The 60,948-nt window shown below is 40.4% G+C and overlaps 5 protein-coding genes across 6 annotated transcripts in view; all 5 read left to right on the forward strand.

The window, feature by feature from the left end:
• Positions 1–5,358, forward strand: part of LOC142366318 (delta-like protein 4) — a 6,837-nt gene extending 1,479 nt beyond the window's left edge. Inside the window, exons 4-11 of the mRNA XM_075448156.1 lie at positions 444–707; positions 1,540–1,600; positions 1,862–1,992; positions 2,115–2,284; positions 2,541–2,760; positions 2,855–3,596; positions 3,695–3,800; positions 3,919–5,358. Coding sequence (XP_075304271.1) covers positions 444–707; positions 1,540–1,600; positions 1,862–1,992; positions 2,115–2,284; positions 2,541–2,760; positions 2,855–3,596; positions 3,695–3,800; positions 3,919–3,924 — 1,700 coding nt within the window. The 3' untranslated portion in view covers positions 3,925–5,358. The remainder of the gene's footprint in view (positions 1–443; positions 708–1,539; positions 1,601–1,861; positions 1,993–2,114; positions 2,285–2,540; positions 2,761–2,854; positions 3,597–3,694; positions 3,801–3,918) is intronic.
• A 943-nt stretch (positions 5,359–6,301) lies between these two features.
• Positions 6,302–8,089, forward strand: LOC142366179 (glutathione-specific gamma-glutamylcyclotransferase 1-like). Its single transcript, XM_075447995.1, has 3 exons — positions 6,302–6,668; positions 6,867–6,902; positions 7,410–8,089. The coding sequence occupies exons 1-3, from the start codon at positions 6,402–6,404 to the stop codon at positions 7,797–7,799; spliced, it is 693 nt and encodes a 230-aa protein (XP_075304110.1). The 5' UTR covers positions 6,302–6,401; the 3' UTR covers positions 7,800–8,089.
• Positions 8,090–21,367: 13,278 nt separating this feature from the next.
• On the forward strand, positions 21,368–22,355 carry LOC142366079 (rho-related GTP-binding protein RhoV-like). The gene is made up of 3 exons (XM_075447872.1): positions 21,368–21,557; positions 21,648–21,706; positions 21,803–22,355. The coding sequence occupies exons 1-3, from the start codon at positions 21,392–21,394 to the stop codon at positions 22,250–22,252; spliced, it is 675 nt and encodes a 224-aa protein (XP_075303987.1). The 5' UTR covers positions 21,368–21,391; the 3' UTR covers positions 22,253–22,355.
• A 957-nt stretch (positions 22,356–23,312) lies between these two features.
• Positions 23,313–35,576, forward strand: LOC142365816 (zinc finger FYVE domain-containing protein 1-like). The gene is made up of 11 exons (XM_075447546.1): positions 23,313–24,761; positions 24,880–25,384; positions 26,582–26,796; positions 26,988–27,094; positions 27,199–27,307; positions 27,426–27,523; positions 27,680–27,797; positions 27,915–28,085; positions 28,297–28,477; positions 28,581–28,694; positions 33,389–35,576. The coding sequence occupies exons 1-11, from the start codon at positions 24,252–24,254 to the stop codon at positions 33,619–33,621; spliced, it is 2,361 nt and encodes a 786-aa protein (XP_075303661.1). The 5' UTR covers positions 23,313–24,251; the 3' UTR covers positions 33,622–35,576.
• Positions 35,577–36,086: 510 nt separating this feature from the next.
• On the forward strand, positions 36,087–57,763 carry LOC142366301 (zinc finger protein DPF3-like). 2 transcript variants are annotated; one of them, XM_075448137.1, is made up of 11 exons: positions 36,087–36,155; positions 44,126–44,286; positions 46,741–46,848; positions 49,101–49,228; positions 49,713–49,808; positions 49,971–50,031; positions 51,094–51,135; positions 51,525–51,665; positions 51,967–52,080; positions 52,206–53,000; positions 55,701–55,787. In XM_075448137.1, the coding sequence occupies exons 1-10, from the start codon at positions 36,124–36,126 to the stop codon at positions 52,364–52,366; spliced, it is 1,044 nt and encodes a 347-aa protein (XP_075304252.1). In that variant the 5' UTR covers positions 36,087–36,123; the 3' UTR covers positions 52,367–53,000; positions 55,701–55,787. The 2 variants fall into 2 exon arrangements, with proteins under 2 accessions (XP_075304252.1, XP_075304253.1); XM_075448138.1 differs by lacking the exon at positions 52,206–53,000 and having other exon boundaries at positions 55,701–57,763.
• Positions 57,764–60,948: the final 3,185 nt, after the last annotated feature.

Genomic DNA, 60,948 nt, shown 5'->3' on the forward strand with positions numbered 1-60,948 from the left:
GCTTGTTGCCTGTCGCACATTTGAATCACAAAACCACTTTGACACAGTGCTGGCAAATGCATCTGGCATTTTCAGCGTCATGGGTTCGTGTTTGTTAGGATGGCTTATGAGTCACACAACAATCTTTTACAATCAAATCACTCCAACACAATTGCACTTCCCTTGTTTTATTTTTGGCTTGCATGGGAAAGTGTGCATGGTTTAAAGGGGAATAAGAAACCTTGCCAAAAATCCCGTGACAACCTTTTCCTGGATTTTACACCTTTTTTGTTAAGTCTTTCATCACCTGGGGTAGGGGGGGGGGGGGGGGGGGGGGTAATGCAAACATATGAGGGAAATAAAATATATTTTAGTAATATTATTGTTTATTATGCTAAAATAATAGTTAATAGGTTATTACCTATATGAAGAATTATCTCAAGCTTTGTGCTTTTTCTTCACAGATTCCACCAACCCAGCGTTCTTGATAAGTTATTTTGCCATCCAAAGACAGCTGGGAATTGGGCCCGAGTGGTCCGAGGAAGTGCAGAACGGGACGCAGACGGAGCTAAGGTACTCATACCGGATCATCTGCAATGAAAATTACTACGGGGACACTTGTTCCAAAATATGCACTCCGAGAGACGACCTATTTGGGCACTACACCTGCAAGCCTGACGGGCAAATAGCCTGTCTACCGGGATGGAAGGGAGAATACTGCCAAGAACGTAAGCAAGAGTGAAGATGTGGACACTTTTCTTTGTTTGTGGTACAAAATCATTGGTCAGATTGTATGCGAGAGTAGCCTGAACACTGCTCCTGATAAAAAGTGGCCTGAAATTACGCTTTGAAATAGCTAAAAACCTAGTGGTTATAGCCAAGCTAATGCATCCATAAACCTTTTGTGTAAAGATAAAAAAAGAAGGCTGTTTTTTAAACATTTGAGTCTTCACGTTGTTGTTATTTTAAACAACCTGCAGAATCAAATTAAATTCAGCCCCCCACAGTTAAAGCCTTCTTGTCTTGAATTACCTGTTACATGATCGCAGGTGTGTATTTTCGGACGTGACACACAACCGCACACTAGTGATATTAAGGTGTAATTTGAAGACAGACAGCCTCCTTTACTTTCTCTCTGGGCGCGTGCGGTTTTTATCCAGGGCGATGGTCGCCGAGCAGCACGCGCCGGGGTTAATCGCGGCATTATCTGGCGCCACGCGCCGCTAAATTGTGGGTTCTTTTGTTGAGGTGGCGCAGGGCAGCAGCTGCAAACGGGGCTCGAACCTTCCATCGAAAACAATGGGGACAGCTGTCCTGCTTTTCTGAGAACAAGCATCTGCTGCGCTCTAAGCACGCGTTTCAGAAAGCAAATCGTGCCAAATCAATGAGAAATACAGCAGGACAGCACAGGATCGGGAAGTGATGCTTTTCCAATGAAGGGGTCAGCAAACAGATTTCATAGTGAGAGGGAAAATGTATAAAGATTGTAAAAGCCTTATTAACAAGTTTTCTTAATGTGCTAAAAGAGCGATATTAAACTTTAAATACCCCCCTTTACAGCAATCTGTCTCGAAGGCTGCAATGAAAGGAATGGAACCTGCACATTTCCAGGAGAGTGCAAGTGAGTATTCAAGTGGCGTATTGTCTTTTACTTAGATGCTCTGCTTGATTCATTGTCAGGATCCACAAACTGCTAGAAAATTGACAGAGATCTATAGACATAATCTTTAAAAAAAATTTCTACTGCTTTAAAATTTCCTGTCAACATGACTACAGTGTATTTGTTTTCATTAGTTTTCTCTGTTTCGAGTCTTATGACTTCTGTTTGTGAGCGAGTGTGTGTTTGTGTGTGAGCTAACTGTCATGTTTTATGTATGAACAGATGCAGAGAGGGCTGGCAGGGACTCTTTTGTGATGTGTGTAAACTTCATCCGTCCTGTAAACATGGTACCTGTACAGAGCCGTGGCAGTGCACCTGCAAGGAAGGCTGGGGAGGCATCTTTTGTGACCAAGGTACACAACTGCCTCATTCTCTGAAAGAAAAAGGAAACTCGATGTTTATCATAAAGCAACGCTGTTTGAATGTGGTACATCTTTTGGCTCCATTGTTAATGTTTCCACCCTTTCGTTCACAGATCTGAACTACTGCACCCATCACAAACCCTGTGCCATTGGGGCCACGTGTATGAACACAGGCCAGGGCAGTTACACCTGCGCCTGCCTGCCGGGCTTCACTGGGGTTAACTGTGACTTGGAGATCCGGGAGTGTGACAGCAAGCCCTGTCACAACGGAGGCCAGTGCCTGGTGAGTCCGGAAGTCTCTCTCTCGCCTTTCCCACAACACAGGCTTTCCTGTTTTTGTTTTTGCCACGGTCTATCTGCTACTCCAGGAGGATGCTATTGATTGTCAAGTCAGTAGATGACCCAGTTCACAGGCTGTGCACTGTAAATAAATTCAAACCAAGGAGAATGGGGTTTGTCAGGGCAGTCGTGAACAGGATATGATAAAATAACATCTGACACGGAGCTTTTTGATAAACTCTCTGTCTTTTTCTTTGCAGGACTCTGAGAATGGCTATAGGTGTGTGTGCCCACGGGGATTTGAAGGGCCACACTGTGAGCACAGGATGCTGACATGTGCAGATAAACCATGCTTCCATGGAGGCAAGTGCAAAGAGAGAGATAACGGGCATAGTTACTTATGCGAATGTCCAGCTGGGAACACTGGACTCAACTGTGAGAAGAAAGTGGATAAATGTACTTCGCTGCAATGCACCAATGGTAAAACAGCGGTTTCACCTCATCAAAAGTAAATCTTCAATTTCTGGAGACATGCTTAAAAAATAATCTGTGATGCTGATGTGTTGTTTCGCAGGTGGACATTGTGTGGTCCAAGGTAGCCGAAGAATGTGCAGTTGTCGCTCAGGCTTCACTGGGCTGCGCTGTGAGATCAACATCGATGAGTGCGCCACGAACCCATGTGCAAACGGCTCAACCTGCGTAGACCGCATTAATGGCTACACCTGCACTTGCGCCCCAGGGTACACAGGTCGCCACTGCGACAGGCCCACAGACCCTTGTGCCTCTCAGCCCTGCATCAACGGTTGGACCTGCACCATAGAGCCCAAAGGCAAGCCTGTCTGTATCTGCCCTCCACACTATAGCAGCTCTCAGTGCCAGTCCAGCGATCAACCCTCAAGCAATACCCCCAGCCCTAATATAGGCTTGGAGCCCAGTGAAAAGCTGAACTTGGCTGCCATCAGCTTGGGTGTAGGCCTGGTGGCTGCTCTGGTGCTTCTCTGCATGGCAGCGGTTGTAGTGCGTCACAAAAAGAAGCAAAGGAAAAAGGAGCAGGACTCAGAGACAATGAACAACCTCTCCAAAGCCGACTTTCAGAGAGAGAACCTCATCTCTTCTGTCGAGCTCAAGAACACAAATAAGAAGATTGATTTGGAGGTGGACTGTCCCACAGAAAAGTCCAATCATAAATACATCAACCACTATCACCTGGACTATAAATCCTCCATGGGGTACAAGGATGAACTGTCCCTTGTGGACAAAGATGAAAACTGTGAAAAGACAATAGAAGACAAAAAGCATTTGAGTAGAATGTACAGGTAAGCGCACAGGAAGGGATTAAATGAGCCATCCCAGAAATGTTTGAGTTTTTTCATGGTAACATCAGTAACTGATATAATGTGTCTTTACTTTAAAGTGAAAGGCCTGAGTGGATATCAACAATATGTTCCTCCAGAGATTCAATGTACCAGTCGGTCTTTGTATTAGCAGAAGAGAAACATGAATGCATCATTGCAACAGAGGTAAGTGTTCTTTTAACTTTAAATATATCATAAACCAGAACATATTGCTATTTAAGATATTCTCTTTATTTGTGAGATTGCAAGTGAGATTCTTTTTCTTTTGTCCCCCCTCTTCCAGGTATAATAATCGGAACTTATTACTCATTGTCATTGTTGGATCCCTTGTGGACTGTTTACAAGTGTGAAGAGACTGGGATTTATTTAAATGCAAGTTGCTGCTCTTAAAAAACTTGATAACTGGATGGAGATTGTGTGCTCTCTGACTGACAATAGGACTAAAGCTACTAATCTGTCTGAGAATGTACAGATGGAAACGTTTTTCAAAAAGCAGATTGCGTGGGGTAAAAAACCCCAAAAAGAAACAAGCAAATCTGGCTCATGGATTCACCTTTAATGTTTTCAACTCAAACCCTCATCTGCTCCGTTCAAGTTAATCCGAGGGCAACAAGAACTTTATGCCTGCGGGCTAATTACGGGAAGAAGTCTATCTTCATGTGCTCCTTGCCTTGTAATAGCAGCAATCAAACAAATCAACCGTGGAAGGAGCCGGCCTTTTCCATTCCTTGTGACCTGCAGTGCACTATGCAAACAAAAATGAGCATTGTGCAAATTCAGAAAAGACTCAAAAACTACTGAAAACGGTTCATTTTTGAGGGATATTTGGGGTTAGTAGTTGTAAATCAAATCCATTTTTTTTTATAAAGAATGTATGCAGACTAGATCACAAAGCCTTATATTTGTATTTGAGAGAAACAATGTACCCTGCCTTATTTTGATTCCTTTGCACAGCAACTTGGAGGTAACAATAAATGATCAAAAGATGCAATATGCTGAAATGCCATGCAGGGAAACTCATTGGGCCTTGTCTACTTTATACAAGATCACCCTTAAATAAAGACAAAGACACACATGAAGTGACTATCATACCAAGGACGCCTTCAATGGAAATTACTGAACCAATAATGTTATTTTGTAAGATTAGTATTTCATTAGTAATTTAATTATATGAAGCACTGATCTTTCTCTTTTCATGTTTTATAAGATTATTTTGTATATACTGTATATTTATATGCTGAGATTAGAAGTATGACTTGTACATCTGTTTTTATGTTGATGCCACCAAAAAGGTGAATTTATTTTTTAAATGTTTTTTGGTGTTTTATTTTATTATTATTTTTTGTTATAAAAAGACACACATAATACATATCTGGTACACTGTTTGTTTGTCGGTCTTTGATGGTTGAGTGTACATGTGGTCCAATAGAAAACCTAAATGAGACTTCGCAAATCACCTAGAAACTCAGATTGTGTCAGTGGATGTGGAAGTCGATTCATAGTCTATAGATGTGGGAATATTTGGCCCGGTAGCTTTTCTACTGATTCCATGTTTATGTCCATGATGGCGTCTGTGTCAGTGTGATGTGAAATCAATGTGCTAGCAATCATTCAGTGGACGGCATTGTAAATGGCAGCAATGTAAGGAAATATTCTGACAAAACTCTATATACTTAAAAGTCTGTATGTGATAATAAAGAGTCCTTGTGGTCTTTATACTTAACTGTCTCTCTGAGCCGCTGCTGTATATCTAGATCACTGGATCTCTGAATTGTTAAATAATAATCAATCATCTCTTTTGGCTCAGGGTGAAAAGAAAACTGCAGAGGTAATATGCATATGCACTTTCACCTCTGACGCGGAAGCACAGCAAACAACTGTTTCATGTTTTGGCAACCACCAAGGCCAGATAAAGCAAAGAGGGACCAAAGCAAAGCAGCAGGAACCAGCTAATGACACTTAGTTTGGGGAGACAGTATTTCATTCAAGACTGGAGCTGTGGCTTTCCTAACCACTTGGGGGCAGCAGGAATTGTGTGAAGTTGAAAAAGTGTGTTGTTTTCTTTTTAATCTCCAAGCACAGGAGATATCAAGCACAGTGACAGGCAGAGGACAAATGTGCCATGCATCAGTCAGGATGGGCACATTGGTGTTAGACTCATCACCACAGAACACAGACACCTAATGAGCTTAAGGGAGCACAGATATAACAGTCCCTGCTATTTATAGGTAATGTGATTACCTGCTGATGCTGGACTATCACTGACTGTCTGGCACTTGAGGATGCAAAACGTGCTCTGAAAGTTTACAAAAAGAGAAATATGGTGATAAAAAGCACATGCACACATACTTACACATGATGTATATTTTTTAAATGATAAAAACATTCTATATCTATGTTTAAAATCACTGTTTCATCATAGAAAAAACGTATTTTCTCAGTTCAACCTGGAACGTGGAGTTTCTTTTTCCTGCCTTATGAAAACAACTTCGGATTTTTTGCAGCTCATAAACTTGGTATTGGATGACACCACTAAATGGTTTTGATTGGTTTATCTGTTGTTTTAGCCCGCCTACTCTGTGATTTGATTGGCCAAGACCTTGTCACTTTGACCTGTTCTAAACAAATACACGTGTTTGTACTTAGGGATGCAGAGGAGAAACGGACAGTGTCTACTGGTCCGAGTGTGAAAATAGCCCTTTGCAAATAATATGATGTGGAGGAAGATTTTTGCCCCCATTGCTTTTTAATTAGATAATATTTGGAATGGACGACAGAAAAAATGAACATACAAGAGAGCAGCTACTTCTTGAAAAGAGCTGCGACTTAAACCTCTTGTTTTTAATACATGCTCAAGTGACAATGAAACCACAGGACATTATAAGTGAAAAGAGCTGCTTGTGGATATTTGGATATGGCTCCTTGGTGTGGAAACCAGGTTTTTCATATAAAAGAAGCAAAATCGGCTACATTAAAGGATACAAGAGACGATTCTGGCATGGAGATGATTTTCATCGAGGGGACAAAGAAAAGGTGAGACATTTAGTCAAACTTGCTACAAAATCATTCATTATACTGTTCGACAGCAATAATTTAAGATGCATTTGAGATCGTTTTTGTAGTTTGATGATCACTTTGCAAACATTTCAGGCCTGTGTAGTCTTATGAAGCCCAGAACAATTTTTTGTTGTAAGATGTTCTGAGTCGCCACTGTGTGTCTTTGCTCCCCAGCCAGGCAGAGTCGTCACATTGGTAGCAGATCAGGAGGTGAGTGTATTATTGTTTTGCCTAATGTGTGTTCAGCATTCAGTCATGATGAATTCATATTATCCATACCATTATCAGTAAATAATAAAGAAGTCCACTTGTTGGATCATGAGCTACCTTGTGATCTTGTGAAATAAAGTATTACCATACAGTGATACATGGGAAAAATTTGGCATAAACTTTCCACAGAGGACTTTATTCTCATATAGTTCACATTAATTTTATATGACATGTTTGAAACTTCTGCTACCGTGATTTATTCTTTGAAATGAGGTCATGAAATATTTCTGTCATGTTAAAAAGGGATTACAACTTAGATTCGGCAGGGTCAACCTCACATATTTGTGCACTAAACTGCCCTTGCCATTTTTATGTATTACTTCTCCATATGCTTGCAAAGCCAAGATATATAAATAATTTCCTGTATATACTGTAGCATACTTGTTATGTAGTATATCAAACTGTACTATCTTTAAATGTTGTATCATCCCTGTGCTTTTCCCCAAGGCTTGCACATGGGGAGTTGCCTACGAAGTGCTTGAGTCACAGATTGAAGAGTCTCTTCAGTATTTGAGCATGAGAGAGATTGTGTTGGGTGGTTACAAAACAGAGATGGTGGAGTTCATTCCTAAAGAGAAGAGTCAGGGTCCGCTGCTGGCCCTGGTCTACATCGCTACCTCTGACAACCCCATCTACCTCGGTCCGGCCTCAGACAAGGAGATTGCTGCCCAGATTTCCATCTGCAGTGGCAACACGGGCCACAATATTGAATACCTGCTCCGTCTGGTGGAGTTTATGAGGCTCTGCTGTCCAGAGGTGGAGGATGAGCACCTTTTCTCTATCGAGGCAGCTGTTATGAACATTTTCCGTGACTGTGGAATCAGATCCCCCGTTTGAAAGACAGCACACTGCCCACCTCATGGGATTTCTTTTTTACTGTATGAAAGGGAAATTAAATTGCTGCAGCTGAAGTTTCAGAGTATTTGGTGCTTAAAAAGGCACTGCTTGGTTTCATGTGAGAGTAACATAACATTTTGCTAAGCACTCTAAGAGATTTTAACTATAGTATGTAGTAAAGAGAAGCATGTGATGCTTTTAAAAAATCACAACAAGAAAAGACCTCCTTTTTTAAATGTGATAGTTAGATTAGATTGTTTATTTGTTTATTAGAAGTCATTTTTTAAACATCTTGGAATAAAAACACAGAACTCTGAATGAGGGCAAATGTGTTCAGTGTTATGTGTGACTTTTTTTTAGAAGCCTCTTATTCCCTATATATATATACCATATATATGTTTGTGGTTGGAGGATTGATGCATACAGACCCTCCTGCCCCGTGTTCCCATATCACGTGGCCAAGGAATGTTGACTCTGGCAGAGTTGAAAAGCTGACTTTCCTTGCAGAAGCCAAGGAGCTTTCAGAGTTGTTCTGTGCATTTATGCTGTTTCATGCATTTGCTTTATGAACCCTTTACTCTGGAAGTTTTGTGGACCTTTCCACCTAAGTTCTTAAATTCATGTTTCAAACAACTAGACGTGAAAATATTTTTTCTCTAATACCAGGAACTTTAGTTTTATGAACCTCGTAAAATATGCAAAGCACAGTGGTGGGTCCACCATCTAATATCCTTGTTGTGCAGCCCAGCATTTGTCAAACACAGATAAAAAACTTCAAGTTAAAGCCAAGTTATGATTCCACTGTTCAAGAAAACAAGTATGAAAAGGTGTCACAGATCATGTCGACATGCACAGGATCACAAACATCTCCATTTTCCAAACTGATAACACTATGTGTTGTAAAATGTTTAAAATTCAGGTAAAAGTATACAAAATATCATGAACAACTTAAACAGTGTGATGTCCAGTGTGCACACAGCTCTGATTCTATAGAGAGAGTGCATAAGGGCTTAGCTGGGAGGTGGGGATGCAGATAGTATTTATTTCCCTGTGTGAGCTATTATACATTTATAGCTATATAGATTTCCACTGGCCACATGTCAGACTGAAAAAAGAAATAGTTTCAGGCATGAAAAACAAGCCCACAGTGCTGAGCCTTGCAGTTCTGTGGCTCAGTTCTAGTTTCCTCGAAATCAGCCCAAAAGTAGGTCAAAGGTTTGAGCTGTGAAAGCTGGGGACATGCTGTTCAAAGAGAACTCCCATCTAACAAACATACATGGTGGACATGTGCAGAATGTCCCCTGATGTGATCAGATCTAAGCAATCTGTCATTTAGTATAAAAAGTACTGTCCTCAGTGGTTGCTTTACTGAAAAAAAAAGGTAAAACTGCCACATGTAGAAGCTGTTTTTGACTCCTGCTGGTGTTAAAAAAAATCACTGGAAAATACTTTATTTCTCATTTCAGCGATGTGTCTGGCATTGTGAAACTAATTTGAGACACCATTTAGGCATGCAGATGAAAACAGAAGTGTTTGTCTTTGGTTTCCCTCAGTACAACATGTTAATACAGTATTTGTACTACATATAAACACTGCCTGGAACAAGCAGCTCACCACAAACATATCAGATATCAGCGAATGTGATGTACTTTTACTTGCCTTTCCCCACAGCTACACTTAATCTGTTCTTTCCATGATGTTCATGGCACTGACATTGATACATTTAATGCATTTTTGAACTTTCCCAAATTGTTACTACCACAACAATGCAGGGGTTCTCTTCTCTCCGTCTCTTGGCATAACATAATTTAAGAGTTTTACACTGGGCCAAAATGAGCAGTTCCAGCAACATGGGGATGACTTCAGTGAACCCTTATGTCTGCCACTTTATTGAGGCTATAGGAGCATCTTAACAAAGACTCAAATAAGAATTTGTTTATCTATTTGCACGGGAAGCTTATTTACAGTGCTTAAGAGTAAATATTATTCAAGTTCACTCTGGCAGATCTCTTTGGAACCGTAACAATAAAGATAAGACAATCAATAAAAGCCCCTCGCCACACAGTCAGGGCGCTTTGGCAAAGTGATGCAGGCTCATGAGACCCCTGAGGTCAATGTGTTACAAAATATTTACTCAAAAAGATATGTTTCAATTCCAGCTATATTTCTAGTAAAACAATATAGGTACAAAAAATGTAAGAAGCACATTCTATCAACAGAGAAATAAAAGAACAATAATAATAGTAAAAATAGTACTCCCTGGACACTTTGAATCACCAATCAATCGTCTAAGGTTTCTTGCAGTCCACGAAAAAATTGCACGTGCTGTCTTCTGAGCACAGAGCAAAGATTTATAAGCAGCATTCAAAATACCACAAAGTGGAGACGAAGGGTCATGTCCTAAGGATGTGCCTTTGACCTGAAATTGTGGTCTCACATCCCCCGAAACATGATGCATTTGGGGGCATCCACCTGCTTGTCAATGTGCACCCACTTTGAACTCTGACCCTTGAGCTGAGCTGGGTCAGAAAAGGGCCGAGGGTCACCCTGGAAGTGTGTTGAAGAGAAAGTGACAGGTTCACTAATGGAGTCTGTTTGCTTTAGAGCCCCAGAACTCTGTCTGCTGAAGGCCACCTCTACCCTTTCTGGGCTCTTGCCTGTGGACATGAGGGCTTTGTGGTCATGAAGGTTACCTCATCACAGGAGGAAGACCATCCATTAATAATGCACAAACAGTGGCTAACGATTTGGCAGTTAACCATATGCTGTCTTTATCTCTTCTATCAATCAACAAGAATAGACACTGAAGCTATTATTTCACATTGTATTATTACAAAACTGCTATCTTTCTTAATACTCAGATCAAAAGACGGGTCTGGGGCCTGAACGACTGTTCATCTGGATTCATGTCAAAGAAAATAAATTATATGGTTGGGACTCATCAATCATTACGGAGTGATTAACGTCATTCTTTAATCCAGTCATTATCTCCAGAAGTTGATGTGAACATTGTTTCTTCTCATCCAAACATGACTCACACCCCCTGGATCTTTTAATACAATTTGTCTGAAGTGGAAGCGGGAAGGCTGAGCTGCCTCCTACGTCGTTAGCCTCCTCAATCCCTGAGGAACAACATTTTTTTTGCATTTAATTTCATTTTCCTAATCGCACTTTCGCCCCAAATCGTCTCAGCTGGCCAGGCATGGGTTTGAAATGATACCTGTTGTTTTGTATGATGTAGCAGGCTATGATTATGAGTCCACTCCCTGTGGCGGTTAGGTTTTATGCTTATAGATAGGTTTTAGCATGCCAACATTGCTAAAAAGCACGAAACAATCCATCATGTTGTTTTTCAGCCTAAAAAAAAGCATCTATTCTTTTTGTAGTGCTCAGGTCATTAAAAAAGCATCACGACTTATCAGGTACTTTCTGTCATATATGTTGATTAAACAAAATGTCTAATATCGTCATTTTGAGACTTTTATTTGTTTTCTAATTTAAAAAAAGATTAAGACTTATTTCTCCTATTTGTTCTGAGCTGGCTGCAGACTAAAAAAGTAGTATTGAGTGTTTCATTTAACTCTTGCCAAGAAAGTAAGTAAGTGTATTCATCAAACATCTTGGATATCTTTGAATTATCTTTGTGCTTTGCTGAAGCGTCCATGTCCCACGCAAGTGTGTAAAATTCATTAATAAAACATGCACATCCTGTTTTATTCTGTTCTGCTTCTGTTTTGTTTGATTGTTTCTTCCACAGCGTCAGAAAGGCATGACAGGGGAGGTAAGGGGTGTGCTTCCTGGTTTACTGTGCGGGAATGACAGGAAACATCTGAGTCCAACTCAGCAACACAGAGAAAACCTCTTTCACTACTGCAGATGGCTCCGTATTGGTATCTACAGGTGCAGAACACCATGCAACGTGACCCGTAACAAGTAGCCAATCCAACAAAATATGTGATGACTTGAGGCTTTGCACCCTACACCTTATATTTCATTTGATCTTCATTTAATTTTTTTACAGGTAAACATTTGAAAAAATAGAAACAAGAGCACTTGACAATTTTGAATAGAGAGAATGTTTTTTTATTACATATTACTAACTTTCTGTTCTTTCTAAATTCTCTTTAACATCTATGCTTCTGTAAGCTTCTGACAGTGTGATCCATAGAGTCTTTTTTTTTTTTGCTAATTCCGGAGCCTTGTCAAATTGAACAAATATCCTGAAAATCAGGAATTCATAATACATGAGACATATGTAGAGGCCACAAGCAATTGACACTTAGCAATTTTATGTATTGATCGATTTTCTGTAAAAACTCAATAAGTTGCATTAGAGCCTTAGGATTTACAGATCCTCTCATCCAATAATAACAATAAAAACGATCAATCAATAAAAGACCCTCACCACACTGTCAGGGCTCTTTGGATATGAGCATGCAAGGTCACTCTGTTACAAGATGCTTACTCAGAAAGATATGTATGATTATCTCCACATGTCTGTCATTTTCTATTCTTTTTGTACTTTTGATAGTCAAGCAGTTAAAGCACAAAAAACAGATATGACATTGTAATATACAAAATTAAAAAAATTCCCTTATGTTTAACATATTGTTGAAGATGACTTCAACTCACTTCTATTTCCCACTTTCACTTAAAGAGAAAGTGGGAAATAGAAGTGAGTTTTCTGGGGTACAAAGTGACTCATAGGGTACAAAGTGGATGTCATACAGGTAAAGAATGTGTCTCCAGCCACACCTGTTATGTTAAGGATTAGTAAAATAGTCAGGTACAATGTGATGATATGGTATGGTATCCAGCACCACTGGATTCAACAATGGCTCAGTGTTCCAGTAAAAACGACCATGAACCAGCATGCAAAAACACAAAGCTTCCCATGAGTGGAATGCAGTTTATATTATCTTACCAACAAATGCACCCTGACGTAGTACTTTCACAGTGGCCATGACACTTTGAGAACTCCAAGCTCTCAGGTACCCTGACTCACTTTCTAAGCATGAATCAAAAGACCCTGGAGGTTTCCTGCAATTTTTCTCTGGAGTGTTTTCTCTCAAAGAGCCGGAAAGGCAGCTCTGTTTCCCACAGTCTCACAGAGCTTCTGCATCAGTGCCATTTTACACGACTGCAGTTCACAAGCACTTGCCACATCATTGTGACAGCCTCAGGCGCTTTGTGCTGCAGTATTTCGCTTGCCAGTCTGCATCTGAATCGATAAAAGACAATTTTGTAGTCTATAAACTAACAATTCATATGAATGTGCAGACATTAAATGTTTCATGTGCTGACTGAAATGTTTCCAAGTGTGTAATTCCACGTAATGATGCTCGCTGTTGTTCAGACAGTTTTATTCCTCTGGAAAGATCACGTTCTCATGTTAATCAGCCAATTACAACACAGTTTCCTGTTTAACTAGATTCTAATCAGGCTATGCAAGAACACATGCTGCTGTGTGGATTGAAGTGAAGCCAATTTTAACAATGAAAACAAAGATGCTTCAAAGGCCAAAGTGTAAGACCCCTGTTGATCTTGTTATCAGTTCTGTGTGATGTAGTGGATCAAACATTAAGAAACTAACTGATGTGGATTTTTATTTGTGTGTTATTTATTTCAAAGCCTCACGACTTATTGCAGATTGATTCTTTGCTCTGACCCTTTTTCTTTTGAAAAAAAGTAATTTTGAAAAAAACTAATCACTGCTGTCACTTCGTACCCACTGGGTTTCCCCCTGGCAAAGATTTACGAGTCAAATGTAGCTGGTCAACATTCCAGACAACCACAAAAGATAAAGATGGATACGAATTACGCTGCCGTTATAGAAACAGCTCACAGAGGCCTTAGCAGGCTACCAATACAAACCCTTTGACTTGGTCAACTCAAACTTAAAGAAAAAATTATGTCTAAATCATTCCTTTTAAACCATAATAGATTAAATACAATAGTATATAGACATATGCAGACTAAGTTTTGTTTAACCTTTTATAATCAAATAGAGTCAGAGAAACAATTTATCGTGATTTGAAAGGCAGATAAAGATGCAAGGCTGAAACAAAGGGGGACTGAAAAATTATACATTAGAATAAAGGCTTAAAGAAAATAATTGACTAAATGAGTGTTATACAGTTTGAGGAAGATATCAATTTAAAACAAATGTGCATCCTCAAAACCGTGTGACTGAGCAAGCTGTCGACAGCATTTGACCCTGGAGAAAATTTTCCGCTGCGAGTCCTTGCCAGATTGTTGTGCAATCCACAGTTGTTGATGCATCACACTCTAGCTCAAAAACTTTGTTTATCTTATGTCACCTATTCAAGTGGGCTATCACATATCACAAATTTATCAGTTTAGTTTTGACAAAAATTATAGGTGAGAAACAACATACCCCTTACTATAGTAGGAATCGAACAGTTGAAATTTGGTCCAACCAAAAGGTGTGATCTCAGTCCGGATGAAACCGAACCATGGTTTGATTCAGTTTTACGGTGGAAACATTTTAAGGGATGGTTTGGACTTCTGGATAATTCAAAAGAATCTGCGATTCTTTTTTTCTGTGGGACTGGAAGGAGGACAAATAAGCCATGGTAGCATTTGGAAAGAGGAGACTTCACTCCCTCTCAATTTTGCAGTCTTTCTCGAAACAAAGTTTCCAAGGCTGGCTCTGATCCCTTTTTACTTTAAATCAGTACAATCAACCAGTAACAGTAAGGGGGCAACAGTAGGCTACTGGTTTCGTTTCGACATCCGTTTGCCAAATTTATGCTAACCTTCATTATTGTGCTGTTCATGCATCTTTCTCCATTGATTCAGACAATGACAGACCACCTGGCAGCATAAAAACACAGATGTGCACCTGTCTCTATACAGTGACATGTTTAAAGTAGCCAAAATCATGTAGGTGATGACAAAAGAAGTGGGTATGTCATGCAAAATCTGTATGAAGCAAAAAGTGAAACCAAAGCCATCAGCAGGCAAATGTATTCAATGTAACAAAAACATTGACCTTGGCTGCACCATGGTGAGGACTTTCAGGTGTGAAAATACCCAGAGTCTACAGCCATTTTCACAGGTAAACTCAAAAGAATATCCTAAAAATTAGGTCAGGATTTTCTCCACAGAAAACATCCACTTCACATTAGGATATTTCTTGCTGGAGATGCTTTGTTACAACTGCAAATACTCCAGAGTGGCACCTGGGTGCTAAACGGTTTATTTACAGTATGCTGAAAATGGCAGTTGAGACACCCTACTTTTCTCTAATGATAACTGTTTTTGTGTTGCATGTAATATCACGTGTATTTCGACATGTCTGTCATTACTGTCAAGCTAGTGGAAAGCAACAGCAGGTCAGCAGAAAAGGGAATGAGGCAGCAGCTCTATCAGTGTGCACACTCCCTCAAGGACTTGGTTAACTGCTGTCATTACACATGGTTTCACATTTTCCTGAGTCATAACAAGATAGCAGGTTGGGTAATCTCATTATCAAAAGTCAGGAAGAAATGTTCCCAACATTTACATTCTCACATTTGGCTTCTTTTACATGTTAGTGAAATTTCATTGATGCAGAGCATGGATGAAAAACACTTAAAACCTGCTTTCTTACCAGCCACTCCACCCATCCAAACTCTCCAGGCGGCTCTTATCCAGATACTCGCCTTCTCTCGGCAAGTACCAAGCAGAACTTTTACCTCACAAACAACCCTGATTGGGCTGAACACGTAACTCCACATTCAACTTTGGCTCTTCATGCCTTGTTCGGTCAGCTAGGCAGAGACAGATCAAATTGCAAATAACAGCATTAATGAGTTAAAAAAAGGTGATTTGAGTTAAGTTAAACACTCTCACAGTATCAACACATGTTGGAAAGCTTCATTTATTTTTAGCTTGCCTGAGTGACAATATCCGCCCCGACAATACAACTCACAAAACCTCTCTCACAGTGAAACAGTCTCTATTGTAAAACTACTATATTTTGGGCTGTGGATTGGATTTGCAATAGCTGGAATAACTGATATTAGATGTGAGTTGATGACAGTGAAAGGGAATAACAACCCAAACAGAAATTCAATACGCAAAATAATCAAAAACGTTTCAAGTTTGGTCAGATTTATTGTATTCAAGACCTCAACACTTGTAATAACATGCAGATTGAGAAAATATATTGTAGGGCTTTTAAATATGTGTTAAGTATCCATTTGATAATTCAAACTCAGGTTCCCATGGTCAGAGTCACCAAGAAGATTAGTTAAAAGATACTTTTTGACAGGTTTAAATGGGGGCTACTGTATATCCCGCGCCGGACAGAGAACAGACCCCTCTAATGCTGTGTGGTGGGTTAAGTGGGATTTGGTGGATGCTTTTGGATCTTTGCCAGCATTTAATGGACTAGGAGTAACTATGCTGACATACATGCCTGCTGGACAACAAAAAGCCCTCCAACATCTAGGCTTTGCTTTAAAACTGGGACAGGCTGATTCACCCTAAGCTGGTGGAGATCTAAAAGATACAATCCTGGTTAAAATATTGCTTCAGATTATGCAAATGCACTGATCCAACAAAGAAGGTGAGGCAATATATCCTGAAGCACAGCATTAATGTATCCATGGCTATGGTTTATGCTTTCCTGGCCGTAACTGGCTTTAAGTCAAGAATGTGAACAATAATGTTCAGTGCAGAGGCGGGGGATGTCGAAATTCCCATGAATCGCTTGGTGCAGTGACCATATGGTGTTAGAATTTGGGTTGATACGCGAGTGAGGCTGTAACCCCTGCTAATAAGCTTGAGAGTTAGTCTACATGGTATACTTTCTTACAAAGCAGGAGCGCTATGCCTAATGCCTGTGTCCTGGTCAAATGATGAGAGAGGTGTAAATTCTTTGCAAAAGACTGATATAAGCAGAACTACATAAGTTTATTACTATGGAATTTGGTAGACACACTCATATTTCTAACTGGATGAATCCTTATGACAATGTGATCCCCACTTTTCCTTCTAGCATAATCCTGGCCAAACAGTTCAGGAAACTCTGCAGGGATAAATAGCTCTTGTGTTCTTGTTTTATTGGAAAATCACACAGTTGTTATACATTCCAAAATCCTTCTCATTTCTGTTGTATACAGGCTCAATAAAGTCTGGACTTCTCTGTAAGCATTTTCTCTGTCTTAGGTGTCACAGGCAGTGGCCTGTTCAATGTTTCTGTGCTCTAAATGTTACAGTTTTGCAATAAATAAATGGCAGTTACTGAGTTTTCCTTACTTTAGTCCCAAAACTGATACAGCTTGCTTGCCAATTAATCTGCATCTAGACATTATATGTCTTCATACATGTTTCTACAATAATGGCATTCCCTTTCACTGGTTTGCTAGTGTTCCGTTGGCCACAGAAGCTTAAACAAATCAAAGAGGGGATGGTGGAAGGTGCTAATCTATGGGTCTTTATACAACTGATTGCGAGTTTGAGCTATCTGCTAAGATTATGATTGGACAGTTACAAAAGTCAACAGGTCTTAGGGTTGGATATTTTACATTTCAGAGGTTGTGATTCCCATGATGTCCCATGACCACAGCCTGACAAAAAACAACAGTCTCTAAGGACTAGTTTTACACAATTTTAAACCATGGATTGCAAAACTAGTAGATTTTGGACACATGGACAAAGGAAGCTAATTTAATACATGTTTTCTGGTGAGGCTGGGCTGGGTGTATTCGTGTTCTAAGTTAGAGCTAAAACAGACTAAAAAAGAAACCTCAAAACTACAAGTTCTTGTATAAATAATGACGACAGGGCAGGTGATCCATGACAGTCTGTGCATTTAGTCAAACTCAAGAAATCAGGTTGGGCTGTCAGGGTGCAAATAGAGATGCTAAATACTTATGGTACTAAAGGCAAAAGAGCAAACATGTACATTATGTTTACATTCACAACCCCCTCCTCGAATCATCATCACTTAAGAGCCAGTGCAATATATCTATCAAGCAGATATGATGCTTGAAATGCAATGAAAATGGTTTGTTTATCATACTGACCTACAGTGGACTCTGTTGATCTCTAGCTTAGGGAGGAGTATAATCTTTTAACACCTATCTGACAGATTTCTCTATTGTTGTGAGATTTAAGATGCATCTGGAACTTTGGGCTGCTGCTACGTAAAATTTAATTTAATTTGATTTAATTAAATACTTTATCAATACCCCAAGGGAAACTATATTATTTCTAAAACAAATAATGATTGCATAGAGTCATTACATATAGGAATAACCTTTTGTACCTTTACTGTATGTAAATAAATACCATACTAAAGATTTCAAGAGACTGAGAGGTGTTTGAGTTTACTTTACAGAACATAACATCTTTGAATAGGCTCACAAAAGTAAAACAGTTATCAAATTTATCATTCCATAATGAGAATGAATGGAATTAGGTGTGCCCTGGGCTCCTAAGCCGCACATACTCAGAAATACTTACTAAGCAGATTACCTCAATAAATCTATGTCAGGATTCATTGCAGCATGTCTAGTCATGCACAGAGTGTGAGAATGTCGACGCAAAACATGTTTACAGAAACAGATGCGTCTGTGGAGTCTGACCAACTGTCATCAGCACAATGCTGACATCTACTGCTCGACTAAAGGTGTCTGCAACTCATACAAAGATGTTTGGTTTGTTTGCAAGGTGCTTGTGTTTGAATAAGCAGTGAGTCGCCCTGAGATTGATCTGTGATAAAAGAAGATGATACAGGAAAAGAATCTGTGAGCGCAGAGATATTTAAAGATCGTTTCCTGTGTTTGACATTTACCTTGGGCTAAGGAACAGCATTGTGACTCATAGCTGTCAAAGGTGTAGCAAGGGAGTGAGTTGGAAACATGATGTGTGCCGGGGGGGGGGGGGGGGGGGGGGTGACGACCAGATGTTGTCCTACAATTGGGAATAAACTCTATCACTCACACCACAGGTGGTGGGAAAAGGGGGGAGTGCAAGGGAGAAGAGAACAAGTGAATGAGAAACAACGGCAAACAGGAAGCAGAGACCTTACAACACAATGCTCCCAGAGTTTCCTGCAGGCTCACACAGATAAGCAGCAACACTTTGCTTAAAGTTGCATTTTTCACCCCCAAACATTTCCCGGCTTACATCTTACAAAGCTTGTCATTTTGTTCTGCAGAACAGATGTGATTTTGTGTTGTAAAAACTGTGAATTTTTTATTTAAAAAAAACAAAGAGCTATTCTTAAGTCAATTCTACGAGACGAGATATTCATATTAAAGGTTTTTCCATGCAAGCGCCAGTAAGAAGTGAAGTTTGACAATTTTGTTCAAGCCTCCATTTATCTGAAGATCTTAACTTCATTGTTTGCTTGACATTTTGAGTTTCTGTCTTCAAACACAAAAAGAAATACGTGATATAAATTTGCAGCCGTATTATAATGACACAAGTTGTCAGAATGAGATCAGGTAGCTAAAATCTTAAGACACTTTCCTTTTGTTTGCTCTTTTAATGGCACGTTGTATTTCTACTCCACAGCCCAACAGCTTATACAAGCACATCTGAAACATCTGCTGCCTTATTCAATTGACTGATGGACGTAGAATTAATTAGTAACCATTTTGTCAATCGCTGTAAACAACATGTTTACAACTTCACAGATTTAAGGATTTGCTCTTATTCTTTTCTTTTTATCAAATAGATATGGAATATATATATTGATTAATTATGAGGTTCTGAGTTGATTCTCACTATTTTTAGCCTTTATTTTATTCATAGACAAATTAATCTGCTAATGAATCATTATACAAATGCAAATTAATTATATACAGTAGTAAAATCATTCTTATACACTGTGTGACGTAATAATCAAATAAAATTACATAATGAGAATAATAGTAATTTTTCTACACTAAATAGGCTACCATATTCTCAGACTTTAACATGTTGCAAGACTTTTAGGCCCTATAGAGTACTTATGTGTTGGTTTAGAACAGGAGGGTTACAAACATGCCAGTAAAGTACTATGATCTATCCTGAGGTGGTGATAGTATGCTGAGTTAGTTGTGTGTCTGGCCTGAGAATTCATTTGTGAAATTAAAGTCTAGCCAGCACTTTTGTGCACAGAGTGTTGCAGTAGTTATGAAAAAGTTTAAAAACTATTCTTTTCCAGAGAATCTGATTATTTTTATCATTAATTGTAGCAGCTTTTGCAGTCGCAGGGATGAAGTGCAGTCAAGCGTGTTTGCAGAGGGATTGCAAGGATTATACTCTCGGTATGTATCGGTATCGTATCGTTGTGTGTGTTTGTGAACTCAGTCACCCTGTAAAAAGACAGGATGAACCGCAACACATGATGCTGCTGCTATAAACTGCAGCTGATGACAGTCTAACAATGCTAATCCAGCTGTGCCCTTTGCCATTCAAATTGCCTTCTGTGCGCTTTTTGGAATCTGCAGTTTGTGGTGGTGATGAATTGCATGGCATTGTACCACAACATGTTTCTGTTATTTTGACATTGACAACTGAATTGATCAAACCCAATGTAACAGGACCACAAATAAAATCTTCAGAAATTAAAGTGCAGCGACCTCTCTGTGAATGTTTCTGCATAAACTGAAAAAGAATGTTTGCAGGCCTGTTGTATTAGATTATCATAGTTTTCACAAGGACTGACTGATAAACTGACAAGAGGGTATAAATGTGTATAAATTTATTTACCATTTTAAAGTTTGAATCCCTGGGTGATATTAACATGAACAAATTAATGTTTACCCATGATCAAGTAATTGTCGCGGCATATAGTCTAGAATTGTAGTCTCTTATTCTATATTTATCTTTCAGTTTTTCTCGTGAAAGCATCTCTGTTTCTTAAAAAAACAAAAAACAACATACGTTCTGGACACCAAGAACTATTCCTGCGTGTGACAAACTCTAAATACTAGTCTGTTTCACCCCTAAAAAAACAGCTTGAGAATACAAAACGATTCAGAAGAAATTTGACTCGTGTCGATGAAGCTCAAGATGGACGATCCAGGGGCAACACTCCCATCTACTGACTTGAGGTGGTATTACAGCTAGTTGTTGATTAATTTATTGTCGTTCGAGACAGCGAATTTCTTTTCTTTCTTTTTAAATTCACTTTGTCTTAAGCCTATAGTCTTATGGAATCTGATGTAAAACTAATAACTAAAAAAAGAAAGAATAAAGAAAAATATTTACCGTTGATTTTCGTTATGTTTACCAAACTGTCTCGCTTATTATTAGTCAATTTTAACGTTTGGGTTTTTTTTTTGTTTTTTTTTTTGTCAAGACTGACAAAGAGTTTGAATATATTCTGTTGTTCCACTGTATCCTTTTGAGGTCACGTTAACTGACATTGAGACACCAAATGGGTCTCAGGGAGAGTGATTATAAAGTACGCATCAAACGGAAACTGGAAAGTGCTGAAAGGAGGTCGCCCATCTGATTGGGCGCCTTTGTTCTTTCAAATCGAGGTGGCCCTCTCCCTTTATTGCCACCAACGAGACCCTGGCTTAGAGGACATCCTTTACAGTAGCGCTGCACAGCTCGATGATGGAGTAATAACAGAAAAGACGATGGCACAGGTCTGTCAGAGACTTGATAAATCTGACAGAGTGAGAGAAGAGCTGAGCTGCATGCTGGTTGGTGATGGAGCTGTGGGGAAGACTACCTTGATTATCAGTTACATCTTCAATGGATACAACAGCGAGTACAGACAAACAGCATTTGACGTTTTCACTGGTAAGAGAAGTCTTTTTTTTTTTTTAGGTTTAATTGTTTGACTCAATAATAACACTGATGCTGATTTTGATCAAATTATGAAACTTCCAGGTTTGGTTCATGTGAATGGAGTTCCCACTCGTATTAAACTGATAGATACTGCTGGGCAGGTAAAGACCACACACCACTTTCAGGTCTTTACTCTTTTTTTTTTTTATTATACTTGTGAGTTTTGCTCCCTAACTCTTTTTTATTTTATCTGTAAGGAGGAGTTTGGCCATCTTCGCTCCCTGTGCTATGCCCATGTGGACGTCTTCATCCTCTGCTTCAGCCTAGTTAACCCTTGCTCTTTCACCAACATCACCTCCAAATGGATCCCACAGATCCGTGCCGCCAATCCGACCTCTCCCATACTTCTGGTGGGAACTCAGTCAGACCTTCGTCACAGTGTGGACATCCTCATTGATCTGGACCAGCAGAGCACCAGACCGGTGAGCTTTAGTCAGGCCAGAAGGCTGGCTCACAGGATCAGAGCTCATGAGTATTTGGAGTGTTCAGCTCTGACACAGCACAACCTCAAAGATGTCTTTGACTGTGCTGTATTGGCTGCCATTAAGCACCAGCACAGGGGCTGTAAATCCAGAAAGCTCAGCCTGCTCAAACATTTAAAGTCTTTTTGGGATTGTCGATGGAGAAAAATCTTCAGATTCATCTGATATGAACTCTGAAGGGTCGGGTGATTAAACTGTTTTAGATTTTACCACAAACCTGTGCATTCTCACCAAAGTGTCTCTCTGCAGAATATAAATTTTGCACAAAATGCCATTCACTGAGCTAAATATTCTTCTCCTTATACTTTTCTTGGCTTACTAACTTTTCTTTGGTGTTTATATTTGTATGTGTGTGTTGTAAGTTTCATAATAAATGCACCGCAGTGTATCACATATTCATTGCCATTTATTGTGTTTTGCTTTAACTATCAAATCTGGAAACATTCAACCTGAAAATTCTTCTGTAAGAAGTTACTGTCAGTGAAGAAACGGAGGGAAAACACAAAGCACCATTCAGGACAAATGGTCACCTGCTGTTACTTTGAAGTGTTATTTTACAAGACAAAGGCCATTTAAATCTATCCTTTGTTTGAAAGCTTATGATGGGGTATGTGTCCAGCATTTACTTTAACCCCCCCACCAGCATTTTCTTTGTTAAAATGATGACCAGTGATGAATCTTTAATTGCAAAAAGGAAGGGTTTTAATTAAATGTTAAGATATTCTGAACTTTTCACAACACCCACATATACTATGATAACTATTAGATTACAATGACTTGTCTTAAATTTATTTATTAATTATTGTTTGTTCGTATGCCACAGGTAAGTATGAAAAAGTACTTAATAAATGAAAATATTCTTTTGGTCATTTGGTTGAATTGGTTCTGGGTGTGAGAATTTTAATTTCAGCACCTTTTGCATACAAAACACCAAAAAAACAAGAAACCCTAAAAAAACAGTGAAATATGGATTTTTTAAAAACAGAAATTATCATTGGGAATGTGACACGATGTATTTTCAGAAGTTTGGTATATAGTTCATAGACTATGTGATAATATTACGTGGATTAGATTGCGACTGAAAGGGTTGAACAGTTTTTCTAAACATGCAAAATGTTGGGAGCTGCACATATTAGAGATCAGTCAGTTTTGTAGAACTACGTTTCCCATCATGCAGCCGCTCTCTTCTCTCCTCTGTCCGTGTGACTGAAAATAATCTGATCAGCTGATCTGACCTGGCAACAACATAACGTAGCTAGAGAAATTTGTCAGGGAGGGGGCTGAAGAACAAAACAATGACACTGCTCGGAAGGATTCAAACACAGTAACACTTTTTAATACTTTTAAAACGGAATTGTGTGGATTTCCCTCCCGGTTTAACGTCAAAGAGTCCGCGGATATCCGAGCTTTTGGCATCAACCAGCTGTTGTTTTTGTTGATATGTTATTACAGTTCAGTTACAGACTGGATGCTAGCTGCTTGTTTGGACGACTATAAAGTGATAGGGCTTGCCGGCTCGCTATTTACAGCTTTTCTTTGGAAAAAGTTCAAACTGTCCGCCGACAAGAGCTAGTTGTAAGCTAAGTATTTCTACTTAGATGCCAAATCATAAACCGAATTTCCCAGCGAGCTTTTGAGGGTCAGCTTACTAGCTAGCTTGTTGTTAGCATCAACATTTGCACATTAATTTCTTTCAGGGAGAGAGCTCATTGTCTCGACTGGTACTGTCTGCTTGTTCATATTTTTGCATCACTTAACAGTTTTTTCCACTCATTTCAGATCTATTTTGTGCCGGTGCTGCACGTAATTACCAACTTTATTAGACGAACAAGCTAACTGCTAGTGTTAAATAAGATATCAGGTGTAACTCAAGGACTCTGATTCTGCTTCATTGCCTCACTGTTCGTTGTACTAAACGACGTTATATAGAAGTTTGAATTACAACACATTTGTCAAAAAGTATTACTTTTGATGCTTTTTTTTCACAACTAGAACCACCCAACTTATTACCATGCAGCTGCCTTAATTTTATTTAATAGTATTTAGCCATATAAGTTCAGTATTACTGCATGTTGAGCATTTTGTATTGATTTGTCACTGGTGATATTGTCAAAGCTGGTCCAATAAGAGTTAGTCTGTATTCAAGCTCACCTTGTAAGAAACAATGAGTGGACATGGCTCGTCTTCTGAAAAGGGAGTCAACACTAGTCTAATATGTCAAGAAAATTATTCCTGTGGTGGCTCTGAAGAGGCTGCATTTGAGTGTGATGACTGCAAAAGTCTCCAGTGTGTTCGCTGTGAGCTTGAGCTCCACAGTCAGGAGCGTCTGAAAAACCATGAGCGTGTCCAGATAGGTCCTGGGCACGTCCCCTACTGTGATAACTGTAAAGGAGGTAATGGGGATAGTGGCAAGCGTCACAGATCAGTGGTTCGCTGCCAGAACTGCAAAGTTAACTTGTGCCAAGACTGTCAGAAACGCACCCACAGTGGGAGCAGCAAGAAGAAACACCAGCTCACTCCTTATCCTCCACCACCCAAACCTGCAGAGGTCAACTCTGTCCAGACATCTGTCAAGGCTGCTGTTCAAATAGCCGATGAGACTATATCTCAGAGATCAAAACTCCTGGAGAAGGTTTCCAGCTTTCTCTTGGTCGACGAGAATGAAGAAATGCAGGTGAGTTCTGCTTGTGGCGCGTATCATTGAGAAAGTCACAATCAAAATAAAAGAAAGTCAGTTTTAAATTTGTATCTGAAGTCATTATCAGATAAACTCCTTTTTTGTTCCTCTCAAGATCAAAGATGAAGCATCATTCATGAAGAGCCTCAGCTGTTACCCTGAGCAGCTGCTCAAAGTGGTTTCCATCTTCGGTAACACGGGAGAGGGCAAATCTCACACCCTGAACCACACGTTCTTCATGGGCAGAGAAGTGTTCAAAACTTCTCCCACACAGGAGTCGTGCACAGTGGGGGTGTGGGCGGCATTCGACCCCATCCACAAAGTTGTGATCATCGATACAGAGGGCCTGCTTGGGAACAGTTCCAAACAGGGCCAGAGAACCCGTCTCTTACTCAAGGTGTTGGCCATCTCCGACCTCATCATTTACCGCACCCATGCTGACCGTCTCCATGACGATCTTTTTAAGTTCCTCGGGGATGCCTCGGATGCTTATTTGAAACATTTCACAAAGGAACTGAAGGCCGCTACAGCCCGCTGTGGCCTTGATGTCCCGCTATCCACCCTGGGTCCTGCAGTGGTCATCTTCCATGAAACCGTTCACACTAAGCTGTTGGGTTCAGGTAAAACATCCAGCTATTAACACAAAGAGGGTCACAAATATAATAAATAAGTGAGATCTTTTAATGCAACTTCATTCTTCATCTTTACATACATTTTAAACGCAATAACAATAATATGGTTCTGCGGCACCGCAAAGGAAGAGGGGCAAACCTTTTTAAGTGAACTAAGGGTTAAACGATGCACATGTCACAGCTACGGTGAACATTAGTCTAGAGTAGAGATACAGTAGCAATTGACATTCCAGCTTTTTGAGACATGTGTAAACACTACCTTTTCTGGGATATGGGTAGTTGTAGTCAAACCAGATTTTCACCCAGTTTTTCAAGCTGACATTCTACAATGCCATCGAATAAATTTCAAATAATTTTACCATCATGATTTAAGGTATTTTCTGGAACATCTGATGAGCTGCAGTGAGGTTTTGAACTCCTTGTCCTGTGGTATGAAAATCAACCTGCACAGACTTGCAGTGCTTGCTCTTGCTGTTGTCAGATTTATGGTATCATCGGATCGTGTAAATACAGTTCACTTTAAGAAGTCTGTTGTCATATTTGTCTACATAAAGAAGCCCTGATGAACACTGCGGTGCATTACCATCCTTAGGTGGGTCGCTTAAGTTATTTTTCTCACAGAGGCTAATGGACGCTTAATTATTGTTTTTGGGGGAAGAAGAAAAGCATTGAAAATACAGTGGTTTAGGAGTGTCGAGTAGACATCGTGTAATTTGTTGTGAGTAAGCTGAAACATGAAGAAACAATTAAGGCATAAAATTCATGCAATTTACTACTGTTTTTGCTAATTGTCTCTTATTTAAACCTATATGATATTTATGTAAATGTTAATAATCCTACTTTGTACAAAAAAACTATGCAGCACACTCAAGGAAAATAAAAAAGCACACCAAAGAAGTATTCAGATTTTTGGTCTTAATATTTTATATATTAAAATTATATTATATTTATATTATCCTCTTAAGCTTCTTGACATGTACTGTAAATCACTGGAAGATAAGCTGTATTTCCCCCACATCACAATGCATACAGCAAACTACAAGAGAAGGCAAACCTCACTCCTTGAAACACAGGGGGTGAGTATTTTAGATATTTTAGGATTTGTGTAGGCAAAGATAAATAGTTTGTCTACATTCTATCATGATTGCAGTCAAGGGTAACGGCTCCATCTTTTTCCTGCTGTAGAGAAATCATCTGAGTCAGTAGATCGGCTGCTGTTGGAGCGCTTTATGAAGCTCTCCCGTTACCCAGAAGCCTTCAGCTCTGTCCAGTATTGGGGCACGCAGACTCTCACTCCCCCCACCGACTTCCGTGGCCTGCAGAGTAAACTTGAGCAGCTCCTGGATAACAACGCTACCCGCTCCCCACGGACCCCTGTGGTCATCTTCAAAGCCCTTCAGGTACAAGTTTTTACTGCTCAAAAGTCAGCCGACCTTTCAATAAGCAAAGTTGTTCAGAAGACAACGCTCCTCTGAGCCAGTGGCACTCAACGTAGTTGATGCGTAGTTTGTGCCGGTTTATCTTAAGATACATTGTATTTGTTGCTACAGTGAATATTTGAAGTGTCTGTTGGTCCTTAATGTCATTCCAGGCATTGAGTGAGCGATTCAATGGAGAAATCGTAGGTGAGCTTGTAGGGCACGGCTGCTTCTTTCCTGATGAGTACTTCACCTGCTCCAGCCTGTGCCTCAGTTGTGGGTCAGTATGCCATGATTTGTTTTTGAAAAAGAAAATTTCTATTTTCATGTATCTTTCAGTTTGTTGTTGGCGATTAACAATCTGACTCACTGCATTTATCACAGATCTGGCTGCAAGAACAGCATGAACCACTTAGGAGAAGGTGTGTGCCACGGGGCAAAGCATCGCTGCCGTTACTCTGCTCACCATGATAATCGCATTTACACCTGTAAGGTAAGCACGTTCGCCCAACTTTATCTTCCATGCTCTCTGTTGTTTACCGCAACGCGGTATTGTTGGTCCATTAATGATGATGCTCAAGTTGAAATTATTTTGTGGTCCATTGTCTCAGGCTTGCTATGAAGGTGGAAAGGAAGTTATAGTTGTTCCCAAGACCTCTGCCTCCTCAGACTCTCCATGGCTGGGTCTCGCCAAATATGCCTGGTCAGGGTGAGTAGCAGGGGAACGACCTGCAGGGTTACCTTTTATAAGGAGTGCTGTAGGTTTATGTTCACTTTACACAGCCTAATTTGCCACAGCTGCTCCAGACTTAATTTTTTAGTCAACTCTTAACTTGCACTTTATTTGTTTTGAATGTATGTTTAGGTATGTTATTGAATGTCCCAACTGCGGAGTGATCTATCGGAGCCGTCAGTATTGGTATGGTAACCAGGACCCTGTGGATACAGTTGTTCGCACTGAAATCCAGCATGTTTGGCCAGGGGTAATGAGAACGGTTTAATGTTTTTTTTTTTTAGATTTCTATTTCAAATGCCAGTTATGATACTGACATTTAACTATTGTGTTATTTAAACTTTTAATTATTTATGCTGTTTTACAGTCTGAGGGCTTTTTAAAGGACAACAGCAATGCTGCACAGCGGCTTTTGGATGGAGTCAACTTAGTGGCCCAATCTGTGTCAGAGCTCAGTGTCAAACCTGCCAAGGCCGTCACCTCTTGGCTGACAGATCAGATCGCACCAGCATACTGGAAACCCAACTCCCTCGTCTTGGTGAGTGACACACAAAGCCCCACCCACTACCAACAGTCAAGTCAACAATTTCATGTCCAGAGGGATGTTTACTGTCTGTCGGGCTATGTTCCTATTACACAATCTATATGTGCAGGTCACAAGATAAAACATGGAAAGACTCGGGTTGCATCCTCCTCCCCTTTCCTCTTGCTCAATAAAAGCATGTGCTGTTGTTTTTCTCTCGTACAAGGTGTGCCACAAGTGTCACATAGTCTTCCAGGATAATGACACCAAGCATCACTGCCGTGCCTGCGGGGAGGGCTTCTGTGATGGCTGCTCCTCCAAAGCTGCACCCGTCCCTGAGAGGGGCTGGGGTCTCGCCCCTGTCAGAGTCTGTGACGTCTGCTATGAGCAGAGAGCTTCTTATGCAGGTACACACTTTCAGTAATTTCACATTATTCCTCTTCCTGTTTTATTCTTTCATAGAACATTTATTTTTAGCATAGCTTAAGCAAGGTTTTTCTCCTCATGCAGAGCTACTTGAGGCGCAGCTTGAAGAGGAAGAAGGTGGAACTCTTGCCAGGAAGGTTGGAGAAGCAGTTACCAACACCTTAGGAGTCATGGTCACTGCTATTGACATCCCACTGGGTGAGCATGGCCAAATCCTAACAGTAATTTTTTTACGTAGCAGGCATACATTGCCCAGTTAATGTCATGGTACATTGTACAATGTCCTCTGGTGGTCATATCTTACTTATTTATAGTAAAAAGCAAAAGGTTAGGCTGAGTTTGACTAGTTTGAGCTTTTAATGATGTACCAAAAACTCACAGATGTCTGTTAACTCACTGTAAATTTAGCAAATCCCATCAATCAAAAAAATAACTGAGCTATCAAATGAGTGTCTTATTGAAAAAACAAAGATTCACATGAATAAATCACATAAAGTAATTAATGAAGTAATGTAATGAATTGATGAAATTTTTCTGGACACGGATATGACGTAATATAATCGATTCAGGGGAGAAAAATTGATTTTTAAAATCATCGCATTAAAAATCGCGATATGTACATGAATCGATTTTTTTCGCCCACCCTTAGTCTCCATTGAGTGTGGATAATTATTGGGAATAAACCAACACAGAAACTACAGAGACAGGCCAGTGTAACAGATATAGAAAACTGGAAGAAGAAACATATCTGCATGTGCAGGTCTTCTTTTCAGTTGTAATTGTATTGTTAGCATGGTTCATAGAATTGCAAAAAGCAGGGTATAATGTTGTACAGGTTCACACACTTCACAAGAACTAGTTTAAAGTTCAGTTCATACCAATTGAGTCAAAGTAGCTCTCGTTCATTTGTCACTTTTTTTTAAATAAGCTACTCTGAATTATCCTCCTTATATGGTACGTAGTGCTTTGGAGTGCTATGGGGAACTGAAACATGGTTACCGCAGCCGCCTGACGAGACACATTTTCATCTATCTGTTTCATTACATCATGATACTCATATTTAAACTTGATTGAAACCAGTGGCGGCTCCTGACATTTTTTTTAGGTAGTGCAATTTTCAGTCTGTGAAAGCTGCATCAGAGTGTGCTGTGCGAAGCTGAACCGATTGCACTGATGCAAACCTGTTATGTTCCCACACAGGAAATAAAATGTCCAATCGTCCAGAAACTCCTTGTCTTCCTTAAATAAACACAACGCAGAGTCGAGGGGTTATTTGGTCTTCCAAATAACCAAAGTGACTGCAATTTCCCCCGTTATGTCCATAAGTACCATAAAAGTCCATAGGACTGAGGTATATTTGTCTAGGTAGCATAATTTATTGTAATAATTTTAAATAATTTTTTGTTATTTTTTGCATAATTTGCCAATCAGTTAATATTACACCTTAACCATTATTTATTTTCCTCATATTGTTCCAGGATTCTATGAAATAAGTAAACACATAAGCTCTTAATGATAAGATTCATTCAATTTTCATTCTAAAGAATGTAATTAAAATGACAACATATCAATCCAAGTCAAGTGTTTATTGAAGTTTTGGAAAATATGACTTAGAAAAGTATAACCAGTTGTCAAACATGGTTAAGTGCAGCTTACTTATGTGAGATTTCTCTCTTTTTTAAATATAATACTGCACCATTAACAATGAATGTGTCATTATACATTCTGCTATCATTGTCAACATTATATAAAAGATTTAAATCATTACAAGTCAATGATTGAGCACAAAAGGGTAAGTTATTTAGCTACATCAAATACTACCTGGAAAAATAGCAGGGTTGGTGGAGCCCTGGGTTTCATCTTTGCCTCACAAGGCGAGCCCGAAAATCCTGCAAAATTCTTCCAAACTTCCTTCTCCGCATTAGTACGACGACTAAAGGGTACTTCTGTCAGAAACACTAACGTATTGTTGCACTCGACACTCGCCATCTTCTTCATAGAATGTTTTTTTTTTTTTTTTTCTTTATTGAAAACCACAATGTTACAACAACAAGTAGAATGTTCATGGTCCCGCGCAACAGACATATGACGAAAGCACGTTGTGCGTCGTTTGTGCGAGCACATAAACCCTCATAGAAAATGCATTGGGAGCAGGATTTTTGAAAAAAACCGAGGTCCCATTCATGTCAATGGGAGCTTCCTGGTGCAAATTCGACCCTGACAGAAATCGCACAAAATGGGCGTAGCAACACCAGGCGCGACCTTAATCTGATTGGACAATGACATATACAACCAGTTTGCCTACAGCAGATCAGTCCCACCTTAGCAACTAGATTAAAAAAAAAAAAAACTCCGTGTTTGGTAGTGCGTCGCACAAATTGCCCCTATGGAGGAGCCGCCACTGATTGAAACAAACAAACAAACATATTTTAGTGCATAGCTTACTTTATTCAATCAAGTTTAACAGAGCGTATTTGAGACCCAGCAGTCCTTTTTGCAGGTTTGAATGAAACGACTTCGCTTTGAGAAGTCATGTTCAGTACATCCTGTGATATCTTTATAAAAATTGTAATCTGCGACAGAAATCATCACAAAGTCTGAAGGTGTCCTTTGATCTCTACATGTTTGCTGTAACAGAGTCATTTGTTAGTTATATAGAAAATTACAGATAACTTAATATAAGATAACCCTGAGCTCTGGTATAGCTAATTAAGTCAATAGGCTCAGAGCCGGAGTGTTTTCCACACTGGTATTTCACTCAGTCATATTAAACTTTGATCATACAATGTCAGGTCTACACATCACTACATCCGCTTGTCATACTTTGTTTTTGTTGAGCCGTGCAGGGAAACTGCACAAACTAGACTGACTCTTAAAGGCACTGCTCTGCAGAACACTGTTCACTCTCAAAAAGGATGTTTTCAATGCCACAAGAGTGAGTGCTGCTTACTTAATGTATTTTAGGTAACGACAGCCCCATTCAGTTCAACTCACATTCTGAGCATGTGCCACTCACATCGGGCAGCACATCGCTTCAGGTAGTGACAGGGCTCGCATTCTCTCAAGTCCTCCAAAAGTGCGTCTGGGACTATGTCTGAGTCAAATGCTAATTGGTCAAAAATTAGACTGAACTGTAAATGGGACATCCACAACAGAGTTCACCACGACAACAGGCATGAAAAACAATAAAGAACGTTACAGAGACTGGAAGTGCAAATGGTGGCTTTGTATACATGGACTGCAATATTCCAACATTACCCAATTAAGATCTTACTTTGAATTAGATGCTTCCATGTAAAAAAGCATTTTCTGATCACTCCAACTTGTTCACTACTCTGGATTAATCAGTTTTACATCCTCTAACTAATGTCAAAACTCCAGTGCAGTCTTTACTGTAACAGATTGGCAAGAGAGAGGCTACAGTACTCAGACCAATTAAGACCCAGAAACAGCCTGATGTCTTTACAAGAACTGGAAAACTGTTTAATATTAGCATAGACTCAATATTTATCCTCTGAACATTAGGTGACTACATAAGCCTGCGTCTGACCTATATTTACAGCTGAAGGACTTAGATAAATTTGTTTTTGATAACCTGATATCCTGCTGAAACTGTCAGTGTATCTTTGACCAACCCAAAAATATCAAAACAAAATTAGCCCACTTATTTAGCCTACACATCCAAATCTTGTTTCTATGTTTCCTTGGTAACCAGAACCAAGAGAGCTAAAGACTTAATTTTACTTGGAGTGATGGTGCACTTCAGACATTGGTGAGAAAAAAATAAGTATAGGCAAAGCTCAAGTGGGTGCAAATGATCTTAGCTAAAATACCAGAGAACAGTATTTAATTAACAGAGGAGGTTACAAATATGGAGGAGGCTCAATGTGTGTTTGTTCTGTGCATGTGAATTGAGTGAAGAGCTTGGAAATGTATGTTTTATGGGGTGTTATGTGCTGGGCTGTTTTGGCTTGGAACTGTGTCAAATGAGCAGTGAAACTCAAGGAAAACATTGCTCCCAGCCAAGAAAATGTCTGCAACATAACCCCCATAAAACTTGAAATTTGCTCTAAAGTTTTAGTATGATTTAGTTAAAGCTGCAGTCTGCAACTCTTTTTCAAGCATAATGCCTGGAACTGTCCGGGGATTCTGAAAGTATTACATTAAATACCCCAATACAAAAAAAAATGAGTTCTCTAGGTCCCCTATATGTCCCGCTAGGTCCCTCCAAAGCAAGGAGGTTTGTTTACAAAATTGCAGACCGGACCGGTAAAAGGTAACCAATCAGGTTACGAGCTGGGCTCTGCTGCCTGTCAATCACCGATTGTGCACGCGCAATACAAGGTAGGCTCGTCCCCACGCTTATTTATCTAGACTATTGAACTTCATTACGGGCTAGTCTACTTACTGTGTCTTCCATGATCGCAAATGACAGGTGAGTTGATGAATGAGGAGTCGTGTACGTGCATCTGGCGTGCACGTAGACGTGCACGAGTTCTCATGTGTTTTGAAGGGGCGGGACAGGAAGTTGAATAACTTTTTATTTTTCGGTTAAAAAAAATAAGCATTTCTTGCATTTTGCGACTACAGAGGTCACCGTTTTCAACTTCAAGCGTTCTGATAGATCATGTAAACTCTTAAAATGCCAAAAATGACGACTTTACGTATGACAACAACAAATCCTGCAGACTGCAGCTTTAAAGATCCTTCACAATAATAAGTGAGTTGTCTGAGGTCATAATAGTTGTAATTTTTTCAGTCTCAGACAGAGCCTGGATGCCCTTTCTACCATGTTTTCAGTCTTATTGCTACGTAAAGTTAAGCAACTCCTGGCTATACTGTCATACTAACGTGGTGTCAATGAGCATATTTATGTTTCATCGCCCCTTAAGGCCTTGTGAAAGATGCAGCCCGTCCTGCCTACTGGGTGCCTGATCAGGACATCCTGTCATGCCACAACTGCCAACGCGAGTTCACTGCCAAGCTGTCCAAGCACCACTGCCGCGCCTGTGGCCAAGGAGTGTGTGACGATTGCTCCCCAGAACGTCGACCGGTCCCATCTCGCGGCTGGGACCACCCCGTACGTGTGTGCAGTGGCTGCAACCAGAAACCTGGAGAACTTTAATGCGGGGGCTTTCCTTACCAGAGAGAACCGCTCTCACTTAGTCGCAGTCTTTCACTGCAGAAGTATACCTCTGTTACTCTGTTGGTTCTGTCTTGTATCTGTGGAAGGGAAAGCTTTAAGATTATGTAGAATAGTGATCCAGACTTGGGGTTTCCTAAGTTCCTGTGGCCTTTGTAGAGCAGCCAGAACATTGGGTTACTTGACTGAGTGTGAAACTTGCATTTCCACTCCCGATTATACACTCACACAGTACTTTGATTCTTATTGACACAAATCCCAAATTTTCCGTTAAATAAAGCTGTTAAGCTATTTTTGTACAATTATAGAATATTTAAAAACCTGTATTATTTATAGACTGATAGCTGAGAATGCTTTTGGGTTTGTGTGATTAGTTTCCAGGACTCCATATTATTGAGCATTATTCCTCTGATGTCAGACATGTAATGGCAGAGAGATGTTTTATATTTGTGCAGGCATAACTGCAGGTTCCATTGCATGCATGCATTGCAGCATTTTACTTTTTGCACTAAGCCTTTTTCAGCTGTTATAGGCTGTTGCTTACTATGGCCAGAAGCCAGATATCCAGGTGGTAAAGTAGCCTGTTTTAAACTGAGTTGAAGTCTACAACAGTAGATCTAGGTAGGAGATATCTGGTGTGCCAAAAATCATTCAGGTCACTGTGTCTGTGCTGGTATAATGTTTCTATTTTATCATGTAACGCGTGGTTTTGTGAGGGCATAGACGAGTGCACATCTTAAATGTTAAAAAGAAAAAGAAGCTATTTATGTATTGATTAAAACAAAATCTTATAACTCGGACATGCATGACAGTCTGAAAGATCCAAGGCCTTTTACTTCTTCAGAGGATGGACTGAATAAACCTCACTAACTCTTTTACCAGGTGGCATTTAAGGGTATACCTGTTACGATATCTATGTATTTCATCTTCAAATTTTTGTTTTAAATGTATTTAAATGTTCTCTACCTGCTTGGGTGTATGAATATAGTCTTTTCAGAAGTGAAGAATATTACACTCAGGCCTCAAGGTCTTTGCAGGCACAGGCTGACAAGATCAGGACTCCGAACAAACACGATTTTTGTTCAATTCGATACACCTTGTTTGTGTTACTTTACATCCATTAATGGAGGTTATTGTATATTTTCTTTTGATGTTTTTTTTTTGTTGATGTAATTGACTGTATGGATATTTATGTTCTTTTGTAGTGGCAATATGTGAACTACACTATCTTTTAAATTTTGTTTGTGTTTTTGTCTCAGCATTACATAAAAAAAAATACTAATCTTCAGATGTGGCAATGACAAGATGTTGAACCACATTTAGTGATCGAGATTTAACCTGCAAGTGCATCATTACAAGTTTTGTGTTATTGAGTAACAAAACCATTACCTGTGAATGGAACACAAAGCACAAGGCCATGCCTTTTAGACTTAAGCTTGTATTTCATATTTAAAAACAAGAAAAATTTAACTTTGTTGATTGTAAGCTTTGTAGATCAAGTTAATTCTCCTTTTGCTCTAACGTGGAACTTTTTTGTTCTGATGTCTGATGAGACAATGTCGTGTCTGCCTGTTCTCAAAATAGATTTATCTGTCTGAATGTTCCATCAAGCACACCCTCCTCTGATATGCTAATATTGCACAGAATCGAATAGGAAATATGTTAGCTCACGTGTACTGCAGTTCATTCCCATGCACATCTGTGCTTTCTGTTTCTTCGGACGTGTGTTGTGTTGGAGAGATACGTTTTATCCTGTTTTTTTTCTTCAATCAGCTTTGGTGCTACTATGAACACTTTTCATCTACAAATCAAGTAGCAATGACAGTCGTTAAAATGTTTGATTCTGACTTGAAGAAATGATGTGTGAATACTTGCTAAACTGTTGGAAGATTTGCATAAGATTAAAGCTGTATCAGCACCTGTCTGTCATAACATAATCTGGAGCTGCCTCCACGTTTTTAGTGTGTGTATGTGTGTTTTAGATATCCATGTGTCAAAACACTTACAGTACAGTACTTGTATGTAGGAGGACTAGATTGTGTCCACGCCTGTGTGTTATGAGGCTTGCTTCCATTCTTCCCTACCACTGCAGCTTCATTCAAAGTGATGGGAAATTATTTGTGCGGTGCTTATTGTTTATGATAAATGATTTATAAATATTTTAATAAATAATCAAAGCCATCATGTTGACATTCAGTGCCATTTACATTGCATTGTCACACTACCCCAATATTTCACTCCGGGCTACAAGGAGGATCTCTTTAAAAAAAAAAAAAAACAGTGCTGTAATTCATTTGTGTACAATATGAATACAAGGGAAAACCCTTTAAAATAATTTTGACAGTTTACCCCATTAAACCACGCCCCATCCGCTGATGCTGCAGATTTATTGGTCCACGAATTCCCCCCGAGCTGTGATTGGTCAATTTCCGTAGGTTTCCCTCAGAACTGCAAGACGCCGATATTGCGTTACATTGTAGCAAAATGGCGGCTGTCATTCAGAATCCACTAAAAGCGTAAGTAATTTAGACATTGAGCAAATTGTGAATAATTATTTTGTTGCCAACTCGTACGTTGAAACCGGCTGTTCGTGCATGTCATTTTCAGCCGTTTGCATATGGCAGGCGAGGCTGTCCAAATTCGTTTTGTGTACTTCTTCCATGGCAAAGTAGCCTCGTATAGTTCTTTTATTCCTCTACACCTTAACATTTAGTCTTAAACATTTGCGCAAGGCTGCTTGACATTTTCGCTGCACTAAAGGGGCTTCTCCTCCACACGGTTTTGCGTATAACACGATAGTGTCGTCTCTCCTTGGCTATGCATTAATTTGAAAACTGTCGACAACGTGCCTGTGCGCTGCAACGAATGATTAAAAGCCGATTTTCTTCGTGCTCGGTTGGGCACAGCAGCAGCATATCATCTGACATTCCGAAAGTCGTTTATAGTTGGTGTGAAATGTCGACATGTCAACTTTGGCTCCTCCAGGCGCAGACGTGGTCAGGACCCGGTAAAGCAAGCAAGCAAGGGAGGAGGCATTTTGTATTTGCATGCTTGCTGGCGAATTCGACAAAAAGTGACAGCAAATTTAGTCTGCCGCTGAAATTGGACTGTTGCTCTGTGCTCGAAAAGCGTGTGCAACAGACATATTAATAGCTAAATTTCAAGGAAATTCTATCCTTTTCTCCTTTGTTCTTCTGTATTGTCTCTCCATTCCTCTTACTGTAAGTTATGCACACTTATCCTCGTGCTTTTTGTCATTTTATGCCGAAATACCACAATAGTTCTTCATATCCTTAGATGCACATTGAGCTCAGTTGTACGTGACAGCAGCAACAGCCAGCCTGGCTGTATTGATGTGTTCTAATGAACATGGCTCTTTGGGACTGTGGAGGTAGAGCAGGAGCTCCACTGTGCCTTTAAGTGGAGGAGTGCTGGAGATTAGCCTGGTCCAGGATCCTGGGCCCATCTGTCAGAGAGATGCTCCGACAGAGAGGAAGTGTTGAGCACAAGCAGGAGAACCATCTGCTCCTTCACAGAGGTACCCTGCCACCTCAGTAGACTGAAGCACAAGGTGTGGGTCCATGGACGGATTATGAAACAACAGGCCCCTGGGCACAGATGTGTAAAAGGTACCCCACTGGTTCTACTGAGGACCAAGGCGCCCATAATAAAAGGGCACCAGACAACTACAGACCAGCATGTGTGGTTGTTTTGTGCGCTACAGATGATAAGCATCATATTTTGTCACATTCTGGCCCATTTCTCTCTTCTCATTTTGGTTATTTGTGGCTTGTTTTCCTCTTTGTTTTTCTTTATGGTGACTTTGCAGCTTTTTTGCAAATTTTGGTTGCTTCACAGAACTTTATTGGAGAGAAATGAAGGCATCAGTTTGGTTAAAGTTTGAATATTTATTCAAAAAAAGTCATTCATTATCTTACAACATCAGAACCAGTGATATAGGGACTTGTGTAACAGTGATCCATTCAGTGTAAAGTTGATTATTTTGTGTCTTTGCTGTTATTTTACAGGTCTTATGTTTGTTTTGACTTTCTTTCTTGGATAAAACCATTGGGCCCCTGACACCTTGGGGTCATGTGCCTGGTTGGTTAATTGTGGAATCTGTCCATGAGTGCACCTCACAACAGCTGCACACCTTATTCACACTGCTTGCCAGTGACGTTATGACATAGGGGGGATATAAAGAGTATGTTGTGGTCAGGTTAGGGTTTGGTTCAACAGTGTATTTCAGCAAGACACCTGCACATTCATTGGATGCTTCTTATGAAAACACTGTTTTTTTTTTTTTTTAAATTCACTAAATGAAAAATTCTATCGTCAGTCTGTGCCATGCGTCACAGTTTTACCCACCAGGGGATTGCCCAGCATAGTCGCAGCTTCTGTGTTTGTCTATGAGGGCACAATTATAATTGGAAAGTATGTTTCATTGTTCCCTTGCTGTACTTATTTCTCGGTTATGTCCCAACAAGCTTCAGCGTGCATCTGCTGTCAAGCCGCTGTTTCATCTTTAGGATGTTTTAGCATTCAGATGTAGAATGTCTCCTTGCTATAAGCTGTGCTTAATGAAGTGTTTCAATCTGCTATAATTAGCCTCTGTCTCGGGTTTCTGACTTCATTTCACACGTTTGTCAGATTATAATTAGTCACACTTGACACTAATTGGATGTTGCTCCTATGGACCAGTTTGACCTTTTTTTTTCTTTTTTTTTTATTAGGAAGATTCACTTTAGGGAAATGAAGCTCTGATTTGACTTTGTTGTAGCAACGTAGAGGATGAAGCTGCAGCGTGCAAGCCTACTGTGCACGTATGTGTGAGGTCTGAGCATGGGACGACACTAATCTCCCAAATCTGCTGATTAAAATGGAGTCTGGAATATTTCATTAATAAAGCTGCTCATTAAAATTTGAGCCACAGCTGGAGTTTTCCGTTGACTGGACACATCTTTCATCCACAGCTCTCCTGCCTCCCCGACAGCCTGATGCTTCCCCATTTGTCAGCTTCCTTGTCATTGGTGTTGAGTCAAATTTGAGTGAGTCAGGTCTGCTGTTTATTCGCCCTGCGATGTGGAGGTGTACTGTCTGGTTTTGCTCCTTCCCTCACCCAGACTGTGTTGTTCTGATTGGTGTAATCAGAGGTTGTTGTCAGGATGCAGTCACTCTGTACAGGCCCTCCCCCTCCCTTGTTATGTGGTAGCTCTAGCTTCCTGTGAAGCAGCAGTGCACCTGCAAACCTTCTAAAGCACAGCTGAAAAGACAGAAACTGTTTTGCTGTTGCGTATTATTTTTCACAAAAGTTACATATGTTGAGGGCATTTCAAAGTAGACCCTGGAGTTTTGTCACAATTGCAGAGCCTTCCTGCGAGCGGTTCTCCTTGTTGCCAGATATGCAAAAAGTGTGTTGACACATGCTCACATTACGGACACAGCCATGTGACAAGGTGAACCGTTGACAGGAACACTCTGATAGCAGAGGCCCCACTGGCCACAAGATTTGCTTTCGTTCCTCTTCGCCCTCATTCTGTGCACACTCACCTTCTCTACTCACTGGAAGACAGTTAGTGTGTGTGGCACATACCTCCAAGCCGCTGACACGCACACAGTTCCCCAGTGTATCTAGTCCACATTGAGTCCCCACTAGGCAGATAGACAAACGGATAATCCAGATATGGTGAAATCTTGGTTTCACTTTTGTGTTTTGTTTCTCTTTCAATGGTTTTTGGTGCAGCTTTTTTTATATTTAACAAATTCCTGAGATCTGAGCGCAGTGGGAAATTAGAAGTCCACTAGACACAAGCAGTCAGGCAAACAGACATATTGTAAACAAGCCATCTGTTTTGCCAGATTATGTAAACCAGTAGGTTCCAACTCTCTCAAGTGGCAGTGAGATCAATTAGAGGAGCCTTGACACAATTAATGTTAGAAGAAAGCAGTTTATTTCTTCCGTACAACGTTTTCCCCTCATCTTTAGGCATTTTTTTTTAATCGCTGAATCCTAGTTGTGTAATAAAAGATGGACAAAGCCACTGTCTGTAACCAGCAGTTTACAAACCAGTCACCCATTGGCTTGGGAACTGCTGTATGGAAGCATTCATTGCAATTTGGTTATTTACATCTGGATTTTTTTGGAGCCGTGTTTGGAAAAAGAAAGCTGGAGAGTGATACTTGAAACCGAACAGGACAAAAATGCTTATCTTTTAGGCCTAATATCTAATTAATTATGGAATGAATTATGGAATTATGGAATGAAGGATCACCAGCACACTGATCAGAAGGAGTAAATCTATACTGATACCTTAACTTATAGTGAAGAAATCTGACGGAATATATCATAGGAGAAGCTGACTCTACTAAATACAAAGATGTTTTGTACCAAACACAAATTATTTATACAGCCACCAAATCTGAGAAATTCAGTATTCACCCTATGAGTTGAATCAGGAAGCTGGTCTGTAAGTTGTGATGGATGTTTACACCACTGTTATTCTTCTGGGTCTGACTGTGTTTGGTTCTCACTTAATCTTATTTTTTCCCATTGTTGCTTCACTTAAAAATCTGAGCAGTTAACTTGAGCACCGGCATTGTATTAAGATTGAATTGTCCTTCAGCTGTTGCAGTGTTGATTTGTAGATCTCATCAAACGGGCATAACAGAAACGTAAACCTTAGAATGGAAAAGCCATGAGCACTGAGGTGGAGGTGGTGTGACTCCTTCACCTACTGTGTCGTTGGATGTGTAGGTTTCGTCACTCATTACAGGTGTCAAAAAGTTCTCTCACCTTAGCTGGTGCACCTGCCTTTTGAGGTGGCAGGCTTCTGATGGAGAACATGTCATTGCACAGGTGGCCATCACCCACCAGAATACTTTCGCCCTCTTATTTGTCCTTTTGCTCCTCATTCTACCCTCTCTAACCCCCGGCTCATCTCACTTGAGACTGATCTGCTCCCCCTCCTGCTTTGCACAACTTGAGCAATCACTGGAGTTTCTTGGCATAAGCACGACTTAACGGAGCATCTACGGCTGTTCTGCTTTTGGTAAACTGATACATCGCACTATGTCTCATTGCAGCTGTGTGTTGATGCGAAGGAATGGCATTGAAACACACAGGTTAGTTTGACTGGGATTTACCGACTCAAGGAACGATACACATTCAACATGTGGTACAAATTTGACCAACAGAGTTCACAGGTTTTACCACACAGCTGTGTGCTATTATGTTTTTTTTATGAGCCAAATATTTATCTTAAATCAGTGGTCAAGCTACTGGTAAATATGTCAAAGCTCTGAACTTGTGTGTGTGTGTGTTGAGCTCTAAAATCTGTTTTGAGTCTCTCTGTGTGATTTCTCTTGTAAAAATTCCTCAATCGTAAAGCCTGCGGAAATGGTGGTATGTGTGAGAAATCGGTGCTGTTTTTGGCTCTGTAGGCTGTCAGAAACACTATGAAGCAGATAGCTGTAGTGATAAGATTATGAACTACAATGAACAGGCTGAGCATGATTAAAACTGGGACAATTTCTTTTTACCACTTATCAATTAGTCATGACTTGTTACCTATTTTGCATGCCCTGCCTTTCTTGTTTTTTTTACTATTCCTTTATCCCTCTTCCTTGCATCTTTCCATCCCTTCCTGCATTTGCTCTGTACCTGTGACTGTTTGTTCTCCTCAGTCACACTAACATGAAGCCTCTGTTTCTCAGAAGCCTTGCACACTGTGGCTTTGTCTCAACCACAGAGCTGTGGGCTTTGTGCGGGGCAGCATTCCTAACACGGTTGTTCGTCTGATGAACGTCGCCTAAACGAGGTGAAAGGGGTACAGAGGGAGGAAGAAGTAGAAAGCACGACCTCCTTCGCCAACAGTTTAAGATACAATGCTTGACTCTGAGCCCACAGCTCATTAGTTTAACTTCAAAATGGCCGTCTTGCTAATGTTGTAATTGAGAACACGTGGAGCAACTTCATTATTTGTACGCAGGGGTGTGCAAACTAGAAGAACCACTGGCTATTATTTGCCTTCTTGGCTCCTCTAAAATAACAGCAGGCTGTGAAAAAACGCATCCAAATGACCTTTTAATGTTTTCAGAGTTTACCACCATCTTTGATATAGAAAAATCAGAAACTACCCTTGTGCTTGGAACTCTGCTGAGATTAATTAAGTAGGCTAATTACCATACCAGGCGTGTGGCAGAGATTGAGAGCTTGAATGTGAAATTTCCACCCCCATTTCACTCTGAATATTAACACTGAAGCCCTGAGGGACTGCCAAAATTTTAGTAACGCAAAGAAAAAGTGGAACTAAAGTGGCAGTCAGAGGAGTGACTTCATATCAGACCTCAGGTTGTGTAAGTCTGTGATAATCCAAGACACAGAGAGAGGCAATGTAGCTCACAGTCTATCTACTCTAGATCACATCAAACAAAGAGCACACAGAGGTAATAATATGTTTAACCTCAACAGTGGGAGCAGCATAATTGAGGAATGGCAGTAAATGGGTTGCATTGTTTTCTTTTGTTTTGTTTTTTTTTACCCCGTACACAAATTCTCCCTGGTGGCATTCTGGAAACAGGGCAAAGAAGCTCAGCTGTCAGTTTATACCTAAATTGATCAGACGTTTGAGAAGATGCTGACGGTTTTACCCAGGCTGAGGAGGAGGCGTGTGTGTATATACAGATAGGATGATCGTACAGCACCTCCGCAGAAATCCACCCATTTCAAAGAAGCAACTGGTAAATCTTCTTCAAAATTGTTCTGTTTTTATATAACCTTGATAACATTTGTTATTCATATTGGTTAGACAGAAAAAAAATATACAGATTAATTATAAAATATCTTTTAAGGCTGTGATAAAATAAGACTGTTGTTCCCTGAAGGGAAACTCACAAACCCACAATGTAATAGAATTAGACCCACCTGTGCCAGCCGCAACAATAAAGGGAGAGTTTGTTTTGTTTTTAAAAAGGTTTATGTGAGTGTTTTTTTTACAGTATGTCTGTAAAGGTTTGACAGTGTGGACATAATTTTTTTTATTTTTTTTTAGTATTTTGAAACAGAATGGTGATGCCCTGTATATATATCAAATGTGTGTGGAAGCAACTGCAGTTAACATCCGTTAGTTTCTCTGCTCTCAATCTATATTTTATTTTTGTTAACAGACACTACAAAAAGTCCGATGTAACAACTTAAATAACGGCCATTCAGACTATGCTTTAACCTGTAGTCACTGTTTTGAACAAATCTGCTGTCGCCTGATGAAATTCCCCGTGACATCTGTTTTAGATTTAGGTTTTACTTGCGTGTTAATTGACTTAAAATGTAAGATCATATATGCTGACCGGTGCCTCGTTATGTTGGGCAGGAAGAGGTGAGGAAAGAAAAAGTGTTTACACTCGCAGGGCTCTTCAGTGAAATTTAGCCAGTTTGTCCACCTATATTTGAAACTAGTAGTTGATTTAATTAATTTTTTTTCAGGGTGGGGCTGCACCATCGGTAGGGAGAATTACACACACTGGCAGATTAGATTAATTAAAAACTTAGTTGGTATAATGCCCAGGCCCAGTGTATAAATAACAGTATAGGGTTGTAGAGTCACAATCATGAAATTTTAGATGACATTTGGCATCTAAAATTTTCATTTCATGCCACTATTTGCTTGGATAAGTGCTATTGGCACCTATGAAGACCACCTTTTTGCTTCAACAAATTGGACTGTCCTTTTTTAATTTGGCTTAAAAGCATAAAGGGGCCACAGCGGGGCTTCAGTTTTAGTCCAAACTCAATCCGTGACATTAATGTCACCAGATGCACATTGAAATGCGGTCAGTCAAATATTAAAAGAGAGACTCATTAAGCTCTTGAAGATAAAGAATACATATTTTTGGATAAAACTCAATGGAAACAGTTCCAATGGTGATGCAAAAATTATAACAATCAAGTAATAATTATGATCAGGTAATCATGTCATGATTTACTGGCACAGTGAGTAAAGTATGTATTGCCATGAGCAGTGAGTGGCTAAATTTATTTTAGCCAAGAAAAAGACAAACCTCAGAAAATCAATATTGGTTCACTGAATGCTGTGTTTAATGTATTTTTACCACTTCATTTTGCTCTCAGATAAGCCACTCTTATGCACAACTGAGTGCAGTATCCATGTATGCTTTGTTCAAAGCCACCAGGCTCCTTTTCACAAAAACAGTCATTTTATCGCATTGAAAGGAATCAATGGTTTGCTTCGACTGTGGTGTTTTAAGTGGTTTCTGTTGATCTGAACCAACTCTGTCAAGCTCCAAAGTCACACAACAAGACAAACATTCTTTGCAATTCACAAAGCATTATGGCAGGAACTTCTTTGTTTAGAGTGTATAATAATCGTTTGTAGACTATTAGTCTATATGTCAAAACATCTTCCACTGGTGTGTGTACACCGCATCGTGCAGTGTCAGTGACTTGTACCTCGTACTTTGCCTTCTGCAGGTTGGGCGACCAGTTCTATAAGGAGGCCATTGAGCAGTGCCGCAGCTACAATGCCCGTCTGTGTGCTGAACGCAGCGTCCGCCTGCCATTCCTGGACTCTCAGACCGGCGTCGCCCAGAACAACTGCTACATCTGGATGGAGCGCCACCACCGCAGCCCTGGTGGGAAAACACACACGCTCGCATGTATACACCCAAACATGCACAGAATGCACTGAAATAACATATTTTTGAACTATTAACCTCCTCTGCCGTATGACATTCCTCTGGGTTTGGCTGTATGTTTATTTTTTTTCTAAATATAGTTATTTTCTGAAGGTTTCTAAACTTAGCATATGCACAGTGAATAGGCTGTCCTGGATACGAATCAATAAAATGGATGTTTCCTTTGTTGTCCTTCATCCTGTTGCAGTATATTTGGTATAACTACAACTTAAATCTAGTTTAGTTAGTGTAGTTTGCTGGAAGGTTAAAATCCCATGCTGGACTAGTGACCAGTATAATTAGACTTATTTCAGCCGTCTCTGATCCGTAGAGCCCAAAGTTGTTCAGTTGTAGAGCTGTTACTGATTGAAATTTTTTAGTTGGAAGTTTAAGAAAATAGGCAAAGGATTACAAGGTTAAACTTTTAAGACTGTTGTTTGAAAATAACTGTCTTTACCTATTAATCAGTAGATTTGTCATTTAGGCTGTAAAATGTGGGGTTTTTGGGGGGGATTTTCTTTATAAATGAAATGACTTTATTTCTTTGGATGCTTGCTTCAAGTAAAAGAACATACTTGGACACATAATTTTGGGCTCTGGAAAATCATGTGAATTTTTTACTATTTTTTTGTTTTAATCATTTTAACACTCAGTAGCATGTTCACTGCTGGAAAAACCTGAGGACATCAGTCAACTTTGCTGCAAAATGCACTGCAGCCACTAAAACACTTCATAATTCACCCACAAGTGACTCATTCTGCTATAACAATGACAAATGCTGTTGTCCAGTAATACTATCCGGGCACTTAATGTTCAGTAAGCCAAAACACAATAGCCACCTTAGGCTTTGGAAATGTATCATCTAAAGTGTGCCTATATCTTCTACTTTGGTACAATTTTCTCTCAAGTCACACTGCAAAAAGAAGAGAGCCACTCCGAGTCACCATATGCCACATACTATTTTATACTACAATGGCATTGTAATTTGGGGGGGGAATGGATAAAATAAGACTAAAGGTCTGTTGTAGCCCGACAACATAATATTGATCCTTGGTGTTCTCTGTAATCTGCTCATCACAGTTTGGGGGAGGTGATTGAATGCATTCTGTGTCAAAGCAATGCAAAGTATCCACTGTTTAGCTCGAACACTGTCCTAAATGTGTTTCACAACAGTGGGCAGAGAGTAAAATAAAATAGATGTAAAAAGAATGTAATAACATTTTCAACTGCTTTATCTAATATATGTTTATAGACATTTTTTTTTTTCCCCTCAGATTCATCAATCTTAATTTTTTTTTTGTTTTTTAGGACTGCTTTTAATTTGGCTGTGGACTTCATTGTAATGTTTGGGAAAACTAAACATAATTATTTTTTTATTTCTGCAAACTTAAGTAAAATCTGACGAAATAGCAGTCTTAAAGGGGAACTCCGGGGCATTTGAAGTGCAATCCCATTGCTAGAGGTTGTCAAATACTGACAGTAGGACACAGACTGGTGCAAATCGGCGCTCCCTGTGCGGCGATTGCGCTGTTTGCGCAGCCTGTCATGCTAGCCAACTACGTGGTGGCTAGGGGCAAGTGCTAACCCTTCCACGTAAAACAACAACTTGCACACTGCAGAAACGTCACACGACTTTATAAACCATCCGACAATAAAGTCACAAGCCTTACCATCAAAACCATATGCATGGTTCTCACATTACTGGCATGGGGACGTTACAAAACAACTTTATAAACAGCATGTCACTTACCGGTTGTCGGTATGCTCGCGCATGTGAAAGCCCAAAAGAGTCAATAGACGATACTCCCAAATACAAAACAATTATCTTCTCTAGAAAAACTGCGTTCAAGTATTTAAAACATTACAACAATACATGCCCAGTAATATTGTTGTAATGTTTTAAATACTTGAACGCAGTTTTTCTAGAGAAGATAATTGTTTTGTATATGGGATTATCGTCCATTGACTCTTTTGGGCTTTCACATGCGCGAGCATACCGACAACCGGTAAGTGACATGCTGTTTATAAAGTTGTTTTGTAACGTCCCCATGCCAGTAATGTGAGAACCAAGCATATGGTTTTGATGGTAAGGCTTGTGACTTTATTGTCGGATGGTTTATAAAGTGGTGTGACGTTTCTGCAGTGTGCAAGTTGTTGTTTTACGTGGAAGGTTTAGCACTTGCCCCTTAGCCACCACGTAGTTGGCTAGCATGACAGGGTGCGCAAACAGCGCAATCGCCGCACAGGGAGCGCCGATTTGCACCAGTCTGTGTCCTACTGTCAGTATTTGACAACCTCTAGCAATGGGATTGCACTTCAAATGCCCCGGAGTTCCCCTTTAAGACTTTGTTGTCATCATAGTTTAAAAGCTCAAACTGTTTTAATGAGATGTATATCATGTTTGTTATAAAGGTGTTGCAGCCGGGCAGATGTACACATACCCCGCCCGCTGCTGGAGGAAGAAGAGAAGGCTGCACCACCCCACAGATCCACGGCTGGGCATCTATGGCCTTCAGCTGGGTATGATCCCCACAGCCTTTTCTCAGTCGCCCACCTGCCTGTTGCTTTCTGCTCCTGTCAGTTTCTCCTGCTGCTAACGGCCTCTAACCCCAAGTCCTCCAGTACCTTCAGCTCATGAGATTACTGGTGATGATCTGGAATGATCTTGCTCGAACCATATCACTCTGTTTCCACACACAAAGGCTCAGAAGATGAAATATGATTGTGTTCACCCCGGCTGGTAAACTCGTTTTGTGAGAAGCAGAACATGTAATTAGATTTGTCACTGCTGGTAGGGGCGAGACAGAGTCCGGCCACGGCAGCTGCTATTTAATAAATGTTATGGAATGGAGTTTGGCCCTCTCTGGTTGCCACTCAACACATTTACCCAGTTGTCTATATTCCCACTTATGTTCTACTGGCTAGCTCCCTCCCTGATTTGTTTTTCATTTTTTCTCTCAGGCACCTTTCATCTCTGCATCTCTCACTTCTGTCTACAAGAGAGTCTGTGTTGTGACCAGGGCTGCTTAGCTCATGTAACTGGTCCATTTTGTACCCTGAGCTTTAATACCCACTGGGATGTGACATTAGCTTAAAGAATGTGCACAACAAAACAGAGAATTCGTCACAGAAACAAAATGTGTCATCTTTAACTTTCCAGTAGTTTCTATAAACAGCCGAGTGAAATTTGTACGTTCTAAGATCGAAGAATTTGTTTTCTTCATTGCATGTTAGAAGGACAAATCTTTGGGAAATTGCTGGAGTGAGAAAGGGAGCCTGGGAAAGCAGAGATGTGGCGATAGCATATGAACCAAGCCTTTGTTTCCTAAACGCATCTCATTGTAGCCTATTGTTTTCCATTGAGCTCACACTGGCTAAGACTCCCCCTCCACCACCCTGCTGTCCCTTCCCTTCTCCAACAACAGAGGATTGTATGTGCTGTCTGCCAGTGCTCAGCAGAGGGGAAACATACCCTGATTTAACCTGGCGTCTCTTCTATGGAGCAAATAGTGCAGCTGGCCAGAGGTGGTCAGCACAGGGCAGCAGCAAGAGTCTGTCTCACTGTCTAACTGATGGTGTGCTAGAGAGACTGGGGCTGCATGCAGAATCAGCTCCCTGCTGCAGGCTGCTGCCGGCTCTATTTTTAGCCCCCCAGCTCCCATGGGTTGAAAGGGAGGGAGGGAAAGGTGGAGGGTGAGGGGGGTGGGTTGTCTCGTCGCGGAGAGTTGAAAGTCAACGTGTGCAGACACAATGGTGAGGGGCTGTCGCCACGTGGTTTGAGAAACATGTATCTTTTCTCCTCACGCCTACCTTCTGTGTCCTCCACTTACTCTGCAGTCTTCTGTTGTTTTAGCTCTTCATGCTCAATATTCAGCAAAAGTCTCTCTAGTGGGCGCAGCTGTAAGATGAAGGGCTCCTAGAAAGCTGGAGTCAGGGGTAGGGGGGAGGCTTTGAAGTGAGTCCCCTTTTGAAAGATCCACAAAGCACCTGGATGATCATGAATCTCTCTGAGGGGAAGAGATTGTGTGAATAAGACGTGTAGATCCGAATGTCACCTTTTGTTTGCTCTTACTCAACCTGCTTGCCTCCTACACTGTTTGCTCAGATCTTCACTGTAGCAGGAAATAGCTGCATATGTTCAGGTTGAAGTCTTAAGTCACTTTAAGGACATTTCACTGGGGGCGGCCGTGGCTCAGTGGTTAGAGTTGGTCATCCAATAACCGGAAGGTTGGCAAGTTCGATTCCCACTCTCGCCACTCAAAACTGATAGCTGGAGGCTCCAAGTTGGCATCTTTCCCTGAGTGTGTGACCATGTGCATGTGTGTGTCAACAGGTGCCAACCTGGATGGGCGGAGGACAAATTGTATGCATTACCAATAAATCTGATCTTAATCTTAATCTGCGATAGATTGCTGTGGACAAAGTCTGTTGAATGTATGACTTTGTGTGCATAGTAGTGCGATATCTGATATTTTTTTTTAACTATTGTGAAGATTGTTATGTTGACACATTCTGTTGCAAAAAGCATTTAGGACAAACCAGGCACTATAACAAAGAAATGCTCCAGGAAGTTGCATCAAGTTGGTTTAATTTAAACATGATAGAAATATGATGATAGAAAGTTGCTCCTGCTGTTTATAGCACTTCTGGTTTTTGTCACAATTCCACAGTTCCAGAACGTAGACATTTGGTGACGTGCCACGTTGGTACAAAGACCAAGCTTGTGTTGCGATGATTCATCGCTGGTTACGGTGGTTTTTGACTTTCCTCAGATGGTGGCCTCATGTCCAAGGATGCTTTGCCCACCCAGAGCACTACTTTGGAGGCTCTACTACGAGGAGAAGGTTTAGACAAGAGGAACAACTCCAAGAACGATGAGGAGAGCCTGCTGGAGATTCAAGTGGGTTTAGTCAAACACTGAGTGAGCATTGGTGCAGTTAGAGCATCAGATAAATGTTTTAAATGCAAATTCTTCTGCTCTGTCACTCGCACAGGGCCACGGCACTCAAAGTGTTGTGCCCTAACTGGTTGCCATGGCAACCTGCCAAGTTTTCCTGCTAACCTGCAGATCTTGTTTTCTGACACATTTTGAGACTGCCTCAGCAATGGCCATGATATTTATGATGATGATGATAAGTAATGTTTTAGAAATGTGGAAAAAATATGACACTTCAGTGTCGTATAAGTTGTTCAGTCAGTCAGATAATCTTATTACTTCATCACACATTCCACCAAACACATGTGGAAACAGGCATACTTGCGTGAAGGACACACAAGAATCTGTTAGCTTGTCAGAGACAAAACGGCTCCAATGCTTTTTTTTCTTACCAAGCTGGACTTGAATCAGAACTTGAAAGTGTCTTTCCTCTCTGTGTCTGTCTCAGCGGGTTCTGGAGGCAGATGCAGCAGAAGATGCTTTTAATGATGATGACGATTATGAGGTGGACACTCCTAAGAGGAGACATCGGGGCAAGGGAAGAGTAAGTGACTGGAGTAACAGCTGTAGTTGCAGTTTTACTCTGTGATCATATTTAACCTGATAAAGCTTGGATGTGTATGTTAAATCAGGGATTTCACTGCAGGTAGTTAAAAGGCTGTCTTTGTGTGTGTGTGTGTGTGTGTGTGTGTGTTTTTTCCCTTAGGGTCGGGGTTCAGGCCGCAGGAGGGCAGATCTGGACAATGATAAGCCATATGTCTGTGACAGTAAGTAGAGACGAATTCTTAAATGTGAGGTTCTATTTTACTGTTTTATACGTTCACATGAGATGATCTGCAAATGAAGATCCATTCTTTCATTTGTTTGTGTTTTTTTGTGCACACAGTGATATATTGTGTGCTGTTATCCACAAATTGAATTGTAAAAAAAAAGTTTACTGGTCAGGTAACTGCTGTTTGCCAGATCCATAACACACCAAACTTGGAATTCTTGATATACATTTTCATACCAAGGAAAATATCCAAGAACATTTGGCACTGTGGAGGGAAAATGACTATTAAAACTAAGTGGATGGACGGACAACCCTATTTTCTTCTAATGTTTATCCATCCATCCATCCATCTGTTTTCTATACCCACTTAATCCAATTCAGGGTCACGGGGGGCTGGAGCCTATCCCAGCTGTCATTGGGCAAGAGGTGGGGTACACCCTGGACAGGTCAGCAGTCCAACACAGGGCCATACAGAGACAAACTAGACAAACAACCATGCATGCTTACACTCATTTTTAGGGTCAATATAGAGACAAATTAACCTAACATGCATGTATTTGGATGGTGAGAGGAAGCCGGAGACAACCACACATACACGGGGAGAACATGCACACTCCACACAGAAAGGCCCACAGCCAGGATTTGAACCAGGAACCCTCTTGCTGTGAGGCGAACTGTACAGGCCAATGTTAAACAGCTAGCAATGATTTTACCAGATGAAGCCAATTGTTTTCATTTATTTATTATGTTCTATATGATCTGTTCTTTCTAGTTGGGAAAAATTCTACAAGGAGATCTAAAGAAGATCAAAACATCATGATTTTCTTCTTAAAATAGCGTCAAAACTTCTGCCATCAAAAAGCCCTGTAACTCAGTCACTGCTTTAGTTATCTGATATGCAACCACAGGGTGAAACCAGGTGAACTAGTGTCACTGTCACCTTAGGTTTTCCTGTACATGCAAGTTTCATGTGGAAAGGAATATTTTAGATGTTGTGACTCTACTTGAGCAGCACGTTCACATGTTTTCTCTGTCTGTCATTTTCTTTTTGTTTCAGACAGATACAAACAAAAGCAGAACTCAAAATCTTCAACCTCAGGTACTTCGATTTGTTGACTTTGTTTTATTTAGATATTTGTATTGTTGAGAGTGCTGTAAAGATTGAATTAGCCCTTTTATTATCTTATTTTTCTCAAGTGTAAAAGTGTCGTTGTTGGAAAATTTGAGCCACGATTATCAGGTCTGTTCGACTCTGTATTTGAAGCCGATCTATTGCTCATTTCTTAATTTTCCACCAAATTGGAAAGATAAATCTCCACTGGGGCCATTTCTGCACACTTGATTATATTATCTTTCCGTCTTCTTCCTGTTCTGTGGTCTGCACTGTGTAGTTTCACTCTTAATAATTCCATATCTTAGATTATGTTCAGATAATGAAGTACAGCAGCAGGAGTGGGACTGAACACCTTCGCTCTCTGTTTGTTGCAGTTTGTGCGAAGCGCTACAGGAACCGCACAGGACTAAGCTACCACTACACCCATTCCCACCTGGCGGAGGAGAACAGAGCTGGGGAGAGAAGCACGGTGGCGTCCCGCTCCCCCAATGCACCACAGACTGACAGACACAAACGTAAGACGGCTGACATCTACAGCCCTTGTAGTGTGTTATAGCGTTCAGTTGAAAGGATTTTGTCTTTTAAAATAGAATTATTTTTTTAAAAAGAGAGAATGGAGAAAGCCTTGTGTGGTTGTGATACAATTGTTTTCTATTTAAATAACCAATGTGAGAGCAAACCACCTTCTTGAGGAAGTCACCTGACTGCAAGATTCCAAATATTGTTCTTGTACCTGCTGTGAAAACATTGACATTTACACGACTCAATCATCCATCTCTGAAATCATGACTCCTCTTTCTTTTTTTTCCTTTTAAGGTCCAAAGGGTCCAGGTGGGGCCAGCATTCCCAACAACTACTGTCATAAATGCCAGGGCTCAAACAAGAAAACGGGTAAATCTGGGTCTCCCTGCTCAGCCTGCCAATGCACAAGTGAGTTCCAGTTTTGATGCGCAGGACATGTTTTTCTCTGTCCCACCGTCAGAATACATAGATGCATACTGAAATGTGCAGCCTCTATTCTAAGAGTAGCACTATGATTTAACTGTGTTAACCAGCCGATCGTGGAGAGGAGAAGGAAGACGGGATGTTTACTGGAGCTGAGGAGCTCTTCGGCACCACCTCAGAAAGCGACACTTCCACCTTTCATGGCTTCGAGGATGACGAGCTGGAAGAGCCAGCAACAAACAGCAACGGAATATCTAACCGTCACAGATAGAGTGAATCTGTTAGATTCAAACTGACAATTTTTCTTTTATATATGGATTAACCTCCTGGCAAAAATCTGCTGCTTCTTTTTTCAATGTTTTTCGTTTGCAGAAAGCACAAAGTCATAATTTCAGGACATAAATGCAAGTGGTATTTTATCTACTGAACATTGTTGAATAATTTATGAACACCTTTTTTATATAAGTATACAGTATATATGAACTTTTAAGGCAACGGACGACTGTTGGTGTTTTCTGACAAGTGACTGTGCAAAACAGAAGATGTGTTTTTAAATTTTTATTTAATTTCCCCCCCTTGGTGAAGCAGACAGAGCAACAAGGTTTTGAACAAAAAAACACTGGAGAAATTGGAACATTGAAAAACGGTTCTTTTTTTTCTTTTTTTTTTTTTAAAGGCATGAATGGTGAGTTTGGTAGATGATTGCATACCATACTTACATTTGAAGGACTACTGGATATTTTTGAATCTGTAGTCGGTGTGACTTTGAAGATCTTGTCCTCTACTCTCACTCTGGATTAAATGTGTGAAAATGAAGGAAACAGTGAAAGCCACAGGCCACCGCAAAAGTTTGGATGAAGAAGCCTTTATGGTCTTTACATAAAAGGGGACATGTTGAATAAAAGGTAAGCAACAGAATGGTTTGTTCGGATAAGCTACAACCCCCTTTCCGACCTGAGTTAAAACCCCGTATTTAATTGGAAATGACACACAAACAGCTAAATCAAATGTTGAAACTGAATCAAATGGTTCCGTTTCTTTGAAAAACGGACACACTTCTTTTGCTTTGACATCTACAGCACTGTTGCAAAAGTAAGGAGAGGGAGATATTTACCACTTTGTATTATTTCATCCTTTAACAACACTGAGCAGGTGTTGATTCTTCAGATCTAACCAGTCATCAGTCCATCCCAATGAGTGGTTTTAACTGTGTACACCAACAGTGATTTCCACTACAAAATCCTTTTTTTTTTTTTTGTTTTGTTTTTTTGTTTATGCAGTGCCGCTTGATGTTCTGTGCCACTTCATCTCGTATAAGTTTTCAGCTTTATCCATTGCAGACAGAATTTAGTCCTTATTCCCTCAATCTTAAATTGTTGAAGCATCGGCCTGCACGTCGGGCTACCTCACCCCAGCCTCGCGTTGTTGTTTTTTGGAAATGGTTTGAGTGAATTGGTTGGAAGAGTTGGAATGCCCTGCAAATCATTGCATTCTGTTTTTATTCACAATTCAACCATTGTTCTTTTTGTGAGTAGTGCAACAAAACAGATTACAGGACTGGAACAGTTGGTTACAAATTTAGCTACAACCACATTTAGCATTAGAAATGATACCGAGTTTCTTTTTTTTTTGCGTGTCTGTGGGGTAGCGAACAAAAGTTTTTGGCCAGTTTGCACTGTGAACCATGATCTTGATACAGACTGAAATATGTCAACAATTCTTAGATTGATTGCCTGGAAATGTGACACAGCTATTCACGGTCTTCAAAGGATGAATCTTACTGACTGTGGCGGTGCCCTGACTTTTCCTCTGGAGCGCTGATCATCAGCTGCTGGCCCACAGAATATTACTGAATTCACAAAGTGCGAGAAGAAAGAGAAAAATCCAGGTTAAAAAAAAAATGTGGCTTTTTTTTTTCTTATTGAGTGAGAATACAAACAGCCTGAAGGAAGGCACTTGTTGCTCCGTTGTTCCAGCGTTTCTTGAGTCTTTGGAAGAAGCATGTTTTAAGATTGTATTCTTTTACAGCAGCAGTCCGTTCTTCATTAAAGCTGCAGTCTTTCATGTCATCTTTACATTTAAAGCTCTTTGACAACAAAAGTTTTGCCAAAGAAAGATTTATTTTTCCTACAATTTTTTTTCATAGAAACGTTTTCCAACAATCAAAATACTGGATAATAGTCAATTTCCTTATTTTACAAATCTGTCAATTTACTCTCAATCTGTATTTATGTATTTATATGTGTGTGTTTTTATTATTTAAATTATATTTCAAAGTCTGGCCCCTGCAGTGTATGAGTCCTGGCAAAAACGATGGAATCGCCCCACTTTGTTCACTCAGTTTCTTTTTTTTTTTTTTTTTTGTCTCTTTGTTAAACGGAACACAGATATGACGCAAACCATTTGTTTTTAATAGAATTGTTGTAATGTTTAAGTTTTCTTTGAGATGAAGTGGAGGAAGAGACGATGGAATCGCAGACCAAAACAACAAGTCGGCACTTTGTCGTACTTCCTGTGGTTTTTATGGCAACTCGAATACTTTAAGGCCTGGATTTCACTTTTGAAGAACAGTATTCTTCATCAGTCAGGTTCCAGCTTCCTTCCACAGCAGCTAATGTATCAGTTTTGCAGGACAGAGCCTCGTCAGGGGCCATTTTCTTTTTCCCAATTTCCACCCTAAATCTTCAGTCAGATTGAGTTTGTGATGCATCACTAAATGTTTTTTATCCAGTTCATGACTATTTCTCTTTAGTCCACTGTAACCTCTCCTGTCTCTGCCCATTTCTTTTTGTACATTTTTCTATTTTTGTACCATACAGAGTTTTCTGCCCCGACTCTTTGATATCTTCCTTGGTTCACCCGTACACTAAGTTTCTCATCATGCTCCAGATTTTTTTCGGCACAGCTGACTGGGAACAACCCACATTTTTGCCACACTCTGAGTTGAATCATCTTTTGGAAGGAGTTTTCTAATCATTTCTATACTGACAGCTCTCATGTTTTATGCCACTATAGTTAGGAGGTGCTTAGCTCCTGAATCTCTTAAAGAACTCTTTCTAACTGCGTCTTTCGACTTATGCCCTTTTTTTTTTTCTTTTAAAAGCGCCAATTTTTTCTTCCACTTTATCTCGGACAAAAAAAAGGCAAACAATGTTTTATAAAACCCCGTTGAGCCATTAAATAAGTGTTTTGTGTGGTATCTGTTTTTTCTTTTTTACAAGATAAAAAAGAAAAAAAAAAGTTGAATAAACATCCTCTGAGTGTGCTGACGCATCATTATCACCAGGGTTGTATGTTTAGAAAAGTTCTGGCCCTTTAAAGAAAAGGCGATGTTGACATGACCCCTGATCTGGAGCTACCAAGAGGTTCACAGTTGTTACTTGAGTGAAATATCACAACTACTCCGTGCTAGCTCTCAAATGTTGACATGCTAAATATCAGCAGGTTAGCAGTGTCATTGTGAGCGTGGTGCCGTTACGTTAGAGACATGTCGTTCAAAGCATTGCCAAGTACCACAGGGCAGCTTGGATGACTGCAGAGATTTACCCCTGTTCAGAAATACTGTGTTATGTGTAGGTCTAACCATTCTTTTCTGTGTTATATAGGAGCGTTCAGCACATTGGCATGTGGCCCAGGCCTGGGGAGGGTGACCAGTGAAGAAGAGGATTTAAACCTCAAAAAACTAATGAGCCTTCATGTCCCTCCTGATTTGGGCCTAAAATAACCAAGTAAAACGGACGAATAGGCATCCATCACTTCCACAGGCCATGTGGCTTATTTGAAGCAACTGCTCCCTTGACAATATGTATCGACCCCTTGTGAACATTTGAAATGTGAGCATCCGGCTTTGTTTCATCCTTTCTGCACTCTGCTGGAGCTCCTCTCTGAACTATGGGAACACTAAAGGCCAGGCCCTTGGACTGTTTGCGCCCAACGGGCGCATTTGGGGGCCCCTGCGGCTCTGCCTGCCCACTCTTGCTCTGTGACTGTGTGTCTGCTGTGTGATCCGATGTGACACTAAGACGTCATTATCCTCATCACTGTGCCAGCCTGCCGCTCTACACTGGAAACCAGCTTTGACAGCCATGACCCCCTACAACCCGATTGGACCAGTGACTCCCTGACCCGCAGCCATAGAGATGGTGCTCGAACCCACCACTTTTACATGCAGACCTCCGGACTACCTAACCCCCCCCCCCCCCCCCCTCCACTGACATGAACACAAAGTTTTCTGCTTCCGTCTCATCTGTTTTTCATACATTCTTATCTCAAATGGATTGCAGTGATTCAGCTCACTTTTTCTTCTCTTTTTTTTTAAATCTTTTCTGTTCTGTTGTAAAATATTTCTTTGTTTTGAGCTTTTGAAAGTTTGATTTATTTGGACTTCTTGGATTTGTTCAGACTCCATTGATACCTCTGTCCTGATCAGGTGCACAATAGCCACAGCTACTCAGGCATCTTATCATTTCCTCTGCTGTTGATTGTTCAGCTACTAAGCCCTGATTTATGTGATTGTATTCAGTCGATGAGGAAGGACAATGGCACACACACACACGTATGAAGCCCATTATAATAATCAACCCCCAGGAGGGATTTGAGGATACTGTAGACCCATGCTATCCAAAAAATCTGCAATAACCAGCTTCAACCTTGTCTGTTCTCTGCTTTTTTCTTTTCTTTTTTTTCTCATTTCTTTCTTCTTTTTTAACCAAGTATTACGCTTGCCTTGCAAAACCTCTCCGTTTAAGTCCGTCTAAGGTCCACAGCCTGAGTAGATTCTTTTATCTCTGATGCATTTGGAACGGAATATTATTGCCGGACAGACAAAACTCTGCTCAATCCACATATTTAATGAGCGGTGAAAACTGTAAATCCAAGTTGTTTGTGACATTTTCTCCTGAGTGCTTTCAAGGGCCTAATTGCTTTATGACATTTAGAGGGTGCTTCAAGTACTGTATCAAAAAAAGCCGTTTAGGTCCATAGGTCGCACATACTGTGTAAGAGGTGTGTGTTCATCTGTGTGATTATCCAGTACAGCAGCTTCGTTATTAAGCTAACCATGAATCCTATGTGTCTGTTATGACTCGTTTGTGTATTCAAACCATCTCTCCTCACTTCCCTCAGGGACCCTCCACACAGCAGTTTATCTCAACCGGACAAAGAATGCATCTGAATCTTGTCCGTTATCTTGTCGTCTTCCCTTGTATCAGTTATGTGGTGTTTCCATAGTAAAAAAAAAAAAAAAGAAAGAAGATTCATTGTGTCTCTTATCCACCAAAGTCACGCCAGGCAGTGAAAGCATGTGTCATAACCTGCTAAATGTTTCTCTGTCAAATACAAGCAAGCCTCGTGCAGTGCAGCTTCCAACGAAAGGAGAAGCGGTGAGGTCTGCTTAATATAACGTGTCACCGATCGTTGATGAGCACGTATACCTCATCAAATACGCAGCAATAGGCCCTGGTACTCTCCGGTCAAGCCTACTACGGGGGTGGAGAGGGAGGATCGGGGTGGGAACGGAGCCAAGAGGAGATGAAATGGACGCCGTCGGGCGTTTGTTTTTCTTTTTCATCTTCTGCTGTAAATACAAGTCAAAATGGAGAGAATGAAGAAGTCTTTGTTTGTTAAACTATTTTTATTGTTCTGAAAAAAATAAAGAAGGAAAAATGTTTTTTTTTCTTCTTTTTTTCCCCCCCACATTGAGTGAGGGTGTGGGTTGTTTTAAGAATACAGCTGATAAGCAGAAGTGTCCCAGACTGAATCGATAAGTTGGAGTGACTCTCAGACACAAAGCTGATGGAGAGGAAAAGCACTGCTTGAGTGTGTGAGAGCAGTGGAGGTTCTTCTCTCTCTCTCTCTCTCTCTCTCTCTCTCTCTCTCTCTCTCTCTCTTTCTCTCTTTCTCTCTCTCTCTCTCTCTCTCTATATTACACACAATGACAAAGGAAAAACAAGATGATTAAAAAAAGATGCTGATCAGGAGATGCTGCTTTAAAAAAAAGACGCAGGCAGCAGAGGGATATTTTCTGCTGGCAATGTAGAAGGAAGAGGTTTAGGAAACTCGATAAAGTGTGAAAGGAAGTCTCACAGCATTGCAGGGGCAGTGTTCACACAGATCCTATGAAATGTGTCAGACAGATGAAAGCAATAAAGCTACTGCAGAAGGTAGATCGCCAGATTGAGCACATCTGTTTCATTAATTATTCAGACTCATAAAGGCCAGCATTACAATTTCACCATGAGATTTGCTGTGAAGTGGTTGTGTTTAAGTAAGATCAAATTTTAGTGCCCAGACACTGTTTTGTTGATCTACTTATTTACTATACCTAATAAAGTGCCTCATAGCACTTCATCCCAAATGTTCAATGGTAGATCTCATGTGGAGTTGGGGGCAGAAGCAGAGCAACGAGGATGGGAAGTTAGAATCTGTCCAGTGGAAGTAGGATGTAGAGGATTTGTTGCAAAGTCTGTCTCATTGTTGAGGGAGCTGGGTGTAAGTGGACAGAATTTGAGGAAAATAGTGAAGGAAGTGTCAGATGAGGCCGTAAAGTCCAGTCATTGGATTTGGATTAGAAGAAGCAATAGTAGCTGGGGGCCCAGCAGGGGGAGCACACAAGGTAAACAGACTGTTGGAAGAAGCAAGGAAGAAATCCAGGATTTATTTAAGTGGAGGGTGTGGCCCATTTGAGCCTTTTGAAACCAGGCGGCCATTTTAGGTGAGTTGGCCTGTGACCTTGTTTTTGCTGGCATTTTTAGTGATTGTAGGACTGTTTAGGTGAGTTTGTCTGCTGAATCTGCTACTGTGTCTTGTCATGCCTCCACCTCTGGCACCCTCTATACTTTCATTACCCCCTACCCAAACCAGGGTTTGAATCCCATTCCTACTTACCTTTACCTCTTCTATTTCTACCCCCTACCCGAATCAGGGTTTGTATCCCCACCCCGCTATTACTGGTGTGCAGTTGGTGAGAGGCTGGGGTAGCTTGTGGTTGTGAAAAAAAGATGGTTGTTGTGGCGTGAGGAGCAGTGATAGCTGGCATTAGGGGGGTGACTCTGGGACGCCAGCGATCACTGTCTAGCCTCCTGGAGGTGTCGTGGGCCCAACTAGACGAAACACTGATGAAAGGAGGTTCCCACCTCATGACCCCAATGACATGTTGGTCAGTGAGTGTGTCCACGTTAATTCACATTTGTCACTTTTAAAAAGAATACAGGGAAAACATAAAAGTGCATTGGCTATTCCACAGCCTGTCAGCCACAACTTGCGCTCAAACTCCTGCAAAAACTCCAGTTCGACTTTATTTTTCTCCTTGGTCTGCTGGTTGATCATAAGGTCGGGCCTGTCGGGTCCCAGCTCCTTAATCCGTATTTTCTCATCCATTGTCTTTCTAGCAAATGGGTAAAGGAATAAGGACCTCACCGAATTCGCTGCACCTCGCTCGTGAAGTTTGTCATCTTTCTGCTGATTTACCGTGCTGCACAAACCTTTTTTAACCTGAAATCTGCTGCTGGGGCGATATTTTCAGCGCCCCAAGACCACAAAATCCTGCGGCACTGATTGGCAAATATTTATTCATTTGCCCTGGCAACAGTACATGATTGGCTGTTTGGCTGCACTGCTGAGGTGCTCTAACCAGCGCCCCATGACAGAAACGAGACAAGACTGTCTGTTGAAATTCACTGGTGAATGAATGTCAGTAGGTGAGAAATGTAGTGTATATAATTTATATTGCATATAGGCACACACTAATGTGTAAACCAACATTTTTAATTTGTAAAAATATATTTTACATTTCCTGCACCCCTAGTTTCGATGTCTACGTCCACATCCCAACGTTTCCATGTTTGATTGTAATGTGGAGTGTGGTCAGAGTGAGCAGCCACATCCAAGAAATATTCAGTCAGATGTGAGTTGTTGCAGATCAGCAGGAACAGCTGAGAACGGGATGAGAGGAAGAAGCTCTCAGCACCATCCCCTCATTAAACTACTTTCAGTAAATTTCCAAACTGATCTGCATCGAATGTGAAGTTTAGTTTCAGTCCTGTTCTCAGCTGTTCCTGCTGATCTACAGAGGGACTGAGTTCAAGGCTTTTCCAGGTTCCACTCAATTTTTCTCTGTCTTCAATTTTTGAGACCTACAAGTCAGAGACTTATTGGGATACAAAGCATGAGACAGAACAGTCCCAACCCAATACAAATCAGCGGAACAAACCAAAGACAGTTGATGAGCAAAGCTGCTTCACATGAAACATGTTGGAAGACTAAAAGATAGTGTCTGTAGTCATCAGTCTCAGGTAAAAAGTGCCAAGAAAGCAGCACAAACAAGCGGAGTCGTAACTCAGAGGGTCAATAAACTGCTTTGGGACTCAGAGATCTTATTTTCAAGTCCTGTGAGTTCTGCTTAAAGAGATTGAGAGAAGGGGACTGGGGCCAACTCCCGTGGATGCTGATAGCTTTTAGAAAAGAAAGGGCAGGTTGTTCAGCTCAGAGTAGGCTGGAATTTTTGAAGCCAAAATGAAAAGAGAAACTTTAGGATTCAAACTTTCAGTGTGTAGCTGAACAGCTCAGGGTGTTGGGTCAAAGCTTTGAGCCTCCGAGAACGTGGAAACTATGATCAGACGACTTTTAAAGTTCAACAAAGTTGCTCAGAAAGAGTTGCTCAGGATGATGGGATGTTCCCTGGGGTTGGAATCATTATGGGTTCAATACCCTCAAATGCTCTGTGGACTTCCAGGTTTTATTCTTTAAGGAATCTAATCATCATTTCTTTCAGGGCTATAGACCAACAATCAAAGTAAGGTTTGTGTGAAAGTGTTAAAGGGCAGATAGGTCATCCTGATAAAACAGTGAGGTGGT

This window comes from Odontesthes bonariensis, chromosome 17, assembly GCF_027942865.1.
Source record: "Odontesthes bonariensis isolate fOdoBon6 chromosome 17, fOdoBon6.hap1, whole genome shotgun sequence".
In the NCBI taxonomy this organism is placed as follows: domain Eukaryota; kingdom Metazoa; phylum Chordata; class Actinopteri; order Atheriniformes; family Atherinopsidae; genus Odontesthes; species Odontesthes bonariensis.

Excerpts from the sequence above, each read along its gene's own strand:
- LOC142366179 (XM_075447995.1), top strand. The coding sequence starts at position 6,402 with ATGGACGACAGAAAAAATGAACATACAAGAGAGCAGCTACTTCTTGAA. Across the intron at positions 6,669-6,866 it reads ATCGAGGGGACAAAGAAAAG|CCAGGCAGAGTCGTCACATT; the intron begins GTGAGACATTTA and ends TTTGCTCCCCAG. Across the intron at positions 6,903-7,409 it reads CATTGGTAGCAGATCAGGAG|GCTTGCACATGGGGAGTTGC; the intron begins GTGAGTGTATTA and ends CTTTTCCCCAAG.
- LOC142366079 (XM_075447872.1), top strand. The coding sequence starts at position 21,392 with ATGGCACAGGTCTGTCAGAGACTTGATAAATCTGACAGAGTGAGAGAA. Across the intron at positions 21,558-21,647 it reads AGCATTTGACGTTTTCACTG|GTTTGGTTCATGTGAATGGA; the intron begins GTAAGAGAAGTC and ends TGAAACTTCCAG. Across the intron at positions 21,707-21,802 it reads TGATAGATACTGCTGGGCAG|GAGGAGTTTGGCCATCTTCG; the intron begins GTAAAGACCACA and ends TTTATCTGTAAG.
- LOC142365816 (XM_075447546.1), top strand. The coding sequence starts at position 24,252 with ATGAGTGGACATGGCTCGTCTTCTGAAAAGGGAGTCAACACTAGTCTA. Across the intron at positions 24,762-24,879 it reads ACGAGAATGAAGAAATGCAG|ATCAAAGATGAAGCATCATT; the intron begins GTGAGTTCTGCT and ends GTTCCTCTCAAG. Across the intron at positions 27,308-27,425 it reads ATCGCATTTACACCTGTAAG|GCTTGCTATGAAGGTGGAAA; the intron begins GTAAGCACGTTC and ends CCATTGTCTCAG.
- LOC142366301 (XM_075448137.1), top strand. The coding sequence starts at position 36,124 with ATGGCGGCTGTCATTCAGAATCCACTAAAAGC. Across the intron at positions 46,849-49,100 it reads CATCTATGGCCTTCAGCTGG|ATGGTGGCCTCATGTCCAAG; the intron begins GTATGATCCCCA and ends GACTTTCCTCAG. Across the intron at positions 51,666-51,966 it reads ACAGACTGACAGACACAAAC|GTCCAAAGGGTCCAGGTGGG; the intron begins GTAAGACGGCTG and ends TTTCCTTTTAAG.